The sequence below is a fragment of the Triticum aestivum genome, chromosome 4A (assembly GCF_018294505.1).
Source record: "Triticum aestivum cultivar Chinese Spring chromosome 4A, IWGSC CS RefSeq v2.1, whole genome shotgun sequence".
Classification (NCBI taxonomy): domain Eukaryota; kingdom Viridiplantae; phylum Streptophyta; class Magnoliopsida; order Poales; family Poaceae; genus Triticum; species Triticum aestivum.
Window position 1 is genome coordinate 427,280,564 of NC_057803.1, and position 72,089 is coordinate 427,352,652.

The 72,089-nt window shown below is 42.4% G+C and overlaps 1 pseudogene; it reads right to left on the minus strand.

Annotated features, from left to right (window-relative positions):
• Positions 1-14,105: 14,105 nt before the first annotated feature.
• On the minus strand, positions 14,106-19,188 carry LOC123082039 (E3 ubiquitin-protein ligase HACE1-like; annotated as a pseudogene).
• Positions 19,189-72,089: the final 52,901 nt, after the last annotated feature.

A 72,089-nucleotide genomic window follows, 5' to 3' on the forward strand; every position in this document is an offset into this window, starting at 1 on the left:
TTGCATCTTTTGGTTTCAATATTATGATTATGTGTATCACTACGATCGAGATCCAACGAACTATTTTCATTGGGTGTGTAACCATATAAGGTTTTATTCATGTAAACAGAACAACAATTTATTCTCTTACTTAAATGAATAACCGTATTACAATAAACATGATCAAATCATATTCATGCTCAACGCAAACACCAAATAACACTTATTTAGGTTCAACACTAATCCCGAAATTATAGGGAGTGTGCGATGATGATCATATCAATCTTGGAACCACTTCCAACACACATTGTCACTTCACCCTTAACTAGTCTCTGTTTATTCTGCAACTCCCGTTTCGAGTTACTAATCTCAGCAACTGAACTAGTATCAAATACTGAGGGGTTGCTATAAACACTAGTAAAGTACACATCAATAACATGTATATCAAATATACTTGTTCACTTTGCCATCCTTCTTATCCGCCAATCACTTGGGGTAGTTCCGCTTCCAGTGACCAGTCCCTTTGTAGTAGAAGCACTTAGTCTCAGGCTTAGGACCAGACTTGGGCTTCTTCACTTGAGCAGCAACTTGCTTACTGATCTTCTTGAAGTTCCCCTTCTTCCCTCTGCTCTTTTCTTGAAACTAGTGGTCTTGTCTACCATCAACACTTGATGTTTTTCTCGATTTCTACCTTCGTCAATTTCAGCATTACGAAGAGCTTGGGAATCGTTTCCGTTATCCCTTGCATATCATAGTTCATCACGAAGTTCTACTAACTTGGTGATGATTACTAGAGAATTCTGTTAATCACTATTTTATCTGGAAGATTAACTCCCACTTAATTCAAGCAATTGTAGTACCCAGACAATCTGAGCACATGCTCACTAGTTGAGTGATTCTCCTCCATCTTTTAGCTATAGAACTTGTTGGAAACTTCATATCTCTCAACTCGGGTATTTGCTTGAAATATTAACTTCAACTCCTGGAACATCTCATATGTTCCATGACGTTCAAAACGTCTTTGAAGTCCCGATTCTAAGCCGTTAAGCATGGTGCACTAAACTATCAAGTAGTCATCATATTGAGCTAGCCAAACATTCATAACGTCTGCACCTGCTCCTGCAATAGGTCTGTCACCTAGCGGTGCATCAAGGACATAATTCTTCTGTGCAGCAATGAGGATAAACCTCAGATCACGGATCCAATCCACATCATTGCTACTAACATTTCTCAACACAATTTTCTCTAAGAACATATCAAAATAAACACAGGGAAGCAACAACGCGAGCTATTGATCTACAACATAATTTTCAAAATACTACCAGGACTAAGTTCATGATAAATTTAAAGTTCAATTAATCATATTACTTAAGAACTCACACTTAGAAAGACATCCCTCTAATCTTCTAAGTGATCACGTGATCCAAATCAACTAAACCATGTCCGATCATCATGTGAGATGGAGTAGTTTCAATGGTGAACATCACTATGTTGATCATATCTACTATATGATTCACGCTCGACCTTTCGGTCTCCGTGTTCCTAGGCCATATCTGTATATGCTTGGCTCGTCAAGTATAACCTGAGTATTCCGCATGTGCAACTGTTTTGCACCCGTTGTATTTGAACGTAGAGCCTATCACACCCGATCATCACGTGGTGTCTCAGCACGAAGAACTTTCGCAACGGTGCATACTCAGGGAGAACACTTCTTGATAATTAGTGAGAGATCATCTTAAAATGCTACCGTCAATCAAAGCAAGATAAGATGCATAAAAGATAAACATCACATGCAATCAATATAAGTGTTATGATATGGCCATTATCATCTTGTGCTTGTGATCTCCATCTTCGAAGCACCGTCGGGATCACCATTGTCACCGGCGCGACACCTTGATCACCATCGTAGCATTGTTGTCGTCTCGCCAATCTTATGCTTCCACGACTATCGCTACCGCTTAGTGATAAAGTAAAGCATTACAGCGCAATTGCATTGCATACAATAAAGCGACAACCATATGGCTCCTGCCAGTTGCCGATAACTTGGTTACAAAACATGATCATCTCATACAGTAAAATTTAGCATCATGTCTTGACCATATCACATCACAACATGCCCTGCAAAAACAAGTTAGACGTCCTCTACTTTGTTGTTGCAAGTTTTACGTGGCTGCTACGGGCTTAAGCAAGAACCAATCTTACCTACGCATCAAAACCACAATGATAGTTTGTCAAGTTGGTGCTGTTTTAACCTTCGCAAGGACGGGGCGTAGCCACACTCAGTTCAACTAAAGTTGGAGAAACTGTCACCCGCTAGCCACCTTTGTGCAAAGCACGTCGGGAGAACCGGTCTCGCGTAAGCGTACGCGTAATGTCGGTCTGAGCCACTTCGTCCAACAATACCGCCGAACCAAAGTATGACATGCTGGTAAGCAGTATGACTTATATCGCCCACAACTCACTTGTGTTCTACTCGTGCATATAACATCTGTTGGGGAACGTTGCAGAAAACAAAAAATTTCCTACGGTTTCACCAAGATCCATCTAGGAGTTCATCTAGCAACGAGTGATCGGATTGCATCTACATACCTTTGTAGATCACGCGCAGAAGCGTTCAAAGAACGGGGACGAGGAAGGCATACTCGACGTGATCCAAATCACCGGAGATTCTAGCGCCGAACGGACGACACCTCCTTGTTCAACACACGTACAGTCAGCGTAACGTCTCCTTCTTCTTGATCCAGCAAGAGGGAAGGAGAGGTTGAGGAAGATGGCTCCAACAGCAGCACGACGGCGTGGTGGTGGTGGAGCTGCAGTACTCCGGCAGGGCTTCGCCAAGCACTATGGAGGAGGAGGATGTGTTGGAGAGGGAGAGGGAGGCACCAAAGGCGTGGATTGAGAGGCCCTCCTTCCCCCACTATATATAGGGAGCCTAGGGGGGGCGCCAGCCCTAGGAGATCCAATCTCCTAGGGGGGCGGCGGCCAAGGGAGGAATCCCTCCTCCCAAGGCACCTAGGAGGTGCCTTCCCCCTTTGGGACTCTTCCCTTCCTTATCTCTTGGCGCATGGGCCTCTTGGGGCTGGTGCCCTTGGCCCATATAGGCCAAGGCGCACCCCTACAGCCCATGTGGCCCCCCGGGGCAGGTGGCCCCACCCGGTGGACCCCCGGGACCCTTCCGGTGGTCCCGATACAATACCGGTGACCCCGAAACTTGTCCCGATGGCCGAAATAGCACTTCATATATATAATTCTTTACCTCCGGACCATTCCGGAACTCCTCGTGACGTCCGGGATCTCATCCGGGACTCCGAACAACATACGGGTTACTGCATATACATATCCCTACAACCCTAGCGTCACCGAACCTTAAGTGTGTAGACCCTACGGGTTCGGAGACATGTAGACATGACCGAGATCGCTCTCCGGTCAATAACCAACAGCGGGATCTGGATACCCATGTTGGCTCCCACATGCTCCTCGATGATCTCATCGGATGAACCACGATGTCGAGGATTCAAGCAACCCCGTATACAATTCCCTTTGTCAATCGGTATGTTACTTGCCTGAGATCCGATCGTCGGTGTCCCAATACCTCGTTCAATCTCGTTACCGGCAAGTCACTTTACTCGTACCGTAATGCATGATCCCGTGACCAGACACTTGGTCACTTTGAGCTCATTATGATGATGCATTACCGAGTGGGCCCAGTGATACCTCTCCGTCATACGGAGTGACAAATCCCAGTCTTGATCCGTGTCAACCCAACAGACACTTTCGGAGATACCCGTAGTATACCTTTATAGTCACCCAGTTACGTTATGACGTTTGGTACACCCAAAGCACTCCTACGATATCCGGGAGTTACACGATCTCATGGTCTAAGGAAAAGATACTTGACATTGGAAAACTCTAGCAAACGAACTATACGATCTTATGCTATGTTTAGGATTGGGTCTTGTCCATCACATCATTCTCCTAATGATGTGATCCCGTTATCAATGACATCCAATGTCCATAGTCAGGAAACCATGACTATCTGTTGATCAACGAGCTAGTCAACTAGAGGCTTACTAGGGACATGTTGGTGTCTATTATTCACACATGTATTACGATTTCCGGATAACACAATTATAGCATGAATAAAAGACAATTATCATGAACAAAGAAATATAATAATAATGTTTTTATTATTGCTTCTAGGGCATATTTCCAACAACATCAACATATAACATCAACACATAAAACCTAGGCTCTGATACCACTATTGGGGAACGTAGTAATTTCAAAAAAATTCCTACGCACACGCAAGATCATGGTGATGCATAGCAACGAGAGGGGAGAGTGTGATCTACGTACCCTCGTAGACCGACAGCGAAAGCATTATGACAACGCGGTTGATGTAGTCGTACGTCTTCACGGCCCGCCCGATCAAGCACCGAAACTACGGCACCTCCGAGTTCTAGCACACGTTCAGCTCGATGACGGTCCCCGGACTCCGATCCAGCAAAGTGTCGGGGAAGAGTTCCGTCAGCACGACGGCGTGGTGACGATCTTGATGCTTAACTGTCGCAGGGCTTCGCCTAAGCACCACTACAATATTATCGAGGATTATGGTGGAAGGGGGAACCGCACACGGCTAAGAAAACGATCACGTGGATCAACTTGTGTGTCTAGGGGTGCCCCCTGCCCCCGTATATAAAGGAGCAAGGGGAGGAGGCTGGCCGGCCCTATGGCACGCCAAGGAGGAGTCCTCCTCCTAGTAGGAGTAGGACTCCTACTAGGAGGGGGAAGGAAGTGGGGAGGGAGAAGGAAAGGGGGGCGCCGCCCCCCTCTCCTAGTCCAATTCGGACCAGGGGGGAGGAGGCGCGCGGCCCATCCTGGCTGCCCTTCTCTCTCTCCACTAAGGCCCATATGGCCCATTACTTCTCCCGGGGGGGTCCGGTAACCCTCCGGCTCTCCGGTTTTCTCTAAAATCACCTGGAACACTTCCGGTGTCCGAATATAGCCGTCCAATATATCAATCTTTATGTCTCGACCATTTCGAGACTCCTCGTCATGTCCGTGATCGCATCCGAGACTCCGAACTAACTTCGGTACTTCAAAAACCATAAACTCATAATATAACTGTCATCGAAACCTTAAGCGTGTGGACCCTACGGGTTCAAGAACAATGTAGACATGACCGAGACACGTCTCCGGTCAATAACCAATAGCGGAACATGGATGCTCATATTGGCTCCTACATATTCTACGAAGATCTTTATCGGTCAGACCGCATAACAACATACGTTGTTCCCTTTGTCATCGGTATATTACTTGCTCGAGATTCGATCGTCGGTATCTCAATACCTAGTTCAATCTCGTTACCGGCAAGTCTCTTTACTCGTTTCGTAATACATCATCTCGCAACTAACTCATTAGTTGCAATGCTTGCAAGGCTTATGTGATGTGCATTACCGAGAGGGCCCAGAGATACCTCTCCGACAAACGGAGTGACAAATCCCAATCTCGAAATACGCCAACCCAACATGTACCTTTGGAGACACCTGTAGAGCTCCTTTATAATCACCCAGTTACGTTGTGATGTTTGGTAGCACACAAAGTGTTTTTCCGGCAAATGGGAGTTGCATAATCTCATAGTTATAGGAACATGTATAAGTCATGAAGAAAGCAATAGCAACATACTAAACGATCGGGTGCTAAGCTAATGGAATGGGTCATGTCAATCACATCATTCTTCTAATGATGTGATCTCGTTAATCAAATAACAACTCTTTTGTTCATGGTTAGGAAACATAACCATCTTCGATTAACGAGCTAGTCAAGTAGAGGCATACTAGTGACACTATGTTTGTCTATGTATTCACACATGTATTATGTTTCCGGTTAATACAATTCTAGCATGAATAATAAACATTTATCATGATATAAGGAAATAAATAATAATTTTATTATTGCCTCTAGGGCATAGTTCCTTCAGCTGCTTCGCTAAGGCCCATCGGTGGGCCAATGAGGATCCCCCTCCAAGCCCCCAGCCTGCCCTCCCCTCTGGCGATGGGCCAGCCACGACAGACCAACGCCTCGCCTCCAAGACCTGAGCTAGTGGGGCCATTGACCGCGATGGATCAGCTCATCGCGGACGTCACGGCTGACGCTACCCCCGCCATCCTTCCAAGGCCGCCAGCAAGCACGGCCAGGGCCCCCCGCCGACGTCGCTCCCCTGTCGCGAACCCGCGTCGTAGCGGCTGGCTCGCCTCCAAGACGATGTCAACCCTCAACGCTGTAGCTCGGGCCCAACAGCTGATCCTGCAGAAGCTTGGGATCGACCACAATGGCCGGGAGGCCATTCTGCGCTACGAGATCGCATTCGAGAGGCCTCTCACTCAGATGCAGGTTGAGGCGCTGTCAGCACTTGCAGCTGCTCCCGGGATCAAGACCACGGCAGTGGGACCGCGCGCGGCTCTGCCTAGGCGCTGGATTGTGTATTGCCGCATCGACAGATTAGTTTCCCATGGATAGCTGCCCAATGTTGATTTGGAATGTACGAGGACTGAATTCGGCTATGAGAAGAGGAGTAGTTAGGAGACTAGTGCAACAATTCAATGTATCTTTCATTTGCTTGCAAGAATCGAAGCTCCCTGTTGTCACTAGTGCAATCGTCATGGAGTGCTGTGGTGACGCCTTCACAAATTTCTGTTTTCAACCTGCTAACAACACGAGGGGGAATAATAATGGCCTGGAAGGATGGGGAGATTCAGGTCACATCAACAACCTGCAGCACCAACTTCGTGACCGCCCGATGCACACACACAAAGACGGGGAAGAGCTGGCAGATCATTGGGGTCTAGGGACTGCAGGCGGACGAGGAGAAGATGAATTTCCTCACAGACTTGCACACTTGCATCTCGAGCAACCAGTGTCCGCTGATATGTGCAGGTGACTTCAATCTTATCTGCTCGGCGGCAGACAAATCAAACAACAGGATTAACAGAAGACTAATGAACGCCTTCCGGAGTTTCATCTCGGACATGGAACTCAAAGACCTGTACCTCCACCGCCGCACCTATACTTGGACAAATGAGCAGCAAAGGGCAACGCTAGTTAAATTGGATAGGGTGCTGTTCAACGACACGTGGCACGATCTTTTCCCCTCCTGCTTGCTACAAGGGATGTCATCCGCCGTCAGTGACCATTGCCCGCTACTGCTCACCTGCGCCACCGATTTCAAGCATTGCAGACGATTCAGATTTGAAAACTTCTGGATGCGGATGGACGGGTTTGAGGAAGTGGTGGCCACAGCTTGGCAGCAGCCAGTTGCATCGCCCGATGCGTTTGTTGTCCTGCACACGAAACTGAGCAGAGTGGCCGGAGCCCTAAAGAGCTGGCATGATCGGTCTACAGACCAGATGAACCGCGCAATGGATGTTGCCAACGAGATCATTTTTTGATTGGACAAGGCGAGAGATTCAAGAGAACTAACACCACTAGAGCACATGTTGCGGAACAATCTGAAGATGAGACTGCTGGGACACAGTGCTCTGCAACGATCAATTTGGAGACAGAGATCCACTGTCAGAGGAATGAAAGAAGGAGACGCCTGCACAAATTTTTTCACATGAAGGCCACAACAAGAAGGAGGAAAAATGTCATCCCCTCAATTCAGCATCAGGCCCAGTTCTTCTCGGGACAGGAAGATAAGATGGATATTGCTTGGGAGTTCTTCTCGAAACTGCTCGGACAGCCGGCTCCTACTAGGAAGCAACTGAACTTTGAGGCACCAGGATACACCCCGGACACGCAGCTGCTTGCACAACTGGATGATCCGTTCTCTGAAGAAGAGGTACTCGCAGCGATCAATGACACAAAAACTGACAGAGCCCCAGGACCTGACGGCTTCACGAGGCTTTTTTCCAAAGTTGCTGGCAAGTAATCAAAGATGACCTGATGCGGGCACTTAACAAATTTTGGAATCAGAACATGTCAAATCTACAGGCATTAAACACGGCGGTCATGATCTTGATCCCGAAGAAGGAGGGGGCCACTAGCCTAACTGATTTAGACCAATAAGCTTGATCCACAGCATCGCAAAACTAATTGCAAAAATTCTGTCTCGCAGGCTGCAACGGTGATGAATCAGCTTGTCTCGCCTTGCCAAAGTGCTTTCATCCGGAAGAGATCGATACTTGACAATTTTATGTATGTCCATGCAATGATTAGAACCCTGAAGGCTAGAAGAACTCTTGCACTGCTTCTGAAGATTGACATCGCAAAAGCCTTCGACAGCCTCTCTTGGGAATTTCTCCTCGAGCTACTTTCTGCTAGGGGTTTTGGCATCAGATGGACGAACTGGATTTCAGGGTTGCTCGCAACATCATCCACCAGGCTGAACATTAACGGCGATCTATCGGAGATGATCAAACACCGCTGCGGGCTTCGACAGGGAGACCCCCTCTCCCCGCTACTCTTCGTGATCGCAATGGATACTCTGGAATCCCTCTTTAAGACCGCTTGCAGATACAGAGTGTTTGCCAGCATTGGTCGGATAAACATGCCTTTCCGAGTGTCGATCTATGCCGACGACGTCATTGCCTTCATCAACCCATCTAACTCTGAGATGCACGCGACAGTACGCCTCCTCGAAGCGTTTCAAGAGGTCTCGGGCCTGAAGGCGAATTGGGACAAGAGCGCGGCCACGCCCATTCGCTGCGAGGCGATCGCCGTGGAGGCCGCCATCGAAGGTACCAACTGCTCCTCCAAGGTGTTCCCAATTACCTACCTTGGGCTGCCCCTCTAGGACGGTCGCCTACGAAGAGAAGACCTGCAGCCAGTCCTGGACAGTCTGGCCAAGCGACTCAAAGGATGGAAGGCCAAGCTTATCGCGTTGCCGGGCCGGATCGAGCTTGTCCGAACTACACTCACCGCCATGGCCATCTATAGGTTGATGGCGATTGCACCACCGGCTTGGTTCATAAGATTGGTAGACCGGCTGCGGCGCGGATTCCTCTGGGCAGCAGATGAGATGGCACCGGCAGGCAGGTGCTTAGTGCGGTGGAAGGAGGTTTGCCGGCCATGGGAGTTTGGGGCCTCGGGGTCCACGACCTCAAGATGCAAGGTGCTGCACTGAGGGCAAGATGGCAATGGAGCAAATGGACTGACGACACGCGCCCCTTGCAGGATTTGATCATGGCCAGTGACCCAGCGGCGGAGGGCGTCTTCCGGGCTGCCACGGAGATCACAATCGGAGACGGGCGCAAGACAAATTTCTGGAGATCACACTGGGCTCAGGGCTGCCGGCCAGCAGACAGATGGCCAAACCTCTTTGGACACTGCAATGGCCGCCGTCTTTCACTCAGAGACGCAATCAGCAACGGCAAGTGGCTAAATTATGTCAAGGCCAACCCACCTCCGGTGGTGCTGCACGAGCTCTGTGAGCTGTGGGAAGTGACAAGGAACATAAATTTCACTGACGGCCTGCCAGACAACATTAGATGGAAGTGGACGACCTCGGGAGAGTACTCGGCGGCGTCTGCGTACAGGATGCAGTTCCAGGGATCAATCCCAACCAATGACAAGTCGCTGATCTGGAGCGCAAAGGCTGGCCCAAGAGCAAAGGCGTTTTCTTGGCTCCTCCTGAGAGGGAAGTGCCTCACGGCAGATAACCTGGCGAAGAGACAGATTCCACACGACCCGCTATGCCCACTCTGCCATAACGAGTCGGAAACAACACGGCACCTGATCGCGGGCTGCACCTTCTCGAAGCAGGTTTGGGCATCAACGGCAGCCTTGCTTGGCCCTCCTTTTGCTGCAATTGACATGAACACGAATGTATGCCTCAGAGACAGGTTCAGGAGACAGATCAGCTCCCTCCCGAGACGCAACAGACCAACATGGCATGCCACTTGCCTCCTCGTCTCCTGGTGCCTCTGGAAAGAGTGCAACGCACGAGTCTTCGAAGGGAAAGCCTGCGATGTGAACCAACTGGTTAACAGGATATCTGACGAGGCGAGGTGTTGGCTGTTCGCTGGACTGACGCCGATGAGCAAATTTTTCGAGCCGCCATGAATTGCCTCACCAGCCGGCTGTAACTAGACATGGTGGCCGGCGCCATGCACTGGCAGTACGTGTGAACTAGGTGTAGAGCTTACGTCTGTAACCATCTGTATGGGTTTTCAACCTCTTTCTTCATCAAGTGGAGTCATAAGAAGTTTGGAAATGTGAGTAAAGAGATTGAAAAATCAAGGTCCAGGCTTGAGGAGCTTATGCATATGAATGCAGACCGCGGCGAGATACGCAAGGAGTCCGATCATCTAGAGGAATTGTTGTACAGAGAGGAGATGTTATGGAGACAGAGATCTCGCATTGATTGGCTTAAAGAGGGAGACCGCAATACCCAATTTTTTCATAGGCGAGCTGTGTGGAGAGCTAGAAAAAATAAAATAAAAAGGCTTGTGGATAGCTCCGGGGTGGTGCATACAGATGAGAATGTTATGGAAGGTATGGCCCTGGACTATTTTCAAAACCTCTTTACAGCTGATGCCTCTCTAAATGCAGATAATGTGGTGCCCTTGTTTGCTCGAGCTATCACTGATGAGATGAATGAACGACTTTGCTCTACCTTCACTGATAAGGAGATAGGTGATGCTATGTTTCAGATTGGGCCTCTAAAGGCACCGGGTCCGGACGGTTTTCCAGCTCGATTTTTCCAGAAACACTGGGCTATTATGAAGGAGGATGTTATCTCAGTTGTGCGGTTATTCTTTGAGTCGGGACACATGCCAGAGGGGGTGAATATGACAACCATAGTGCTGATTCCAAAGATTGATGAACCAAGTAAGTTGTCAGATTTCCGTCCCATAAGCCTATGCAACATGATTTATAAGGTGATTGCAAAGTGTCTGGTCAAGAGGTTGAGGCCCCTTCTTGGTGAGCTAATTTCACCAGAGCAGAGTGCCTTTGTCCCGGGTAGACTCATTAAAGATAATGCGTTCATTACTTTCGAGTGTACTCATTTTATTCGGCATGAGAAAAACCCGGACAAATTTTTTTGTGCCTATAAGCTGGACTTGTCCAAGGCGTATGACCGGGTGGATTGGATTTTCCTGGAGCGAGTGATGCAACAGTTGGGTTTCGATCATCGATGGGTGAAATGGATAATGTCATGTGTCACCTCGGTGAGATACACTATCAAAATTAATGGAGCCTGCTCGGATTCATTTGCACCGTCGCGAGGGCTACGGCAGGGAGATACTTTATCACCATTCTTATTTTTGTTTATTGCGGACGGCCTAGCAGCACTGCTTAAGGAGAAGGCGAGGGAGTCTCATATTACGCCTCTAAAAGTGTGCCCGCGGGCACCAGGGATTTCCCATCTCCTTTTTGCGGACGATACTCTCCTATTTTTTCGTGCTACAGAACGAAAAGCATTGCAGGTTAAAGGGGTTCTGGATATGTTTGCTAGTGCAACAGGGCAACTTATTAATCCATAGAAGTGCTCAATTTTGTTTGGGGAACACTGCCGACATGGAGATAAAGAAGATGTGATCCGTGTCCTTGATGTTCAAAATGTTAGCTTCGAGGAGAAATATTTAGGCCTCCCCACACCTATGGGGCGCATGTCCAAGGGACGGTTCCAGAACATCCAACAGAAGTTTACTAAGAGATTTGTTACATGGTGCGAGTCAATGGCGCAGAGTGGAAAAGAAGTTCTTATCAAATCCATTGCTCAAGCCCTGCCAACTTATTTGATGAGTGTATTCAGGCTTCCAGTATCAACATGCGATGACCTCACGCGGATGGTTCGGAATTTTTGGTGGGGAGCAGAAAAGGGAAGACGGAAAACGCACTGGCGAGCATGGGAGAAACTGATTCAACCCAAGTCACACGGTGGAATGGGATTCAGGGAGTTCCGGCTGTTCAATCAAGCTTTGCTAGCACGTCAGGCATGGCGTATTCTGAATTTCCCGAACAGTCTATGCTCTCAAGTATTGAAGGCCAAGTACTTTCCATCAGGTAATCTTGAGGACACGGTGTTCCCTAGTAGTACTTCACCAACGTGGCAATCGATAGTTCATGGACTGGAACTTATAAAATGTGGTGTCACCTGGAGAGTTGGCAACGGACAGTCCACACGTATATGGAGAGATCGATGGATACCAATTTATGGTAAACCAATCACGAAACAGGGACGCTGCAGGTTGAGGTGAGTTTCTGAGCTTCTGGATGAGAGAGGTGGTTGGCACCTTGACCTCCATCAATATTTTTACCTGCAGATATTAATCAGATAATCAAAATTCACACTTCCCCTCGGCTTGGTGCGGATGTCCTGGCATGGGAACCCGAACGGAATGGTATTTTCTCTGTCCGGAGCGCGTATCGGTTGGCTCTCGATGATCGTCTTCGTCAATCTTCAGTTGCGGCGAGCAGGGCACCGGACGAGCGACGAGCCGTCTGGGCTTTATTATGGAGGTGCCCTGCTCCTCCGAAGGTGCGTGTGTTTGCTTGGCATGTGGCTACTGATTGTTTACCCACTTGGACTAATAAGCACCGTCGTAAACTTGAAGTCTCTAATCTGTGCCCATTGTGTGCTACCGAACCGGAGGACATATTTCATGCTCTATGTAGGTGCCCACTAGCAGTCGAGCTGTGGCGAGCAATGGCAAAACAATGGGATATTCCAGACGGCCGGAGGCTAGTGAACACAGGGACGGATTGGCTCCTCCAGGTGTTGGCGGAGCTGTCAGAGGAAGGGCGCTTGTGTACGCTGATGACACTATGGAGATGCTGGCATGTGCGCAACGAGATCGTCCACAACAAACGTCCGCCACCCATCAAGGTGTCGACCCGGTTTCTCTCCAGTTATATTACCTCACTGCTAGTCGTACAAGCCAGCCCTCATGCTGATCATGTCAAAGGTAAAATGGGAGCCGGTCAACTAAGCAAGAACAGCCCGTTATTACATGTGCGCTGGGAGCGGAAGAAGCTTGCCTGGGAGCCTCCGCCAGCGGGCTGGGTGGCGTTGAGCATTGATGGTTCTTTTTCGGAAGTGGACAACACAACAGGAGCTGGCATGGTGCTTAGAGATGAACGTGGTGCAATTATATACTCCTCCTGCCATGAGTTACAACACTGTGCAATGCCGTTGCAATCTGAATTAGCAGCTTGTGTGGAAGGCGTCTCCTTAGCCATCCAGTGGTCATCTTTGCCAATCGTTATCCAATCAGATTGCTCAGAGCTTATTAAGATGACCACTGATCAGAGAGACAACAGATCAACATATATGATGATGGTCCAGGAGATTAAATCGTTACTTCGTCAGGATAATAGGGAGTTCATATTCAAGCATGTTAGGCAGGAACAAAATGTTGTTAGCCACTTTTTAGCAAACTATGGTAGAATACAGAAGCGCACTGCAGTGTGGCTTCGGTCAGGACCGGACGAGGTACCTAACCTATGTAATGCAGACTTGGCCGTCGTTTGATGAATGAATTCTCTTTTTCCTTGCAAAAAAAAACCTCTTTCTTCATCAATGAGAATCAGCATCTAGCTGTTTTCCGTCAAAAAGGATATCCGCTCACCCATGCCATGCATACGTTAGGTATACTCCCTCCGTTCGTAAATATAAGTCTTTTTAGACATTTCAAATGGACAACAACATACGGATGTATGTAGACATATTTTAGAGTGTAGATTCATTCATTTTGCTCCGTATGTAGTCACTTGTTGGAATCTCTAGAAAGACTTATATTTGGGAACGGAGGGAGTATTATATATCTCCTCTCCCTATCAGATCGGTCTTTTGGGATAGTTGGTTGATAGGCATATATCTTAACATAAACCAACTCCGAAACAATTCTATTATTCTTCCTGGACTTCATTGTGGTATCAACTTCTTCCTTCATGCCCAGCCGCTAGTATTGGTCTCATGTGTCCAGTGTCAAATTCTATTTCCCCTACACGTATGTGCTGCTGTGTGGCCTATGTCCACAATGATGAATTGAATTTACATGCAATGTATGATCTGTTCTACCACTGATCCAACTGCGTCATCAATAAAAAAAATGCATCCTAAGAGATTACAAAAATAACAACGTGACAGGAAGGGCTTAGAGGAGCAATCTCTAACTAGTTCACAGCATTAGCACATCTGCAAAGCGCACAGAGAGCATAGTTTCCATCACACATGCCATTCCATGGAAGGAACAGAAAAACAAAACTAAAATGCACTATAGTCTTTCAACTTGTCCTAAGCAGTCAATGAGTCCATAAACTAGAACAAGCAAGATGCAAGAATGTACCTCTCCATAAATTCTTGCTGCAATAAGATGTTTCCCATTCTTGAATGCCTCATGTGCTTTAGATTTTGCACTAGCAAGCATAGTTTTCTGAAACATTGAGAGCAGTCAAATGAAATAAAGATTCAGTATCACATGTAATCCCTTCCCACATGCTCAGTAGAAAAAAAAATCTCCTGAATATACTCAATAGTTCTATCACTTGCGAAATGGCCATGAATATTTTTACTCGAATGCAGTATCACATGTAATCCCTTCCCACATGCTCAGTAGAAAAAATAATAATCTCCTCATACTCAATAGTTCTATCTCTTGCGAAATGGCCATGAATATTTTTACTCAAATGTTGAACCTCCTGTCTCCCAGATAAAATAATATTAAAAGTCAGTGTCAGCAGTTGAAGAATTGTTTGATTCATTTCATTTCCACATGTTTCTACTGGCCTAACTATCAATATCACTGATAGAACTCGGTAGTCTCTTTTGTTTCAGATATACATATCACTGATTGTGGTCTTTGGAGTGAGGTATTAAACAACATTACTGATTACCGCATCTTCCATCCACTACAGAATCCACAACAAAAACAATGAAGCCTTTACTCCAAAGCAAGTTGGGATATGCTAAGGCTACCGCTACAGAAATCCCACAAGACCACAATCTCATCATTAAAAACTAATATTTTCACTTGGCCAATTCCCTGTACTTTATTATAATTTAGAATCTTAAATGCACATCTCGACCCAAATTGGGCCAAAATCAACACTGGGGTTAATCCTGGCTAGGTTCATACTTACAAAAATTTAAACTTCACAAGAGTTCAAAACACCTAGGCATGATAATAAACCACAATCCATGTTGCATGCCACAGAATTAACACGTAAAAGATTAAAGTGTGATGTGCCATCAAAAAGTCACATGATAAGGAATATCGAGTTGACCAGTTTAACAGAACAGGTAAGTTAAATACATTTAGAATCATTTCAACTAAATCTTATTGCTCCGAAATGAGTTGGCATGCAATACATGTGACACATTTTTGCTTACCGGCTCATAGCTAACCCATTGCAGCAAGACAACTGGCATACTTGAAATTCACGATCAATCTAATTCTCAGCCACTAATCATAATTCATTACATACAGAAGGGCCAGTCAAGTGCACGGTTTCAAGCTGTTTTTTCAAGTTAAGACAATGAATTGAAGAAACCCCAAATTCAGGAAATCTCACAGCCAGCAATCAAGCATGCACACTCAAACCATTAATATAAATATGGTAGTGATGTTTTATAATTATACCTTTGATGAGGGCACTGATTTTACATTACCAATGATTCCATCAACACTCCAGTCACGTACTTTAGGAATACGAGAAGTGACGGGAAATAGAATTTTGACATGTTCACGCATACCAGAACGTGCAGCAATTTCTATAGGAGTGTGCCCATACTGCCAAGACAACAAGCAAGATTAACTTCACTTGATATTTGACAAAATAAACTGCCGAAGCGGCCGAGAGCATGCAAGGTATGTAGACAACCATTGAGCAGACATGGTATAAACTTAAATACATTCTAGAGATTAGGATAAATCTGGCGCTTAGTTAACATGATCTGTCAAGAACAACATTTATACTAATACCGAATTGTTACATTATATACTATCCCAAGTTCCCAACAATTTCCAGGATGAATAAGATAAGAAGTAACTCCTGCTGATTTTGCAATCGCACCTTCATTTTTTTCTCAAACTGATGACGGTAACTTATATATTTCATCCAACAATCCAATGTTCTTTGTAAGTTCGAAATTGGTCAAAGTTGGAACTCCAAGGTAAGTTCTTCCTACTTACTCCCTCCGTCCCATAATGTAAGACGCTTTTTGACGCTAGTGTAGTGTTGAAAAACATCTTACATTATGGGACGGAGGGAGTAGTAGATAGCCTAGAGCCATTACATGCTTCTCCAAATAATCAAACAGAATAAAGTCTTGAATTTAAAATGTAGCTTCGCTGTTATGGTAAATCTAAATTGACCAAAAATGCACAAAATAGAATTCATCAAGACATTTGTTTTAAAGTTTACAAACTGAAGATGGAAAACCAGTAATATGTTTAGCAATGACCTGCTAAACGAACCGTGTATTAGAATATGTCCTGCTAAGTTTGGACGAGAGCATCCATGTAGCAGTAAGGTAAAAAAAAAAGAGCTTACACTGTCAATATCATTAGCATCTGCACCAGCCAGAACTAAGCACTTAAGGATGTCAGTCGAGCCAGCAAGGGCAGCAATTATTAAGGGTGTATCTTTACCAATACCATCCACATCAGCACCAGCCTAACAAAAGATGACAGGTTATATACTTCACAAGAACAAACATACAAATTGCAATTCATCATTGTCATAACCATTTTAGGAAAATTACAGAAACTAAGTAATATAACCCTTTCTTTTCACATTAGCACAGTAACCTGTAAGTTGATGTGAGAAGATGACATACCTCAAGCAGGAGCTTCACACATTTTAGTGAGCACGCGGCAGTAGCAATAACAAGAGCTGTAGAATCAGTACCACTCAAAGCTATCTTATGCTGTTGGGAGATGCAGAAATTAGAAATTCCATATAACTACAGTCAGCATAAAATTTAAGTAAGGGCTGAAGAACTACAGCTGAATCTGTATATATATATTAAAAAAATGTCATTGTGAGTAGAAGCTTTTGACACAAATAAGAAATAACATAATTAGCATGTACAAACATCGCAAATTAAATGAATTAGCCTCTCATGTTATCTATTTTTTGAGGAAAATTGAAGTTGTATTGCCGATGCATTTCAGAAGAGAAGCAAGTATAGTTGAGTTACAGAGAAAGGGATCATGGCTCCCAGTGGCCCTCAAAACAAACTTAAAATTACAGCTAATCAGACTCTGGATCAGGCTCGTTTTCCCCAAATGTGCTCCAGGAGATACGCGAGTGAGCCAACAGCATGTCCTGCTTGATTACTCCAAGCACATGATCCTCCGAGGAGACAATATTCTAAGTTATTTATGAAAAGGTGATATTAATCCTATTAATCCGTCTGGGAGAAGTACCTCTGACCATTCCCCAAAAATTCAAACGAAAGAAAGGAAGATCAAAAGAATGAGTCTCCAGCTCAGTAAAGTCAATGGCCAGACAAACGACAAAGGTCGAACTTAAAAGTCAAGCATGTTAAACTTCAACTTGCCAGGCTATGTCAAGCAAGAACAGTAGAAACTAAAAGCACTGTGTACATTTTATAGTTGGATTATGTGTATGCTGGAGAAACAGAGAGCATGTTACACTCAAGTCTCTGGACTCCACCTGGACACTGGTGGGACCATTGCAATAAAACAAGACAATTCAGCACTGAAAAGGAGACTACAGGTCGATGTGTATATTCGAGAAACTGAATTGGACAAAGAGCAGCAATTTCACTCATGTTACCAAGACAAGATACTATATATTGAGACTATGTTTGAAAACTGGAGCAGGTGAGATTAAATTAGAAGGAATGAAAACTGAAAAATACAGGTGTAACACACAAGAGCCAGTGACATGAAATAAATACAGATAGGAAAAAGTTGCTGGATAGGGCAACAAATGAAATAACTATTACTGTGGACTTAACCATTCTAAGGAAACTAGTTTGTAAAAAAGGAAAATATGAGAGTGGCGCTTACATCTGCATGGTGATCCAACAAAACCTTCACAATAATATCATCATGCCCATTATTAGCAGCAACATGCAGTGCTGTCCCACCATGACTTAGTCCATCAGGGTTAGCTCCTTTTGAGAGTAAGAGCTCTACTATGTCAACGTATCCTGGATACAAAGTAGAAAATGCAAGATACTGTATATCACTATTCAACTATAGATACTTTGTTGTAACTCCTTGGTTGTAATTTAGAAGGCATAAATCAAGGCCACGAAATACATAGTCAATAGCTGGAATTGATGGAGTGCACAGAATTCAGACGCAACTGCAAGTTTAAGCTTTTGAGACTTGGCTAAACTAAATTGACAATAGCATTGAAACATAAAAGGCCAGCTAGTTCTGTTCTGCATAATGTGATGTGTATAGGGGGGAAAGGAAGGACTTTTTACATATAGTGTATACCTATACGCCCTTCAACTATAAAGAATACCCAATCAGAAAAAATTACTGGATGTCTCACTGATATATGGCTCCTCACACAAACGCAGTACACATGGAGATGAAGAAGAGTTAGGAAAGATGAGTATGTGTAGTAGATACTTATGCGTAGAGATCCATGCTACCTTGATTGGTGGCAAAATGGAGAGGCGTATAGCCCTCGCTGTTGAGCTTCTCTGTATCAGCACCATGGTCGAGAAAGTAACACACCAAGTACGCATTCTGACGGCTAATCGCACAGGTCAAAGGTGTTTCGCCTGTCAGGGACAACAGAGCAGAGAAGCTTAGCAGAAACAAAATCAGCCCATCCAAGGAAACACCTACCTGGATGAACGAGAGCTACTCTCTAATCGACGAAAGCTACTCCCTACTTATTACGGAAAGGAAAGGAAAGGAAAGGACTTGAAGGAAGGCGACGCACCCATCGGGCCTACATCATCGACATCCAGCCGGATGTCCTCGACCAGGTAGCGGCACACGGGCAGGCTCCCGCCTAGGGCCGCCATGTGCAGTAAGCCTATGCATATGCCGTCCCTCACTGCCCCCAGCTTCTCGGCGAGGCGACGGCCTTCCGCCCCCCTCCCAGCACCCTCGCCGCCTCTGAAACGTAGTAAAACGGATCGGCGCCAAAATCAGCACGGAAACAGACAAGAACCGGAAAATGGAGAAAAAGAATCGCCGGCGTATGGAGGTGCCTACTCTTGACGAGGCGGAGGTCGCCGTCGAAGGCTGCCTTGAGGAAGCCCATGTCGAAGGTAGGGTCGGCGGAGAATGGGTTGGGTTTCCAGGAAGGAAGGCCGTCGCCGTCCAAGGCGGCAGGGGGTATGATAGGCGTCTGCGGCGCCATGGCGACTGGGTTGGTGGTAGGTAGGGTTTTAGCTAGACCGGAGCTGGAAACGGGGGAAGAGAGGAGGAAGACGGCGTGGGCGGGAAAGGAGGGAGTGGAGTGGAGGCCGGGGAGGACGACGCGTGCGACCAAGAGGGTAGAAAACTAGAAATGGAAGGCGAGCGAATTCCCCTGTAGCAGCACCGGTAGAAAACTAGAAATGGAAGCCAAATAACTAGTGTTGTCTTTTCTTTTGTTTTTTTTTCCTTTTTTAGACAAATCTGCTTCTATTAAGTCGTCACAATGTTTACAAGGATGAAGAGAAAATCACCGGGTTGACCTAACCAAATATGATGGTCAACCCTTAAATGTAAAGCATGTGTCGCTGGATTGTGAGCCTCGAAATTCAAGCTCCTAAGCTCGTGAACAAAATTACACATGATAAAAACCCTAGAGTGCTCTATGACTTCATGTATAATAGCTCCATAATTGGCTGAGCTTTGTTGCTTGATATCATCAATCATCATCTTGTAGCCGGATGCAATATGAATCTTTTGTAAATTTAGGTCTTTGGCGAGAGCTAAGGCCTCTGGAATGGCCAACACTTCTAGTGTTCCAGGATGCTTAATGCCCATAAAAATAATCACCACAGCTCCCAAAGTAGCCACCATTATGGTCTCGTCACACCGCTGCAACAACACCAAAATTCGAACTTCTCGCTACATATGCATCAGGCGAAGAGAGCCATTGTGTCGGTCTTGAGGATGGCATACGTGTGATGATCACCCTCGAAGTGTCGAGAATCTGAAGATTTGTTTGAAAAAGCTACTATAAAATAATGTGTCCAGAGGAGGCTATGAAAAATGTCCCCATAGATGGCTTTCCTCCTTGCTCCCTGGACTGCCCATAGAGTAAGCACCATGCCAATAAAATCGTTGTGGGACAATGTTTCATGCATAGTAAAAACCAAGCTCTTTATATTAGCAGCCTGGTTTTGGCATATTTGTTCTACCAGCCCGTTCTCAAATAAATTCCAAACGCTTCTTGCCATTGAGCAATCCATCAAAGCATGTCTCTAAGAATCCTTTGCTCTGCATAAAACGTAGGTGACCTAGGTGGACATATTTCTGTGTTAAACAAGATACGTCGTTTCGCAAGACTCCACAAAAAGATACCCGCCCCTTCGCCGCTCCTCCACGCCACCAAAGACCAAGGCCATCTCGGTCCCCTACCACGACAAAGCGCGCTGCAGGCGGTGATAGCCCACAAGTATAAGAGATCGCAATAGTTTTCGAGGGTAGAGTATTCAACCCTAATTTATTGATTCGACACAAGGGAAGCCAAATAATATTTGCAAGTAGTAGCAGTTGAGTTATCAATTCAACTACACCTGGAGAACTAAATATCTACAATAGAGTGATCAGTAGCACAATAATATGATAGTTTTATAGCAGTGATAACAGTAGCAATAGCAACGGTAGCAATAACGGTAGCCGTTTTATAGTGATTGTAACAGCAGCAACAGCGAATGTAACTTAACAAAGATCAATATGCGAAAGTGTACGCATTGGATCAGTGATGGATAATTATGTTGGATGACATTCATCATGTAACAGTCATAACCTAGGGCGACACATAACTAGCTCCAATTCATCAATGTAATATAGACATGTATTTCATATATAGTCATACGTGCTTATAATAAGAACTTGCACGGCATTTTTTGTCCTACCCTCCCATGGCAGCGGGGCTCATAAGGAAATATAAGGGATATTAAGGCCTCCTTTTAATAAAGAATTCGAACAAAGTATTAGCACATAGTGAATACATGAACTCCTCGAATTACGGTAATCACCGTAAAGAATCCTAATTATTGTCACTTTGGGACATGCAGACCATAACACGTAATAGGTGCATACAACTTGCAAGATAGGATCAAGAACACAAATATATTCGTGAAAATATAAAGGGTTCAGATATAAAATCATGACACTCGGGCCCTAGTGACAAGCATTAAGCATAGCAAAGTCATAGAAACATCAATCTCAGAACATAGTGGATACTAGGGATCAAGCCCTAACAAAACTAACTTGATTACATGATAAATCTCATCCAACAATCACCATCTAGCAAGGTGATGAGCATCATGAAATTGGTGATGGAGGATGATGGATGATGACGACGGGTGTCGAATCCCCCTCTTCGCAGTCCCGAACGGACTCCAGATTAGCCCTCCCGATGAAGAACAGGAGGTGGCGGCAGCTCCGTATTGTAAAACATGATGATTCCTTCTCTCTAATATTTTTCTGGACGAATAGGTACTTATGGAGTTGGAGTTAGGGTTGCGGGAGCTGCCAGGGGCCCACAAGCCTGCTAGGCGCGCCATAGGGGTGGGCTCGCCCCTGGGCTTGTAGCGCCCTGGTGGCCCCCCTCTGGTATTTCTCTTCACCAGTATTTTTTATATATTCTGAGAATATTCTCCATAAATTTTCAGCTCAATCCGAGAACTTTTATTTCTGCACAAAAACAACACCATGGCAATTCTGTTAAAAACAGCGTCAGTCCAGGTTAGTTCCATTCAAATCATGCAAATTAAAGTCCAAAACAAGAGCAAAAGTGTTTGGAAAAATAGATATGTTTGGAACACATAAACTCCCTCAAGCTTAACTCATTGCTTGTCCTCAAGCAATTCAGTTGATAAACTGAAAGTGATAAAGAAAAATGTTTACAAACACTTTTTGTTCTTGTTGTTGTGAGCATGCCTAACTAATGTTCAAATTTTCAGCAAGGATTATGAACCAACCATGTTCATGATAACATTTAGGTCTCACATTTACTCATACCAATGACACAACCAACTAGCGAGCAATAATAAGATATCTCAGATGCCAACAATTTGTCAAAAAATCATGATATAATATGATAACATGGTATCTCGCTGGCCCTTTCTAAGACCGCAAAACATAAATGCAGAGCACCTTTGAAGTTCAAGAAACGACAAAACATTGTAATTCATGGTAAAAGAGATCCAGTCATGTCACACTCAACATTAACTATACTCAATGGATAAGAATGACAATAGTGAAGGAAATATGCCCTAGAGGCAATAATAAAGTTATTATTTATTTCCTTATATCATGATAAATGTTTATTATTCATGCTAGAATTGTATTAACCAGAAACATAATACATGTGTGAATACATAGACAAACAGAGTGTCACTAGTATGCCTCTACTTGACTAGCTCGTTAATCGAAGATGGTTATGTTTTCTAACCATGAACAAGGAGTTGTTATTTGATTAACGGGATCACATCATTAAGTGAATGATCTGATTGACATGACCCATTCCATTAGCTTAGCACACGATCGTTTAGTATGTTGCTATTGCTTTCTTCATGACTTATACATGTTCCTATAACTATGAGATTATGCAACTCCCGTTTGCCGGAGGAACACTTTGTGTGCTACCAAACGTCACAACGTAACTGGATGATTATAAAGGAGCTCTACAGGTGTCTCCAAAGGTACATGTTGGGTTGGCGTATTTCGAGATTAGGATTTGTCACTCCGATTGTCGGAGAGGTATCTCTGGGCCCTCTCGGTAATGCATATCACTTAAGCCTTGCAAGCATTGCAACTAATGAGTTAGTTGCGGGATGATGTATTACAGAACGAGTAAAGAGACTTGCCGGTAACGAGATTGAACTAGGTATTGGTATACCGACTATCGAATCTTGGGCAAGTAACATAGCGATGACAAAGGGAACAACGTATGTTGTTATGCGGTCTGACCGATAAAGATCTTCGTAGAATATGTAGGAGCCAATATGGACATCCAGGTCCCGCTATTGGTTATTGACCAGAGACATGTCTCGGTCATGTCTACATTGTTCTCGAACCCGTAGGGTCCGCACGCTTAAGGTTACGATGACAGTTATATTATGAGTTTTTGCATTTTGATGTACCGAAGTTTGTTCGGAGTCCCGGATGTGATCACGGACATGACGAGGAGTCTCGAAATGGTCGAGACATAAAGATTGATATATTGGAGGCCTATGTTTGGATATCGGAAGTGTTCCGGGTGAAATCGGGATTTTACCGGAGTACCGGGAGGTTACCGGAACCCCCCGGGAGCTATATGGGCCATAGTGGGCCTTAGTGGAAAAGAGAAGAGGCAGCCCAACATGGGCCGCGCGCCCCTCCCCTCCCTTGGTCTGAATAGGACAAGGAGAGGGGGGCGGCCTCTCTCTCTCTCTTTTCCCCCCTCCGCGAACCCTATTCCAACTAGGATTGGGGGGGGGGGGAATCCTACTCCCAGAGGGAGTAGGACTCTCCTGGCGCGCCTCTCCTAGGCCGGCCGCACCCCCCCCTTTAGTCCTTTATATACGGAGGCAGGGGCACCCCAGAGAAACACAAGTTGATCCACGTGATCTTATTCTTAGCCGTGTGCGGCGCCCCCAGCCACCATAGTCCTTGATAATATTGTAGTGGTGCTTAGGCGAAGCCCTGCGACAGTAGTACATCAAGATCGTCACCACGCCGTCGTGCTGACGGAACTCTTCCCCGACACTTTGCTGGATCGGAGTCCGGGGATCGTCATCGAGCTGAACATGTGCTAAAACTCGGAGGTGCCGTAGTTACGGTGCTTGATCGGTCGGGCCGTGAAGACGTACGACTACATCAACCAAACGCTTCCGTTGTCGATCTACCAAGGGTACGTAGATCACACTCTCGCCTCGTTGCTATGCATCACCATGATCTTGCGTGTGCGTAGGAAAATTTTGAAATTACTACGTTCCCCAACAGTGGCATCCGAGCCTAGGTTTTATATGTTGATGTTATATGCACGAGTAGAACACAAGTGAGTTGTGGGCGATATAAGTCATACTACTGACCAGCATGTCATACTTTGGTTCGGCGGTATTGTTGGATGAAGCGGCCCGGACCGACATTACGCGTACGCTTACGCGAGACCGGTTCTCCCGACGTGCTTTGCACAGAGGTGGCTTGCGGGTGACAGTTTCTCCAACTTTAGTTGAATCGAGTGTGGCTATGCCCGGTCCTTGCGAAGGTTAAAACAACACCAACTTGACAAACTATCGTTGTGGTTTTGATGCGTAGGTAAGATTAGTTCTTGCTTAAGCCCGTAGCAGCCACGTAAAACTTGTAACAACAAAGTAGAGGACGTCTAACTTGTTTTTGCAGGGCATGTTGTGATGTGATATGGTCAAGACATGATGCTGATTTTTATTGTATGAGATGATCATGTTTTGTAACCGAGTTATCGGCAACTGGCAGGAGCCATATGGTTGTCGTTTTATTGTATGCAATGCAATCGCGATGTAATGCTTTACTTTATCACTAAGCGGTAGCGATAGTCATGGAAGCACAAGCTTGGCGAGACGACAACGATGCTACGATGGAGATCAAGGTGTCGCGCCGGTGACGATGGTGATCACGACGGTGCTCTGGAGATGGAGATCATAAGCACAAGATGATGATGGCCATATCATATCACTTATATTGATTGCATGTGATGTTTATCTTTTATGCATCTTATCTTGCTTTGATTGACTGTAGCATTATAAGATGATCTCTCACTAATTATCAAGAAGTGTTCTCCCTGAGTATGCACCGTTGCGAAAGTTCTTCGTGCTGAGACACCACGTGATGATCGGGTGTGATAGGCTCTACGTTCAAATACAACGGGTGCAAAACAGTTGCACATGCGTTATACTCAGGTTATACTTGACGAGCCAAGCATATACAGATATGGCCTCGGAACACGGAGACCGAAAGGTCGAGCGTGAGTCATATAGTAGATATGATCAACATAGTGATGTTCACCAATGAAACTACTCCATCTCACGTGATGATCGGACATGGTTTAGTTGATTTGGATCACGTAATCACTTAGAGGATTAGAGGGATGTCTATCTAAGTGGGAGTTCTTTAAGTAAATTAACTGAACTTAAATTTATCATGAAACTTAGTACCTGATAAGTATCTTGCATGTTTATGCTTGTTTGTAGATAGATGGCTCGTGATGTTGTTCCGTTAAATTTTAATGCGTTCCTTGAGAAAGCAATGTTGAAAGATGATGGTAGCAATTACACGGACTGGGTCTGTAACTTGAGGATTATCCTCATTGCTGCACAGAAGAATTACGTCCTGGAAGCACCGCTGGGTGCCAGGCCTGCTGCAGGAGCAACGCCGTATGTTATGAATGTCTGGCAGAGCAAAGCTGATGACTACTCAATAGTTTAGTGTGCCATGCTTTATGGCTTAGAATCGAGACTTCGGCGACGTTTTGAACGTCATGGAGCATATGAGATGTTCCAGGAGTTGAAGTTAATATTTCAAGCAAATGCCCGGATTGAGAGATATGAAGTCTCCAATAAGTTCTATAGCTGCAAGATGGAGGAGAACAGTTCTGTCAGTGAGCATATACTCAAAATGTCTGGGTATAATAATCACTTAATTCAATTGGGAGTTAATCTTCCAGATGATTGCGTCATTGACAGAATTCTCCAATCACTGCCACCAAGCTACAAGAGCTTCGTGATGAACTATAATATGCAAGGGATGAATAAAACTATTCTCGAGCTCTTCGCAATGCTGAAAGCTGCGGAGGTAGAAATCAAGAAGGAGCATCAAGTGTTGATGGTAAACAAGACCACTAGTTTCAAGAAAAAGGGCAAAGGGAAGAAGGGGAACTTCAAGAAGAACAGCAAACAAGTTGCTGCTCAAGAGAAGAAACCCAAGTCTGGACCTAAGCCTGAAACTGAGTGCTTCTACTGCAAGCAGACTGGTCACTGGAAGCGGAACTGCCCCAAGTATTTGGCGGATAAGAAGGATGGCAAGGTGAACAAAGGTATATGTGATATACATGTTATTGATGTGTACCTTACTAATGCTCGCAGTAGTACCTGGGTATTTGATACTGGTTCTGTTGCTAATATTTGCAACTCGAAACAAGGACTACGGATTAAGCGAAGATTGGCTAAGGACGAGGTGACAATGCGCGTGGGAAACGGTTCTAAAGTCGATGTGATCGCAGTCGGCACGCTACCTCTACATCTACCTTCGGGATTAATATTAGACCTAAATAATTGTTATTTGGTGCCAGCTTTAAGCATGAACATTATATCTGGATCTTGTTTGATGCGAGACGGTTATTCATTTAAATCAGAGAATAATGGTTGTTCTATTTATATGAGTAATATCTTTTATGGTCATGCACCCTTGAAGAGTGGTCTATTCTTATTGAATCTCGATAGTAGTAACACACATATTCATAATGTTGAAGCCAAAAGATGCAGAGTTGATAATGATAGTGCAACTTATTTGTGGCACTGCCGTTTAGGTCATATCGGTGTAAAGCGCATGAAGAAACTCCATACTGATGGACTTTTGGAACCACTTGATTATGAATCACTTGGTACTTGCGAACCGTGCCTCATAGGCTAGATGACCAAAACACCGTTCTCCGGTACTATGGAGAGAGCAACAGATTTGTTGGAAATCATACATACAGATGTTTGTGGTCCGATAAATATTGAGGCTCGTGGCGGATATCGTTATTTTCTCACCTTCACAGATGACTTAAGCAGATATGGGTATATCTACATAATGAAACATAAGTCTGAAACGTTTGAAAAGTTCAAAGAATTTTAGAGTGAAGTTGAAAATCATCGTAACAAGAAAATAAAGTTTCTACGATCTGATCGTGGAGGAGAATATTTGAGTTACGAGTTTGGTGTACATTTGAAAAATTGTGGAATAGTTTCGCAACTCACGCCACCCGGAACACCACATCGCAATGGTGTGTCCGAACGTCGTAATCGTACTTTACTAGATATGGTGCGATCTATGATGTCTCTTACTGATTTACCACTATCGTTTTGGGGATACGCTCTAGAGACGGCCGCATTCACGTTAAATAGGGCACCATCAAAATCCGTTGAGACGACGCCTTATGAACTGTGGTTTGGCAAGAAACCAAAGTTGTCGTTTCTGAAAGTTTGGGGCTGTGATGCTTATGTGAAAAAGCTTCAACCTGATAAGCTCAAACCCAAATCGGAGAAATGTGTCTTCATAGGATATCCAAAGGAGACTATTGGATACACCTTCTATCACAGATCCGAAGGCAAGACTTTTGTTGCTAAGTTCGGAAACTTTCTAGAGAAGGAGTTTCTCTCAAAAGAAGTGAGTGGGAGGAAAGTAGAACTTGACGAGGTAACTGTACCTGCTCCCTTATTGGAAAGTAGTGCATCACAGAAAACTGTTTCTGTGACACCTACACCAGTGAGTGAGGAAGCTAATGATGATGATCATGAAACTTCAGAACAAGATACTACTGAACCTCGTAGATCAACCAGAGTAAGATCCGCGCCAGAGTGGTACGGTAATCCTGTTCTGCAAGTCATGCTACTAGATCATGATGAACCTACGAACTATGAAGAAGCGATGGTGAGCCCAGATTCCGCAAAGTGGCTTGAAGCCATGAAATCTGAGATGGGATCCATGTATGAGAACAAAGTATGGACTTTGGTTGACTTTCCCGATGATCGGCAAGCAATTGAGAATAAATGGATCTTCAAGAAGAAGACTGACGCTGACGGTAATATTACTGTCTACAAAGCTCGACTTGTCGCAAAAGGTTTTCGGCAAGTTCAAGGGAATGACTACGATGAGACCTTCTCACCCGTAGCGATGCTTAAGTCTGTCCGAATCATGTTAGCAATTGCCGAATTTTATGATTATGAAATTTGGCAGATGGATGTCAAAACTGCATTCCTGAATGGATTTCTGGAAGAAGAGTTGTATATGATGCAACCAGAAGGTTTTGTTGATCCAAAGGGAGCTAACAAAGTGTGCAAGCTCCAGCGATCCATTTATGAACTGGTGCAAGCCTCTCGGAGTTGGAATAAACGTTTTGATAGTGTGATCAAAGCATTTGGTTTTATACAGACTTTTGGAGAAGCCTGTATTTACAAGAAAGTGAGTGGGAGCTCTATAGCATTTCTGATATTATATGTAGATGACGTATTACTAATTGGAAATGATATAGAATTTCTGGATAGCATAAAGGGATACTTGAATAAGAGTTTTTCAATGAAAGACCTCGGTGAAGCTGCTTACATATTAGGCGTTAAGATCTATAGAGATAGATCAAGACGCTTAATTGGACTTTCACAAAGCACATACCTAGACAAAGTTTTGAAGAAGTTCAAAATGGATCAAGCAAAGAAAGGGTTCTTGCCTGTGTTACAAGGTGTGAAGTTGAGTAAGACTCAAAGCCCGACCACTGCAGAAGATAGAGAGAATATGAAAGATGTTCCCTATGCTTCAGCCATAGGCTCTATCATGTATGCAATGTTGTGTACCAGACCTGATGTGTGCCTTGCTATAAGTCTAGCAGGGAGGTACCAAAGTAATCCAGGAGTGATTCACTGGACAGTGGTCAAGAACATCCTGAAGTACCTGAAAAGGACTAAGGATATGTTTCTCGTATATGGAGGTGACAAAGAGCTCATCGTAAACGGTTACGTTGATGCAAGCTTTGACACTGATCCGGACGATTCTAAATCGCAAACCGGATACGTGTTTACATTAAATGGTGGAGCTGTCAGTTGGTGCAGTTCTAAACAAAGCGTCGTGGCGGGATCTACATGTGAAGCGGAGTACATAGCTGCTTCGGAAGCAACAAATGAAGGATTCTAGATGAAGGAGTTCATATCCAATCTAGGTGTCATACCTAGTGCATCGGGTCCAATGAAAATCTTTTGTGACAATACTGGTGCAATTGCCTTGGCAAAGGAAACCATATTTCACAAGAGAACCAAGCACATCAAGAGACGCTTCAATTCCATCCGGGATCTAGTCTAGGTGGGAGACATAGAGATTTCCAAGATACATACGGATCTGAATGTTGCAGACCCATTGACTAAGCCTCTTCCACGAGCAAAACATGATCAGCACCAAGGCTCCATGGGTGTTAGAATCATTACTGTGTAATCTAGATTATTGACTCTAGTGCAAGTGGGAGACTGAAGGAAATATGCCCTAGAGGCAATAATAAAGTTATTATTTATTTCCTTATATCATGATAAATGTTTATTATTCATGCTAGAATTGTATTAACCGGAAACATAATACATGTGTGAATACATAGACAAACAGAGTGTCACTAGTATGCCTCTACTTGACTAGCTCGTTAATCGAAGATGGTTATGTTTCCTAACCATGAACAAGGAGTTGTTATTTGATTAACGGGATCACATCATTAAGTGAATGATCTGATTGACATGACCCATTCCATTAGCTTAGCACACGATCGTTTAGTATGTTGCTATAGCTTTCTTCATGACTTATACATGTTCCTATAACTATGAGATTATGCAACTCCCGTTTGCTGGAGGAACACTTTGTGTGCTACCAAACATCACAACGTAACTGGATGATTATAAAGGAGCTCTACAGGTGTCTCCAAAGGTACATGTTGGGTTGGCGTATTTCGAGATTAGGATTTGTCACTCCGATTGTCGGAGAGGTATCTCTGGGCCCTCTCGGTAATGCATATCACTTAAGCCTTGCAAGCATTGCAACTAATGAGTTAGTTGCAGGATGATGTATTACAGAACGAGTAAAGAGACTTGCCGGTAATGAGATTGAACTAGGTATTGGTATACCGACGATCGAATCTCGGGCAAGTAACATACCGATGACAAAGGGAACAACGTATGTTGTTATGCGGTCTGACCGATAAAGATCTTCGTAGAATATGTAGGAGCCAATATGGGCATCCAGGTCCCGCTATTGGTTATTGACCGGAGACATGTCTTGGTCATGTCTACATTGTTCTCAAACCCGTAGGGTCCGCACGCTTAAGGTTACGATGACAGTTGTATTATGAGTTTTTGCATTTTGATGTACCGAAGTTTGTTTGGAGTCCCGGATGTGATCACGGACATGACGAGGAGTCTCGAAATGGTCGAGACATAAATATTGATATATTGGAGGCCTATGTTTGGATATCGGAAGTGTTCCGGATGAAATCGAGATTTTACCGGAGTATCGGGAGGTTACCGGAACCCCCCGGGAGCTATATGGGCCATAGTGGGCCTTAGTGGAAAAGAGAAGAGGCAGCCCAACATGGGCCGCGCGCCCCTCCCCTCCCTTGGTCCTAATAGGACAAGGAGAGGGGGCCGGCCTCTCTCTCTCTCTCTTTTCCCCCCTCCGCGAACCCTATTCCAACTAGGATTGGGGGGGGGAATCCTACTCCCAGAGGGAGTAGGACTCTCCTGGCGCGCCTCTCCTAGGCCGGCCACACCCCCCCCTTTAGTCCTTTATATACGGAGGCAGGGGCACCCCAGAGAAACACAAGTTGATCCACGTGATCTTATTCTTAGCCGTGTGCGGCGCCCCCAGCCACTATAGTCCTCGATAATATTGTAGTGGTGCTTAGGCGAAGCCCTGCGACAGTAGTACATCAAGATCGTCACCACGCCGTCGTGCTGACAGAACTCTTCCCCGACACTTTGCTGGATCGGAGTCCGGGGATCGTCATCGAGCTGAACATGTGCTAAAACTCGGAGGTGTCGTAGTTACGGTGCTTGATCGGTCGGGCCGTGAAGACGTACGACTACATCAACCAAACGCTTCCGTTGTCGATCTACCAAGGGTACGTAGATCACACTCTCCCCTCGTTGCTATGCATCACCATGATCTTGCGTGTGCGTAGGAAAATTTTGAAATTACTACGTTCCCCAACAAATAGTGCTCTCTAACTGGTGCTTAAATGCGACGGTGATGACTCAAAAATATTCGTAAAATAACATAAACGTAAATGGATAGGCCCTTCGCAGAGGGAAGCAGAGATTTGCAGAGGTGCCAGAACTCAAAGCTTAAAACAGAGATGAATATAATTTTGGGAGGTATGCCTTTCCTATCAAGGTCATGATCGAGAGTTCTCAATATCTTCCATGCTAAACACATTAGCAGCGGTTCCCAAGTACAAATGTAAAGTTTACTCCCCCTCAACCAACAAACACAAGCCATGACTAGCCGAATCCTTGGGTTCCCTCCATACCAACAACTTTCTGGGGGAGTTTGTTTCATTATTTTGCGATTTGTTCATGGGACTGGGCATCCCGAATACCAGCCCCTCTCGTGTAAGAACAAGTGAATAAATACTTATCGTGAGAATAATCCGCTTAGCATGGAAGATAGTGACCACCCCCTGTCGCTCCATGAGCGGTACGGGCACACAAAACAAATGCTTATTTGAATGTTTGGTGGCACATGCAAATTTACTTGGAATGGCAGGGTAATACTGCATATAGGTATATATAGTGGACTCGTCTGGAACAACTTTGGGTTTAAGGATTTGGATGCACAAGCAGTGTTCCCGCTTAGTACAGGCGAAGGCTAGCAAATAGATTGAGAAGCGACCAACCAGAGAGTGAATACGGTCATAAGCATGCATTCAGAATAAGTAACATCGAATACGGGCGTGAGTAGGATATCAAACACGACGAACATAAATATCGTGGAGGCTATGTTGGTTCTGAATCAACTACATGCGTGAACATGTGCCAAGTCAAGCCACTCGAATCATTCAGAGGGAGATACCATACTATCATACTACATCATAATCATTTTAATGCATGTTGACACTCAAGATAAATCATTTTCCACTCCTAGCTATTTAAGCATGACGTGAGCAACTATAATCTCTCATTATCATCACAAACATGTTTACTCATAATAATCTGAATCAATAACGATGAGCCAAACATATTTACAAAAACAAAAGCAAGAGGAGTTCATACCAGCTTTCCTTCACCTCAACCACTTCATCAAATCATCGTCATTATTGTCTTTCACTTGCACAACCGAATGCTATGAAAATAATAATAGTGCAAGTGTGTCGTGGACTAAGTTGGAATCTGCAAACATTTTATTAAAGGAGAAGACAAGGTAATATGGACTCTTTGTTAGATCAACCATAATGCATATGCTCAACAATTTCATCGTGGTCTTCTCCTTACGACAACTCAAAACAAAAAAAGAATTTCAGAGAAACACACTGAAATGTTTTTGGAGTTTTTTTTAAGAAAGCAAATTAACAAGGGAAGAAAACGAAAATGGGAATAACTACTTACACGGGAAAGCTCCCAACAAATAAAAAAAGAACAAGAAATCTTTTTGGGTTTTATTTTCAATACTACAAACTACTAAACAAGAAAGAAAAACCGAAAAGAAATGAGAAATGTTTTTGGATTTTCAAAGTTTTTCAAGCACACAAGAAGAGAGCGGAAATAAAACTAACATGGAAATACAATGAAAAAGGATGAACACCAACAACTGGAATGAATGTGTGGTACATGAATGTAATGTCGGTGAGAAATACGCACTCCCCAAGCTTAGGCTTTTGTCCTAAGTTGGTCTATGGCCCTTGATAGCCTAGGTAATGCCCATAATCGTAGTTAGGGTTGTACTAAAGTGCAGCTGCCATAGCTTGGCGAGTTTCCTCGTTAAGGCGAGCGGTCTCCTTCGCTCCCTCGTACTCCTTTGCATCCTCCTCAAGTATGTAATGTCTACGTTTTTCCTGCAAGTTGAAGAAGGCAGAAGCAGGCAAAGTAATATGGAATACACGGCGCTTGTTAAAGATTAGTTGGTACGGAAATGATGGGTCATTCCTCTCAATAAATTGGTGATGCTCCATAGCCTCATAATGAAGGAAACTAGGTGATAGCAATATATCATTTTATCTGATGGATACGCCAAGGTGAGCAGCTAAATAAGTGGCCTAAACTCCACCAAAGAAACCACCAACTGAGGCATTATTATGTAAACTATTGGGAAGCACATTATTTCAAAAAAATTACCTACGATCACGCAAGATCTATCTAGGAGATGCATAGCAATGAGAGGGGAGAGTGTTGATTGCTCCCTGACTATAACGCCAGAAAACTCCTGTCTGCTAGGACTATGTCGGTATTTCCCCAAAGAGGAAGGGATGATGTACACAGCGAAGGTAGGTATTTCCCCCAATGATGAAACCAAGGTTATCAAACTAGTAGAAGAACCAAGCAATGCAACGTAAACAACACCTGCACACAAATAACAACACCTCGCAACCTGACGTGTTAAAGGGGTTGTCAATCCCTTTCGGGTAACGATGCCAGAAATTGGTAGCAGATTGAAATAAAAGGTCGTAAATAAAATAAAGTGCAGCAAAGTATTTTTGTACTTTTGGTTTAATAGATCTGAATAAAAATGCAAAGGAAAAGTAGATCGCAAGCAAATATATGAGAAAGAAGACCTGTTGGCCGTAGGTTTCACTAGTGGCTTCTCTAGAAAGATAGAAACGGTGGGTAAACAAATTACTATTGGGCAATTGATAGAACTTCAAATACTCATGATGATATCCAGGCAATGATCATTACATAGGCATCACGTCCAAGATTAGTAGACCGACTCCTGCCTGCATCTACTACTATTACTCCACACATCGACCGCTATCCAGCATGCATCTAGTGTATTAAGTTCATGGAGAAACGGAGTAATGCAATAAGAACTATGACATGATGTAGACAAGATCTATCTATGTAGAGATAGACCACATCGTTTTATCCTTAGTAGCAACGATACATACGTGTCGGTTCCCCTTCTGTCACTGGGATCAAGCACCTTAAGATCGAACCCACTACCAGGCACCTCTTCCCATTGCAAGACAAATAGATCAAGTTGGCCAAACAAAACCCAAATATCAAAGAAGAAATACGAGGCTATAAGAGATCATGCATAAAAGAGATCAAAGAAACTCAAATACTTTCATGGATATAAAAAGATAGATCTGATCATAAACTCAAAGTTCATAGATCCCAACAAACACACCGCGAAAGAGTTACATCATATGGATCTCCAAGAGACTATTGTATTGAGGATCAAGAGAGAGAGATGAAGCCATCTAGCTACTAACTACGGACCCGAAGGTCTACAAAGAACTACTCACGCATCATCGAAGAGGCACCAATGGAGGTGGTGAACCCCATCCGAGATGGTGTATAGATTGGATCTGGTGGTTTTGGACTCTGCGGCGTCTGGATGAATGTTTCGTCGATGCCTCTAGGGTTTCTGGAATATTGGGGTATTTATAGAGCAAAGAGGCGGTTCGGGGGGCACCCGAGGTGGGCACAACCCACCAGGGCGCGCCTGGGCCTCCTAGCGCGCCCTAGTGGGTTGTCCCCTCCTTGGGACTCCCCCCAGGTGCAACCAGGGCCCAACATGTTCCTTCTGGTCCATACAAAATCTCCATAAAGTTTCGTGGCATTTGGACTCCGTCTGATATTGATTTTCTGTGATGTAAAAAACACAGAAAAAACAAGAACTGGCACTTGGCACTATGTCAATAGGTTAGTACCCAAAATGATATAAAATGATTATAAAACATCCAAGATTGATAAAATAACAACATGGAACAATAAAAAATTATACTCCATCCGTTCCTTAATATTTCTCTTTTTAGAGGTTTCAAATGGACTACCACATACAAATGTATATAGAGATATTTTAGAGTGTAGATTCACTCATTTTGCTCCGTATGTAGTCACTTGTTGAAATCTCTAGAAAGACAAATATTTAGGAACGGAGGGATTAGATACGTTGGAGACGTATCAGCATCCCCAAGCTTAACTCCTACTCGTCCTCGAGTAGGTAAAGTGATAAAAATAGAATTTTTGATGTGGAGTGCTGTTTAACATGTCATATCATATTCTTTTATTTATATCATGGACATTTGGACTTTTTATGTGATTCAAAGCAATTGTCTAGTTTTGACATAATAATTTAGATACTCAAGCATATCAACAAGCAACCATGTCTTTAAAAATATCAACGCTAAGATAAGTTATCCCTAGCCCATCATGCTCAAACATTGATCCATTCATGAAACACACTCGAATATTAGCTACACCCAATACTTAAGTATGATCATATTGCCTCCTAGTTGGTGCTTTTTATAAGAGAAGATGGAGACTCAAAATAAAAATTGCATAAAGTAAAAGAAGGGCCCTTCGCAGAGGGAAGTAGGGATTTATAGATGTGCCAGAGCTCAAAGCGAAAAACATAGAGATAAAAGCATTTTGAGAGGTGTATCCATCCGACCAACGAAAACGACTTAGAGTTCCCAATACTTTCCATGCATAGATATATCATAGGTGGTTCCCAAATAGAAAATAAAGTTTATTCCTTTTCCCACCATAACTTTCACTTTCCATGGCTAACCTTATCCACGGGTGCCCTCCATACCAACACTTTCCAAGGAATTTATTATTTGACAACATAAATTAAATTCATTTTTTGGCATTTCGGGACTGGGCATCCCTAAGACCTTTTCCTTACTCTCGTGCAATGACAAGTGAATAAACACTCATCTTGAGAATAACACATCTAGCATGGAAAATATTAGCCGCCCCACCCCTCAACGCTCCGCGAGCGAAACAAACACACCAAAGAGAAGTTTATTTTGTGATTTGATCATGGGACTGGGCATCCCGAATACCAACCCCTCTTGTGTAAGGACAAGTGAATAAACACTTGTCGTGAGAATAATCCGCTTAGCATGGAAGATAGTGATCACCCCCTGTTGCTCCATGAGCGGTACGTGCACACAAAACAAATGCTTATTTGAATGTTTGGTGGCACATGCAAATTTACTTGGAATGGCAGGGTAATACTACATATAGGTATATATAGTGGACTCGTCTGGAAAAACTTTGGGTTTAAGGATTTGGATGCACAAGCAGTGTTCCCGCTTAGTACAGGCGAAGGCTAGCAAATAGATTGAGAAGCGACCAACCAGAGAGTGAATACGGTCATAAGCATGCATTCAGAATAAGTAACATCGAATACGGGCGTGAGTAGGATATCAAACACGATGAACATAAATATCGTGGAGGCTATGTTGGTTCTGAATTAACTACATGCGTGAACATGTGCCAAGTCAAGCCACTCGAATCATTCAGAGGGAGATACCATACTATCATACTACATCATAATCATTTTAATGCATGTTGACACTCAAGATAAATCATTTTCCACTCCTAGCTATTTAAGCATGACGTGAGCAACTATAATCTCTAATTATCATCACAAACATGTTTACTCATAATAACCTGAATCAATAACGATGAGCCAAACATATTTACAAAAACAAAAGCAAGAGGAGTTCATACCAGCTTTCCTTCACCTCAACCACTTCATCAAATCATCGTCATTATTGTCTTTCACTTGCACAACCGAATGATATGAAAATAATAATAGTGCAAGTGTGTCGTGGACTAAGTTGGAATCTGCAAACATTTTATTAAAGGAGAAGACAAGGTAATATGGACTCTTTGTTAGATCAACCATAATGCATATCAACAATTTCATCGTGGTCTTCTCCTTACGACAACTCAAAACAAAAAAAGAATTTCAGAGAAACACACTGAAATGTTTTTGGAGTTTTTTTAAGAAAGAAAATTAACAAGGGAAGAAAACGAAAATGAGAATAACTACTTACATGGGAAATCTCCCAACAAATAAAAGAAGAACGAGAAATATTTTGGGGTTTTATTTTCAATACTACAAACTACTAAACAAGAAAGAAAAACCGAAAAGAAACGAGAAATATTTTTGGATTTTCAAAGTTTTTCAAACACACAAGAAGAGAGCGGAAATAAAACTAACATGGAAATACAATGAAAAAGGATGAACACCGACAACTGGAATGAATGTGTGGTACATGAATGTAATGTCGGTGAGAAATACACACTCCCCAAGCTTAGGCTTTTGTCCTAAGTTGGTCTATGGCCCTTGATAGCCTAGGTAATGCCCATAATCGTAGTTAGGGTTGTACTGAAGTGCAGCTGCCACAGCTTGGCGAGCTGCCTCGTTAAGGCAAGCGGTATCCTTCGCTCCCTTGTACTCCTCGGCATCCTCCTCAAGTATGTAATGTCTACGTTTTTCTTGCAAGTTGAAGAAGGCAGAAGCAGGCAATGTAATATGGAATACACGACGCTTGTTAAAGATTAGTTGGTACCGAACTGATGGGTCATTCCTCTCAATAAACTTGTGATGCTCCATAGCCTCGTAATTAAGGAAACTAGGATATAGCAATATATCATTTTATCTGATGGGTATGCTACCTCTTAAGCACTTCGTTGGTTTTCCCTTGAAGAGGAAATGGTGATGCATCAAAGTAGCGTAAGTATTTCCCTCTGTTTTTGAGAACCAAGGTATCAATCTAGTAGGAGACTACACGCAAGTCACCTCGCACCTATACAAACAAATAAGAACCTTGCAACCAATGCGACAAAGCGGTTGTCAATCCCTTCACGGCCTCTTGCAAAAGTGAGATCTGGTAGAGATAATAAGATAGATATTTTTGGTATTTTTATGATGTAGATTGAAAGTAAAGATTGCAAAGTAAAATAGATTGGAAACTTATATGATGAGAAAATAGACCCGGTGGCCATAGGTTTAACTAGTGGCTTCTCTCAAGATAGCATAAGTATTACGGTGGGTAAACAAATTACTGTCGAGCAATTGATAGAAAAGTGCATAATTATGAGAATATCTAGGCATGATCATGCATATAGGCATAACATCCGCGACAAGTAGACTGAAACAATTCTGCATCTACTACTATTACTCCACACATCGACCGCTATCCAGCATGCATCTAGAGTATCAAGTTCATAAGAACAGAGTAACGCATTAGGCAAGATGACATGATGTAGAGGGATAAACTCAAGCAATATGATATAAACCCCATCTTTTTATCCTCGATGGCAACAATACAATATGTGCCTTGCTTCCCCTGCTGTCACCGGGAAAGGACGCCGCAAGATTGAACCCAAAGTTAAGCACTTCTCCGATTGCAAGAAAGATCAATCTAGTAGGCCAAACCAAACTGATAATTCGTAGAGACTTGCAAAGATAACAAATCATACATAGAAGATTTCAGAGAAGAATCAAATATTGGTCATAGATAATCTTGATCATAAACCCACAATTCATCGGATCTCGAAAAACACACCGCAAAAAGAACTACATCGAATAGATCTCCAAGAAGATCGAGGAGAACTTTGTATTGAGATCCAAAGAGAGAGAAAAAGCCATATAACTAATAACGATGGACCCGAAGGTCTGTGGTAAACTACTCACACATCATCGGAGAGGCTATGGTGTTGATGTAGAAGCCCTCCGTGATCGATTCCCCCTTCGGCGGAGCTCCGGAAAAGGCCCCAAGATGGGATCTCTTGGGTACAGAAGGTTGCGGCGGTGGAAATAGGGTTTCGTGGTGCTCCTGGATGTTTCTGGGGTATATGGGTATATATATAGGAGGAAGAAGTACGTCGGTGGAGCTGCGAGGGGCCCATGAGTGTGGGGGGTGCGCCCCCTGCCTCGTGGCCTCCTTGCTTCTTTCTTGACGGCCACTCCAAGTCTTCTGGATTACGTTTGTTCCAAAAATAACTCTCCCGAAGGTTTCATTCCATTTTGATTCCGTTTCATATTCCTTTTCTGCGAAACACTGAAATAGGCAAAAAAATAGCAATTTGCACTGAGCCTTTGGTTAGTAGGTTAGTCCAAAAAATAATATAAAAAGGTAAATTAAAGCCCATTAAACATCCAAAACAGATAATATAATAGCATGGAACAATCAAAAATTATATATATATTGGAGACGTATCAAGCATCCCCAAGCTTAATTCCTGCTCATCCTCGAGTAGGTAAATGATAAAAACAGAATTTTTGATGTGGAATGCTACCTGGCATAATTCTCACTGTAATTTTCTTTATTGTGGCATGAATGTTCAGATCCGAAAGATTCAAGACAAAAGTTTAATATTGACATAAAAATAATAATACTTCAAGCATACTAATAAAGCAATCATGTCTTCTCAAAATAACATGGCCAAAGAAAGTTATCCCTGCAAAACCATATAGTCCGGGTGTGCTCTATCTTCACCACACAAAATATTTAAATCATGGACAACCCCGATGACAAGCCAAGAAATTGTTTCAAACTTTTGATGTTCTCAAACTTTTTCAATCTTCACGCAATACATGAGTGTGAGCCATGGATATAGCACTATAGGTGGAATAGAATTGTGGTTGTGGAGAAGACAAAAAGGATAAGATAGTCTCACATCAACTAGGCGTATCAACGGGCTATGGAGATGCCCATCATTGGAATATACAAGCCAAGTTCTATAATGTAAAATTCCCACTAGTATATGAAAGTGACAACATAGGAGACTCTCTATCATGAAGATCATGGTGCTACTTTGAAGCACAAGTGTGGTAAAAAGGATAGTAGCATTGTCCCTTCTCTCTTTTTCTCTCATTTTTTTTTGTTTTTTTGGGCCTTCTCCTTTTTTATGGCCTCTTTTTTCGTCCGGAGTCTCATCCCGACTTGTGGGGGAATCATAGTCTCCATCATCCTTTCCTCACATGGGACAATGCTCTAATGATGATCATCACACTTTTATTTACTTACAACTCAAGAATTACAACTCGATACTTAGAACAAAATATGACTCTATGTGAATGCCTCCGGTAGTGTACCGAGATGTGCAATGACTCATGAGTGACATGTATGAAAGAATTATGAAGGTGGCTTTGCCACAAATACGATGTCAACTACATGATCATGCACAGCAATATTACAATGATGAAGCGTTTCATAATAAACGGAACGGTGGTAAGTTGCATGGCAATATATCTCGGAATGGCTATGGAAATGCCATAATAGGTAGGTATGGTGGCTGTTTTGAGAAAAGTATATGGTGGGTTTATGGTACCGACGAAATTTGTGTGGTACTTGAGATGCTAGCAATGGTGGAAGGGTGAGAGTGCGTATAATCCATGGACTCAACATTAGTCATAAAGAACTCACATACTTATTGCAAAAATCTATTAGTTATCGAAACAAAGTACTACACGCATGCTCCTAGGGGGATAGATTGGTAGGAAAAGACCAACGCTCGTCCCCGACCGCCACTCATAAGGAAGACAATCAATAAATAAATCATACTCCGACTTCGTCACATAACGGTTCACCATACATGCATGCTACGGGAATCACAAACTTTAACACAAGTATTTCTCAAATTCACAACTACTCAAGTAGCATGACTCTAATATCACCATCTTCATATCTCAAAACAATCGTTAAGTATCAAACTTCTCATAGTATACAATGCACTTTTTATGATAGTTTTTATTATACCCATCTTGGATGCCTATCATATTAGGACTAATTTTATAGCCAAAGCAAATTACCATGCTGTTCTAGAGGACTCTCAAAATGATATAAGTTAAGCATGAGAGATCAATAATTTCTATAAAATAAAACCACCACCGTGCTCTTAAAAAGGTATAAGTGAAGCACTAGAGCAAAATTTATCTAGCTCAAAAGATATAAGTGAAGCACATAGAGTATTCTAATAAATTCTGATTCATGTGTGTCTCTCCAAAAGGTGTGTACAGCAAGGATGATTGTGGTAAAATAAAAAGCAAAGACTCAGATCATACAAGACGCTCCGAGCAAAACACATATCATGTGGTGAATAAAAATATAGCATCAAGTAAAGTTACCGATGGACGAAGACGAAAGAGGGGATGCCTTCCGGGGCATCCCCAAGCTTAGGCCTTTGGTTGTCCTTGAATTTTACCTTGGGGTGCCTTGGGCATCCCCAAGCTTAGGCTCTTTCCACTCCTTATTCCATAGTCCATCAAATCTTTACCCAAAACTTGAAAACTTCACACCACAAAACTCAACAGAAAATCTCATGAGCTCCGTTAGTATAAGAAAACAAACCACCACTTAAGGTACTGTAATGAACTCATTATTTATTTATATTGGTGTTAAACCTACTGTATTCCAACTTCTCTATGGTTCATACCCCCCGATATTAGCCATAGATTCATCAAAATAAGCAAACAACACACGAAAAACAGAATCTATCAAAAACAGAACAATCTGTAGTAATCTGTAGGTTTCGAATACTTCTGTAACCCCAAAAATCCTGAAATAAATTGGTGGACATGAGTAATTTGTATATTAATCATCTTAAAAAAGAATCAACCTAATTGCACTCTCCAGTAAAAACTGGCAGCAAATCTGGTGAGCGCTAAAGTTTCTGTTTTTTACAGCAGGATCGCAAAAACTTCCCCCAAGTCTTCCCAAAGGTTCTACTTGGCACAAACACTAATTAAAAGCATAAAACCACATATAAACAGAATCTAGATGAATTATTTATTACTAAACAGAACCAAAAAGCAAGAAATAAAATTAAAATTGGGTTGTCTCCTAACAAGCGCTATCGTTTAACGCCCCTAGCTAGGCATAAAAACAAGAATAGATCTTGGTATTGTCATCTTTGATATGCAATCCATAAGTGATTCTCATAATAGATTTATAAGGTAATTCAACTTTCTTTCTAGGAAAGTATTCCATGCATTTCCTTAATGGAAATTGGAATCTAATATTTCCTTCTTTCATGTCAATAATTGCACCAATCGTTCTAAGGAAAGGTCTACCACGAATAATAGGACATGTAGGATTGCAATCAATATCAAGAACAACGAAATCTACGGGCACATAATTCCTATTTTCAACAATAAGAACATAATTAATCCTTCCCATAGGTTTATTAATAGTGGAATCCGCGAGGTACAAATTTAAAGAACAATCATCAAATTCACGGAAACCTAACACATCACACAAAGTTTTTGGAATCGTGGAAACACTAGCACCCAAATCACATAAAGCATAGCATTCATGATCTCTAATCTTAATTTTAATAGTAGGTTCCCACTCATCATGAAGTTTTCTAGGGATAGAAACTTCTAATTCAAGCTTTTCTTCGTAAGATTGCATTAAAGCATCAACAATATGCTTGGTAAAAGCTTTATTTTGACTATAAGCATGTGGAGAATTTAGCACGGATTGCAACAAGGAAATACAATCTATCAAAGAGCAATTATCATAATTAAATCCCTTGAAATCCAAAATAGTGGGTTTATTGCCATGTAAAGTTTTGACCTCTTCAATCCCACTTTTATTAATTTTTGCATCAAGATATAAAAGCTCCGAATCATTGGGACGCCTTTTAACTAAAGTTGACTTATCTCGAGTCCCATAATTATCAAGATTCATACAAAGATTTAATAGGATAAACATCAATCACTTTTAGATATTCATCCTTATTATCATCAAAACTAGAAGAGCACGCTTTTATAAAGCAATATTTTTTAGCACGCATCCTAGCGGTTCTTTCTTTGCACTCATCAATGGAAATTCTCATGGCTTTGAGAGACTCATTGATATCATGCTTTGGTGGAATAGATCTAAGTTTCAAAGAATCAACATCAAGAGAAATTCTATCCATGTTCCTAGCCAACTCGTCAATCTTAGACAATTTTTCTTCAATCAAAGCATTGAAACTCTTTTGCGAACTAATAAATTCTTTAATACTAGATTCAAAATATGAGGGCATCTTATTATAATTTCCATAAGAATTGTTGTAGGAATTACCATAATTATTAGAGGAATTACTAGGATACGGCCTAGGATTAAAGTTTCCTCTATACGCGCTGTTACCAAAACTGTTCCTACCAACAAAATTCACATCCATAGATTCATTATTATTCTCAATCAACGTAGACAAAGGCATATCATTAGGATCAACAGGAGCACTCTTATTAGCAAACAACTTCATAAGTTCATCCATCTTTCCACTCAAAACATTAATTTCTTCTATAGCATGAACCTTTTTACTAGTAGATCTTTCGGTGTGCCATTGAGAATAATTAACCATAATATTATCTAGGAGTTTGGTAACTTCTCCTAAAGTGATTTCCATAAAAGTTCCTCCCGCGGCTGAATCTAAAAGATTTCTAGAAGCAAAATTCAATCCGGCATAAAAAATTTGTATGATCATCCATAAATTCAAACAATGAGTAGGGCTATTGCGAATCATTAATTTCATCCTCTCCCAAGATTGTGCAACATGCTCATGATCTAGTTGCTTCAAATTCATAATATGGTTTCTAAGAGAGATGATCTTAACGGGAGGAAAATACTTAGAGATAAAAGCATCTTTGCACTTATTCCAAGAATCAATACTATTTTTAGGCAAAGAAGAAAACCAAGTTTTAGCACGATCTCTAAGAGAAAATGGAAATAGCTTCAATTTAACAATATCATTATCCACGTCCTTCTTTTTTTGCATGTCACACAAATCAACAAAGTTGTTTAGATGGGTAGCGGCATCTTCACTAGGAAGGCGAGCAAATTGATCTTTCATGACAAGATTCAGCAAGGCAGTATTAATTTCACAAGATTCAGCATCGGTAAGGGGAGCAATCGGAGTGCTAATAAAATCATTATTGTTGGTATTGGAAAAATCACACAATTTAGTATTGTCCTAAGCCATTGTGACAAACAATCCAACACACAAGCACACAAGAAGCGAGCGAAAAAGAGGCGAACAGAAAAAGGGGGCGAATGGAAAAGAGGGCGAATAAAACGACAAGGGTGAAGTGGGGGAGAGGAAAACGAGAGGAAAATGGCAAATAATGCAATGCGAGGGATAAGAGTTTGTGATGGGTACTTGGTATGTCTTGACTTGTGCGTAGATCTCCCCGGCAACGGCGCCAAAAATCCTTCTTGCTACCTCTTAAGCACTGCGTTGGTTTTCCCTTGAAGAGGAAGGGGTGATGCAGCAAAGTAGCGTAAGTATTTCCCTCAGTTTTTGAGAACCAAGGTATCAATCCAGTAGGAGACTACACGCAAGTCACCTCGCACCTATACAAACAAATAAGAACCTTGCAACCAACGCAATAAAGGGGTTGTCAATCCCTTCACGGCCACTTGCAAAAGTGAGATCTGATAGAGATAATAAGATAAATATTTTTGGTATTTCTATGATATAGATTGAAAGTAAAGATTGCAAAGTAAAATAGATTGGAAACTTATATGATGAGAAAATAGACCCGGGGGCCATTGGTTTCACTAGTGGCTTCTCTCAAGATAGCATAAGTATTACGGTGGGTAAACAAATTACTGTCGAGCAATTGATAGAAAAAGTGCATAATTATGAGAATATCTAGGCATGATAATGTATATAGGCATCACGTCCGTGAAAAGTAGACCGAAACGATTCTGCATCTACTACTATTACTCCACACATCGACCGCTATCTAGCATGCATCTAGAGTATTAAGTTCATAAGAACAGAGTAACACATTAGGCAAGATGACATGATGTAGAGGGATAAACTCAAGCAATATGATATAAACCCCATCTTTTTATCCTCGATGGCAACAATAAAATACGTGCCTTGCTGCCCCTGCTGTCATTGGGAAAGGACACCGCAAGATTGAACCCAAAGCTAAGCACTTTTCCCATTGCAAGAAAGATCAATCTAGTAGGCCAAACCAAACTGATATTCGAAGAGACTTACAAAGATAACAAATCATACATAAAAGATTTCAGAGAAGAATCAAATATTGTTCAAAATGTAATCTTTATCATAAACCCACAATTCATCGGATTTCAACAAACACACCGCAAAAGGAATTACATCGAATAGATCTCCAAGAAGATCGAGGAGAACTTCGTATTGAGATCCAAAGAGAGAGAAGAAGCCATCTAGCTAATAACTATGGACCCGAAGGTCTATGGTAAACTACTCACACATCATCGGAGAGGCTATGGTGTTGATGTAGAAGCCCTCCATGATCAATTCCCCCTCCGGCGGAGCTCCTGAAAAGGGCCCAAGATGGGATCTCTTGGGTACAAAAGGTTGCGGCGGTGGAAATAGGGTTTTGTGGTGCTCCTGGATGTTTTCGGGGTATATGGGTATATATAGGAGGAAGAAGTACGTAGGTGGAGCTGCGAGGGGCCCAGGAGGGTGGGGGGAGGGCCTGCCCCCCTGGGCGTGCCCCTGCCTCGTGGCCTCCTCGCTTCTTTCTTGACGACCACTCCAAGTCTCCTGGATCACGTTTGTTCCAAAAATAACTCTCGCGAAGGTTTCATTCCGTTTTGATTCCGTTTGATATTCCTTTTCTGCGAAACACTGAAATAGGCAAAAAAACAGCAATTTGCACCGGGCCTTAGGTTAGTAGGTTAGTCCCAAAAATAATATAAAAAGGTAAATTAAAGACCATTAAACATCCAAAACAGATAATATAATAGCATGGAATAATAAAAAATTATAGATACGTTGGAGACATATCAGGGTACGCCAAGGTGAGCAGCTAAATGAGTGGCGTAAACTCCACCAAAGAAATCACCAAATGAGGCATTATCATGTAAACTATTGGGGAACACAGTATTTCAAAAAAATTACCTACGATCACGCAAAATCTATCTAGGAGATGCATAGCAACGAGAGGGGAGAGTGTTGATTGCTCCGTGACTATAATGCAAGAAAACTCCTGTCTGCTAGGACTACGTCGGTATTTCCCCAAAAAGGAAGGGATGTTGTAGCACAGCGAAGGTAGGTATTTCCCTCAGTGATGAAACCAAGGTTATCAAACCAGTAGGAGAACCAAGCAACACAAGGTAAACAACACCAGCACACAAATAACAACACCTCGCAACCCGACGTGTTAAAGGGGTTGTCAATCCCTTTCGGGTAACGAAGCCAAAAATTGGTAGTAGATTGAAATAATAGATCGTAAATAAAATAAAGTGCAGCAAAGTATTTTTGTATTTTTGGTTTAATAGATCTGAATAAAAATGCAAAGGAAAAGTAGATCGCAAGCAAATATATGAGAAAGAAGACCCAGAGCCGTAGGTTTCACTAGTGGCTTCTCTCGAGAAAGATAGCAAACGGTGGGTAAACAAATTACTGTTGGGAAATTGATAGAACTTCAAATACTCATGATGATATGCAGGCAATGATCATTACGTAGGCATCATGTCCAAGATTAGTAGACCGACTCCTGCCTGCATCTACTACTATTACTCCAAACATCGACCGCTATCCAGCATGCATCTAGTGTACTAAGTTCATGGAGAAACGGAGTAATGTAATAAGAATGATGACATGATGTAGACAAGATCTATCTATGTAGAGATAGACCCCGTCGTTTTATCCTTAGTAGCAACGATACATATGTGTTGGTTCCCCTTCTGTCACTGGGATCAAGCACCGTAAGATCGAACCCACTACCGGGCACCTCTTCCCATTGCAAGATAAATAGATCAAGTTGGCCAAACAAAACCGAAATATCAAAGAAGAAACACGAGGCTATAAGAGATCATGCATAAAAGAGATCAAAGAAACTCAAATACTTTCATGGACATATAAAGATAGATCTGATCATAAACTCAAAGTTCATCGATCCTAACAAACAAACTGCAAAAGAGTTACATCACATGGATCTCCAAGAGACCATTGTATTGAGGATCAAGAGAGAGAGATGAAGCCATCTAGCTACTAACTACGGATCCGAAGGTCTACAAAGAACTACTCATGCATCATCCGAGAGGCACCAATGGAGGTGGTGAACCCCATCCGAGATGGTGTCTAGATTGGATCTGGTGGTTCTGGACTATGCGGCGGCTGGATGAATATTTCCTCGACGCCTCTAGGGTTTCTAGAATATTACGGTATTTATAGAGCAAAGAGGCGGTCCGGGGGGCACCCGAGGTTGGCACAACCCACCAGGGCGCGCCTGGGCCTCCTAGCGCGCCCTGGTGGGTTGTCCCCTCCTCGGGACTCCCCCCAGGTGCAACCAGGGCCCAACATGTTCCTTCTGGTCCATACAAAATCTCCGTAAAGTTTCGTGGCATTTGGACTCCGTCTGATATTGATTTTCTGCGATGTAAAAAACACGGAAAAACAAGAACTGGCACTTGGCACTGTGTCAATAGGTTAGTACCCAAAATGATATAAAATGACTATAAAATGATTATAAAACATCCAAGATTGATAAAATAACAACATGGAACAATAAAAAGTTATACTCCATTCGTTCCTTAATATTTGTCTTTTCAGAGGTTTCAAATGGACTACCACATACAAATGTATATAGAGATACTTTAGAGTGTAGATTCACTCATTTTGCTCCGTATGTAGTCACTTTTTGAAATCTCTAGAAAGACAAATATTTAGGAACGGAGGGATTAGATACGTTGGAGACGTATCAGCATCCCCAAGCTTAACTCCTACTCGTCCTCGAGTAGGTAAGTGATAAAAATAGAATTTTTGATGTGGAGTGTTGTTTAACATGTCATATCATATTCTTTTATTTATATCATGGACATTTGGACTTTTTATGTGATTCAAAGAAATTGTCTAGTTTTGACATAATAATTTAGATACTCAAGCATATCAACAAGCAACCATGTCTTTAAAAATATAAACGCTAAGATAAGTTATCCCTAGCCTATCATGCTCAAACATTGATCCATTCATGAAACACACTCGAATATTAGCTACACCCAATACTTAAGTACGATCATATTGCCTCCTAGTTGGTGCTTTTTATAAGAGAAGATGGAGACTCAAAATAAAAATTGCATAAAGTAAAAGAAGGGCCCTTCGCAGAGGGAAGTAGGGATTTGTAGATGTGCCAGAGCTCAAAGCGAAAAACATAGAGATAAAAACATTTTGAGAGGTGTATCCATCCGACCAACGAAAACGACTTAGAGTTCCCAATACTTTCCATGCATAGATATATCATAGGCGGTTCCCAAACAGAAAATAAAGTTTATTCCTTTTTCCACCATAACTTTCACTTTCCATGGCTAACCGTATCCACGGGTGCCCTCCATACCAACACTTTCCAAGGAATTTATTATTTGACAACATAAATTAAATTCATTTTTTGGCATTTCAGGACTGGGCATCCCTAAGACCTTTTCCTTACTCTAGGGTTTCTGGAATATTACGGTATTTATAGAGCAAAGAGGCGGTCCGGGGGGCACCCGAGGTTGGCACAACCCACCAGGGCGCGCCTGGGCCTCCTAGCGCGCCCTGGTGGGTTGTCCCCTCCTCGGGACTCCCCCCAGGTGCAACCAGGGCCCAACATGTTCCTTCCGGTCCATAAAAAATCTCCGTAAAGTTTTGTGGCATTTGGACTCCGTCCGATATTGATTTTCTGCGATGTAAAAAACACGGAAAAAACAAGAACCGACACTTGGCACTATGTCAATAGGTTAGTACCCAAAATGATGTAAAATGATTATAAAACATCCAAGATTTATAAAATAACAGCATGGAACAATAAAAAATTATACTCCATCCGTTCCTTAATATTTGTCTTTTTAGAGGTTTCAATTGGACTGTAACGCCCCGAGACTGTTGCGCGAGGTGTCTTCCAGTTATTCGCTATTGTTGCATTGTCATTTGTTTGCGTGTCATGCATTTCATATCATGTGATCATGTGCATCGCATTTGCATATGTGTTCGTCTCATGCATCCAAGCATTTTCCCCGTTGTCCGTTTCGCAATCCGACACTCCTATGTCCTCCGGCGCCCTCCTTTTGCCTCTTTTGTGAGCTGGTGTTAAACTTTCTCGGAATGGGCCGAGATTTGCCAAGTGGCCTTGGTACCCCACCGGTAAACCGCCTGTCAAGTTTTGTGCCATTTGGAGTTCATTTGATACTCCAACGGTTAACCGGGGAACCGTAAAGGCCTCGTGTGTGTTGCAGCCCAACACCCCACCAAAGCGGCCCAATAACCCATCCAAACCCCCTCCATCCTCTCGGTCATTCGATCATGATCGTGTGGCCGAAAATCACTCCTCATTTGGACACTCCAAACTCCCTCTACCTATATAAAGGTCTTCTCCGTGCAAATCGCAGTCCAAACCCTAGCGTCTTCCTCCTCACACCGCCGGACATGTCCAACCGTGCCGGACACGTCCCTTCGGCCAATCCCGTCGCGCCACATCGTCGCGCCGCCGCCCACAGCCTATCCGGAGCCGCCGCGTCGCCTCAGCCTCCTCCCCATCGCGCCGCGGCCCACGAAGCCCACGGTCGGCCCGCGCCGGGCCGCGCCGGGCCCGACCGCCCATCCGCTGCCGCCGCCCGAGCCCTCGCGCCTCACCCGTGAGCGCTCGCCGGAGCGCTTCGTCGCCGGCGTGCACCACCGCCGCCCGCTCCGGCCGCCACCGCCGCCCAGCGCCGCCACCTCCACTTCGTCGTGCGCGCCGCTGCCTCCCGCTTTCTCGCCGAGACCCGCCGCCCTTCGCGCGCCCCGCGTCGAGCTCACCAGCCCCCAGGACCTCGCCGCCGCCGCCATGGATCTCCAGCGAGCCCCGCTGCCCGGAGTCCGTCGTCCATGTCGCCACCGCAGGGCCCTCCGGCCGGATCCGGTCGGGAGGTGACCGGATCCGTCTTCCCACGCTGTCCACGACCTTCTCCGGCCATCTCCGGCGAGGCTCCGGCGAGATCCGCCGCTGTTGACTTTTTCCCCCGCGAGGTCAGAAATTCTTCTAAGTCCCTAAGTCTGTGACATTTTGTGCCCCTGTTCATCGCATCATAACTCCTCATCCGTAGATCCGTTTTGCATGCATGATATATCAAAATGTTCATCATGATGTCCTCTTCATTTTGTTCCATTGCACCATGCTTGTTTGAGTCCATCTTGATGCCCAAATTGTTGATGCAAGATTGCTTCATAATGTTAGTTCCTGTTACTTAGCAGATATTGAGCATTTGTCATTTTTGCCATGATTATTGTGTGCTGCATATGAACTTGAGCCCTACATGTGTTTTGGGATATGCCATGCCATCTTTATAGGGGTGTATGCCATGTATTTTTGTGATCAATGTGGTGACTAGCATAAGCATGCAAAGTAGCTCTCGTGATGTTGCTGATTTCAGGGACTTAGATTTTCACTAAGTCATTTCCCTACTATTATTTTAATGCCATGTATTCATGTTTCTACAGAGAGATCCATGCTTCTTTTGAGTATGTTTAGTAAGGATGATTTGGGCATATGGTTATGCCCTATCCATTCGTGGCCCTGTTTGCATTTATGGAGTACCTAGCATGACTCAATCTTGCTCTACTTTTGCTATAAAATGTTCCTGGCAGATTGTTTACGTGTTAATCAATTTCGCCAAGGTTGTTGTAGTTGATCCATGCATGATATGAGATTGTTCTTGCCATGGTTAGCTTCTTGATCATGTCTTCTTGCTGGGTGTATGCTTAGTTTGTCATGCAATGCCTTGTGGTGAGTGCATCGAGCTCGCAAACATGCCTTCATAACTCTGTTTTTTGCCATGTCCAGTTTTCTGCTAAGTTTGAATCTGTTAACAAAACTTGCTATGTTAACATGGGTGCCATCATGTTTCTATGCCCTTTTGGCTTATGGTCAGTAAGGGACTTTTGTTACATGCTTTGAGTAGATTCATGCCATGCCTTGTATTGCTATGATCTGATCTTGTAGCATGTTGTTATCCTGCTCTAAACATTGCTTCCTGATGTTAATTCCTGGCATGTTGTTATTTTCACCAAGTCTGAGATGCTGTTATCTTTTGCACTTTTGCCATGCTTGTTTGAGCCTGCTATTGTGTTATTTAGCCATAGCTTAGTGCTCATCTTTTGTCAAGCATCTTGAGTAGATCACTGCCATGTGCTTTGTTGCTATGTTGGAGTGCGGTATCTTAGTTTCTTGTTGCATCCTAGATGGCATCGTGCTGTTAATCACGGAATTGTGCCATTATCGTTTTGCTTGCCATTTGCAAACCATGCATCCGATTCCGGTGGTCTTTATATCGATTTCGACCAAAATCAACTCATCTTTCCAGTGGCACTCTTGGTTTTCCAAGTTGAGGCCTGATTCAATCTTTCCCTTCCGAAGCATGCATATGCATTGCATATCACATCCTGCATGTCATGACATGTTTTGCATCATGTTGCTTGCGCATTGCACTGTGGTTGATTGTTGTTCCTTTGCTTGTGTTCTGGCCTTGGGTAGAGCCGGGAGACGAGTATGTGATCGAGGAACCCGTTGAGTACGCTTACGAGGCTCAAGTTTTCGTCAACTCGGAGAACTTTGCAGGCAAGATGACCATACCCTCGAAATCACTTCTATCTTTGCTTGCTAGTTGCTCGCTCTTTTGCTATGTCGTGATACCTACCAGTTGCTATATCATGCCTCCCATATTTCCATGTCAAGCCTCTAACCCACCTTTCCTAGCAAACCTTTGTTTGGCTATGTTACCGCTTTTGCTCAGCCCCTCTATTAGCGTTGCTAGTTGCAGGTGGAGATGAAGTTTGTTCCATGTTGGAACATGGATATTGTTGGGATATCATCATTATATCTTGTTTATTTTAATGCATCTATATACTTGGTAAAGGGTGGAAGGCTCGTCCTTATGCCTGGTGTTTTGTTCCACTCTTGCCTCCCTAGTTTCCGTCATACCGGTGTTATGTTCCTTGATTTTGCATTCCTTACGCAGTTGGGTTATAATGGGAACCCCTTGACAGTTCGCCTTGAATAAACTCCTCCAGCAAGGCCCAACCTTGGTTTTACCATTTTCCACCTAAGCTTTTTTCCTTGGGTTCTGCAGACTCAAGGGTCATCTTTATTTTAAACCCCCGGGCCAGTGCTCCTCTGAGTGTTGGTCCAAAACAGAGCCACTTGCGGTGCCACCTCGGGGAAACTTGAGGGTTGGTTTTAGTTGTATCTAGTGTTCATCCGGTGTGCCCTGAGAACGAGATATGTGCAGCTCCTATCGGGATTTGTCGGCACATCGGGCGGCTTTGCTGGTCTTGTTTTACCATTATTGAAATGTCTTGTAACCGGGATTCCGAGTCTGATCGGGTCTTCCTGGGAGAAGGAATATCCTCCGTTGACCGTGAGAGGTTGTGATGGGCTAAGTTGGGACACCATGTAGGATTTTGAACTTTCGAAAGCCGTGCCCACGGTTATGGGCAGATGGGAATTTGTTAATATCCGGTTGTAGAAAACTTGACACTTAACTTAATTAAAATGAATCAACAGCGTGTGTAGCCGTGATGGTCTCTTTTCGGTGGAGTCCGGGAAGAGAACACGGTCTCGTGTTATGCTTGAATGTAAGTAGTTCAGGATCACTTCTTGATCATGATAGTTTATCGACCGTGCTTTGCTTCTCTTCTCACTCTCATTTGCGTAAGTTAGCCACTAGATATGCTAGTGCTTGCTGCAGCTCCACCCCACTACCTTTTCCTACCCATAAGCTTAAATAGTCTTGATCACGAGGGTGTGAGATTGCTGAGTCCCCGTGACTCACAGATTACTTCCAAAACCAGATGCAGGTGCCGATGATGCCAGTCCAGGCGATGCGACCGAACTCAAGTGGGAGTTCGACGAGGATTCTGGATGTTATTATGTTTCCTTTCCAGACGATCAGTAGTGGAGCCCAGTTGGGGCGATCGGGGATCTTATGCATTTGGGGTTGTCTTTATTTTGGTTCCGTAGTCGGACCTTGATTGTATTCTGGATGATGTTATGCTATATTTATGTATTGTGTGAAGTGGCGATTGTAAGCCAAATCTTTATCCCTTTCTTATTCAGTACATGGGATGTGTAAAGATTACCCCTCTTGCGACATGCCTACTATGCGGTTATGCCTCTAAGTCGTGCTCCGACACATGGGAGATATAGCCACATCGTGGGTGTTACATGGACTACCACATACAGATGTATATAGAGATATTTTAGAGTGTAGATTCACTCATTTTGCTCCGTATGTAGTCACTTGTTGAAATCTCTAGAAAGACAAATATTTAGGAACAGATGTATTAGATAGACGTATCAGCATCCCCAAGCTTAACTCCTACTCGTCCTCATGTAGGTAAGTGATAAAAATAGAATTTTTGATGTGGAGTGTTGTTTAACATGTCATATCATATTCTTTTATTTATATCATGGACATTTGGACTTTTTATGTGATTCAAAGCAATTGTCTAGTTTTGACATAATAATTTAGATACTCAAGCATATCAACAAGCAACCATGTCTTTAAAAATATCAACGCTAATATAAGTTATCCCTAGCCCATCATGCTCAAACATTGATCCATTCATGAAACACACTCGAATATTAGCTACACCCAATACTTAAGTACGATCATATTGCCTCCTAGTTGGTGCTTTTTATAAGAGAAGATGGAGACTCAAAATAAAAATTGCATAAAGTAAAAGAAGGGCCCTTCGCAGAGGGAAGTAGGGATTTGTAGATGTGCCAGAGCTCAAAGCGAAAAACATAGAGATAAAAACATTTTGAGAGGTGTATCCATCCGACCAATAAAACGACTTAGAGTTCCCAATACTTTCCATGCATAGATATATCATAGGCGGTTCCCAAACAGAAAATAAAGTTTATTCCTTTTTCCACCATAACTTTCACTTTCCATGGCTAACCGTATCCACGGGTGCCCTCCATACCAACACTTTCCAAGGAATTTATTGTTTGACAACATAAAGTAAATTTATTTATTTATTGGCATTTCGGGACTGGGCATCCCTAAGACCTTTGCCTTACTCTCGTGCAATGACAAGTGAATAAGGACTCATCTTGAGAATAACACATCTAGCATGGAAAATATTAGCCACCCCTCACCACTCCGCGAGCGAAACAAGCACACCAAAGAGAAGTTTATTTTGAAAATTAGAGATGACAATGCAAATTGCTTATAACGGCAAAATAATACCGCATATAGGTAGATATAGTGGACTCATGTGGTAAAACTGGGTTAAAGGTTTTTGGATGCACAAGTAGTGATCATACCTAGTGCAAAATGAAGGCTAGCAAAAGATTGGGAAGCGACCAACTAAGAAACACATAATCTCATAAGCAAGCATTAAGCATAAATAACACCGAATAATGCACCATAAGTAGGATATAATTTCATTGCATGACTATTGACTTTCGTACTTGCATAGGGAATCGCAAACCTTAACACCAATATTCTTACTAGAGCACAATTACTCATCAGCATAACTCACATATCACATCATCATATCTCAAAACTATTACTAAGAATCAAGTTTAATTCGCCCAATGATCTTCATGACTTATATTTATTTTCTTTATCCTTCTTGGATATCTATCACTTTAGGACTAATTTTCATGTTGCTTTTCATAAGCTCAAACAAATATAAGTGAAGATCATCAGCATAGCAAATTTTCTTTCTCTCAAATTAATTTGAGTGAAGCAAGAGAGAATTTCTTGAAAATTTTACTAACTCTCAAATAAATCTAAGTGAAGCAAGAGAGAATTTCTTCAAAAATACTAAGCACACCGTGCTCAAAAAGATATAAGTGAAGCACTAGAGCAAGTCCTAGCTCATAAAAGATTTAAGTGAAGCATAGAGAGCAATTCTAACAAGTCATGAAATAATTTTGACTCTCTCAAATAGGTGTGTCCAGCAAGGATTGATGACTTAAAACACAAAATAAAATAAGCAAAGACTCATATCATACAAGACGCTCCAAGCAGAATACATATCATATGACGAATAAAAACATAGTCTCGAGTAAAATACCGATGATCTTTGGAAGAAAGCGGGGATGCCACTTGGGGGAATCCCCAAGCTTAGTTAGTTGCTCATTCTTGGATAATAGCTTGGGATGCCAGGGCATCCCCAAGCTTAGTCTCTTCCATCCCTCCTTCATCCATCGTAAGATAACCCAAAACTTGGAAACTTCAAACACACAAAACTCAACAAAACCTTCGTGAGATCTGTTAGTATAAGAATAATAAATCACTACTATAAGTGTTGTATCAAACCAATTCATATTTTGTTTTTGTATTATATATACTGTATTCCAACTTTTTTATGGAAAAAACTCATCAAAGAAAACCATAGAGCCATCAAAATAAGCACACAACACAAAGAAAACAGAATCTGTCAAAACAGAACAGTCTGTAGCAATCTGACTATTTTGAATACTTCTGTAACTCCAAAAATTCTGAAATATTAGGACGACCTGAGCAATTTGTATATTGATCTACATCAAGTGGAATGGGTATTTTATCGCTCTTTGGTAAAAAATGAAAATTAATTTCGTGAGCGTAAAAGTTTCTGTTTTTTCAGCAAGATCAAACAACTATCACCCAAGAAGATCCTAAAGGCTTTACTTGGCACAAACACTAATTAAAACATAAAAACATAATCATAACAGTAGCATAATTGTGCTAACACTCAAAAACAGGAAGCAAAAAGCAAAAATAAATTTTATTCATTGAGTTGCCTCCCAACAACTGCTACAGTTTTACGCCCTTAGCTAGGCATAAAGCTAGGATCTAAGTTTTGTCTTCCGAAGTTTTGGCAACTTTTGTAAGGGTTTTCTCAAACCCGGGAGCCTCTTTACGCTTCCCTAAATTCTCCGGAAAAGAAACCATCTGAAGATCTGAAATATCCAATCGCTTATTACAAAGAGTAATCAGGGCATTCATGCGATCGATACTACCATTGAGGTGTTTGAGGGGTTCATTATATTTTTGTATTTCAACCATATGATTATGCAAATCACCAAGTTTGCCCACCATTTGAGCTCCCTCGGGAGTAAAAGGAAACCCCTTCTTTTGAGGTGGAATTCCCAAAATTCCCTCTAAGATTTCATAGGCATCATTGGCATCAAGATCAATGAAGTTTCCTTTAGCGGCAAAATCGAGAAGTTGTCTATGATGCAAAGCCAATCCTATGTAAAAATTTCGAGGCGAAACTTTAGCATCCCCCTTTAAGTTGGAAATACAATACGATTCCATTAGCCTATACCAGGCATCTTTCAATTTTTCTCCTTGTCCTTGCTTGAAGTAAAGGACTTCAAAATCTGGTGACTTCAAAATCTGGTGACAAAGGAGGAGTAGGGACGCTAGACATCGAGACTAGAAAGCAAGAGAACGGCAAACAAAAAAGAGAGGCGAATAAAAAGGCAATTTTTTGTGAAGTGGGAGAGAGGAAAATGAGAGGCAAATGGCAAATAATGTAAATTGCAAGGATATGAGATTTGTGATTAGGAACCTGGTATATGTTGAAGATCCTCCCTAGCAACGACACCAGAAATTCGTTTTGATTGCTCCCTGACTATAATGCCACAAAACTCTTGTCTGCTAGGACTACATTGGTATTTCCCCAAAGAGGAAGGGATGATGTAGCACAGCGAAGGTAGGTATTTACCTCAGTGATGAAACCAAGGTTATCGAACCAGTAGGAGAACCAAGCAACACAACGTAAACAACACCTGCACACAAATAACAACACCTCGCAACCCGATGTGTTAAAGGGGTTGTCAATTCCTTTCGGGTAACGATGCCAAAATATGGTAGTAGATTGAAATAATAGATCGTAAATAAAATAAAGTGAAGCAAAGTATTTTTTTATTTTTTGGTTTAATAGATCTGAATAAAAATGCAAAGGAAAAGTAGATCGCAAGCAAATATATGAGAAAGAAGACCCGGGGCCGTAGGTTTCACTAGTGGCTTCTCTTGAGAAAGATAGCAAACGGTGGGTAAACAAATTACTGTTGGGCAATTGATAGAACTTCAAATACTCATGACGATATCCAGGCAATGATCATTACATAGGCATCACGTCCAAGATTAGTAGACCGACTCTTGCTTGCATCTACTACTATTACTCCACACCTCGACCGCTATCCAGCATGTATTAAGTTCATGGAGAAACGGAGTAATGCAATAAGAATGATGACATGATGTAGACAAGATCTATGTATGTAGAGATAGACCCCATCATTTTATCCTTAGTAGCAACGATACATAAATGTCGGTTCCCCTTCTGTCACTGGGATCAAGCACCATAAGATCGAACCCACTACCAGGCACCTCTTCCCGTTGCAAGATAAATAGATCAAGTTGGCCAAACAAAATCGAAATATCAGAGAAGAAATATGAGGCTATAAGAGGTCATGCATAAAAGAGATCAAAGAAACTCAAATGCTTTCATGGATATAAAAAGATAGATCTGATCATAAACTCAAAGTTCATCAATCCCAAGAAACACACCGCAAAAGAGTTACATCATATGGATCTCCCAGAGACCATTGTATTGAGGATCAAGAGAGAGATGAAGCCATCTAGCTAATAACCATGGACCCGAAGGTTTACAAAGAACTACTCACGCATCATCGAAGAGGAACCAATGGAGGTGGTGAACCCCATCCGAGATGGTGTCTAGATTGGATCTGGTGGTTTTGGACTCTGCGGCGGCTGGATGATTATTTTTTCGATGCCTCCAGGGTTTCTGGAATATTGGGGTATTTATAGAGCAAAGAGGCGGTCCGGGTGTCACCCGAGGTGGGCACAACCCACCAGGGCGCGCCTGGGCCTCCTGGCATGCCCTGGTGGGTTGTCCCCTCCTCGGGACTCCCCCAGGTGCAAACAGGGCCCAACATGTTCCTTTTGGTCCATAAAAAATCTCCACAAAGTTTCGTGGCATTTGGAATCCGTTTGATATTGATTTTCTGTGATGTAAAAAACATGAAAAAAACAGGAACTGACACTTGGCACTATGTCAATAGGTTTGTACCAAAAAATGGTATAAAATGACTATAAGATGATTATAAAACATCCAAGATTGATAAAATAACAGCATGGAACAGTAAAAAATTATAGATATGTTGGAGACGTATCAAGTGTGTCCACGTACCCTCGTAGACCGAAAGCGGAAGTGTTTAGTAACGCGGTTGACATAGTCGAACGTCTTCGTGATTCAACCGATCCAAGCACCGAACGTATGACACCTCTGTGTTCAGCACATGTTTAGCTCGATAATGTCCCTCGAGATCTTGATCCAGTTGAGGACGAGGGAGAGTTTCGTTAGCACGGCGGCGTGTTGGCAGTGATGATGAAGTTACCGGCACAGGGCTTCGCCTAAGCACTACAACGATATTACTGAGGTGTGTAACTGTGGAGGGGAGCACCGCACACGACTAAGAGAAGACTTGGTGTCCCTTTGGGGTGCCCCCTCCCACATATATAAAGGGGGGAGTAGAGGAGGCTGGCCCAAGGGGGGGCGCGCCAAGGGGGGGAGTCCTACTTGGACTCCCGGTGAAAGTAGGATTCACCCCCCCTTTCCTTTCCAAAGAAGGGGGGAAGGGGAAAGAGGTGGAGGATAAGAAGGAAAGGGGGCCGCCCCCCAACCCTAGTCCAATTCGGTTTGGGCTTGGGGGGGGGGGCGCCACCACCTGGTCGCCGCCTCCTCTCTTCCACTAGGGCCCATGAAGGCCCATTAACCCCCCCCCCCCTGGTACTCCGGAAAATGTCCGAACCATTCCGAAACCATTACGATGTCCAAACATAACCTTCCAATATATCAATCTTTACGTCTCGACCATTTAGAGACTCCTCGTTATGTCCGTGATCTCATCCAGGACCTCGAACAAACTTCGGTTCATCAAATCACATAACTAATAATACAAGTCGTCATCTAACGTTAAGCGTGCGGACCCTACGGGTTCGAGAACTATGTAGACATGACCGAGACACATCTCCGGTCAATAACCAATAGCGGAATCTGGATGCTCATATTGGCTCCTACATATTCTATGAAGATCTTTGTCGGCCAACCCGCATAACTACATACGTTGTTCCCTTTGTCATTGGTATGTTGCTTTCCCGAGATTCGATCGTCGGTATCATCATACCTAGTTCAAGCTCGCCACTAGCAAGTCTCGTTACTCGTTCCGTAATGCATCATCCCGTAACTAACTCATTAGTCACATTGCTTGCAAGGCTCAAAGTGATGTGCATTACCGAGAGGGCCCAGAGATACCTCTCCGATACACGGAGTGACAAATCCTAATTCTCGATCTATGCCAACTCAACAAACACCATCGGAGACACCTGTACAGCATCTTTATAATCACCCATTTACATTGTGATCTCTGATAGCAAACGAGGTCTTCCTCTGGTATTTGGGAGTTGCATAATCTCATAGTCAGAGGAACATGTATAAGTCATGAAGAAAGCAATAGCAATGAAACTAAACGATCATAATGCTAAGCTAACGGATGGGTCTTGTCCATCAGATCATTCTCTAATGATGTGATCCCGTTCAAAAAATGACAACACATGTCTATGGTTAGGAAACTTAACCATCTTGGATTAACGAGCTAGTCAAGTAGAGGCATACTTAGGGACACTCTGTTTGTCTATGTATTCACACATGTACTAAGTTTCCGATTAATACAATTCTAGCATGAATAATAAATATTTATCATGATATAAGGAAATATAAATAACAACTTTATTATTGCCTCTAGGGCATATTTCCTTCAGTCTCCCACTTGCACTAGAGTCAATAATCTAGATTACATAGTAATGATTCTAACACCCATGGAGTCTTGTTGCTGATCATGTTTTGCTCGTGAGAGAGGCTTAGTCAATGGGTCTGCAACATTCAGATCCGTATGAATCTTGCAAATCTCTATGTCTCCCTCCTTGACTTGATCGCATATGGAATTGAAGCGTCTCTTGATGTGCTTGGTTCTCTTGTGAAATTTGGATTCCTTTGCCAAGGAAATTGCACCAGTATTGTCACAAAAGATTTTCATTGGACCCGATGCACTAGGTATTACACCTAGATCGGATATGAACTCCTTCATCCAGACTCCTACATATGCTACTTCCGAAGCAGCTATGTACTCCGCTTCACATGTAGATCCCGCCACGACACTCTGCTTGGAACTGCACCAACTGACAGCTCCACCATTCAATATAAATACATATCTGGTTTGTGACTTAGAGTCATCTGGATCAGTGTCAAATCTTGCATCGACGTAAGCATTTACGACGAGCTCTTTGTCACCTCCATAAATGATAAACATATCCTTAGTCCTTTTCAGGTATTTCAGGATGTTCTTGACCGTTGTCCAGTGATCCACTCCTGGATTACTTTGGTACCTCCCTGCTAAACTAATAGCAAGGCACACAATAGGTCTGGTACATAGCATTGCATACATGATAGAACCTATGGCTGAGGCATAGGGAATGACTTTTATTTTCTCTCTATCTTCTGCAATTGTCGGGCGTTGAGTCTGACTCAACTTCACACCTTGTAACACAGGTAAGAACCCTTTCTTTGACTGATCCATTTTGAACTTCTTCAAAACTTTATCAAGGTATATGCTTTGTGGAAGTCCAATTAAGCGTCTTGATCTATCTCTATAGATCTTGATGCCCAATATATAAGCAGCTTCACCGAGGTCTTTCATTGATAAATTCTTATTCAAGTATCCTTTTATGCTATCCAAAAATTCTGTATTATTTCCAATCAACAATATGTCATCCACATATAATATTAGAAATGCTACAGAGCTCCCACTCACTTTCTTGTAAATACAGGCTTCTCCAAAAGTATGTATAAAACCATATGCTTTGATCACACTACCAAAGCATATATTCCAAGTCCAAGAGGCCTGCACCTGTCCATAAATGGATCGCTGGAGCTTGCACACTTTGTTAGCACCATTTGGATCGAAAAAACCTTCTGGTTGCATCATATACAACTCTTCTTTAAGATATCCATTAAGGAATGCGGTTTTGACATCCATTTGCCAAATTTCATAATCATAAAATGTGGCAATTGCTAACATGATTCGGACTGACTTAAGCATCGCTACGAGTGAGAAGGTCTCATCGTGGTCAACTCCTTGAACTTGTCGAAAACCTTTCGCAACAAGTCGAGCTTTGTAGATAGTAACATTACCGGGAGCGTCAATCTTCTTCTTGAAGATCCATTTATTATCTATGGCTTGCTGATCATCGGGAAAGTCAACCAAAGTCCACACTTTGTTCTCATACATGGATCCCATCTCAGATTTCATGGCCCCAAGCCATTTTGCGGAATCTAGGCTCATCATTGCTTCCTCATAGTTCGTAGGTTTGTCATGTTCAAGTAACATGACCTCCAGAATAGGATTACCGTACCACTCTGGTGCGGATCTTACTCTGGTTGACCTACGAGGTTCAGTAGTAACTTGATCCGAAGTTTCATGATCGTCATCATTAGCTTCCTCACTAATTGGTGTTGGAATCATTGGAACTATTTTCTATGATGAACTACTTCCCACTAAGGGAGCAGGTACAATTACCTCATCAAGTTCTACTTTCCTCCCACTCACTTCTTTCGAGAGAAACTCCTTCTCTAGAAAGGATCCATTCTTAGCAACAAATATCTTGCCTTCGGATCTGTGATAGAAGGTGAACCAAACAGTCTCCTTTGAGTATCCTATGAAGACACATTTCTCCGATTTGGGTTCGAGCTTATCAGGTTGAAGCTTTTTCACATAAGCATCGCAACCCCAAACTTTAAGAAATGACAATTTGGGTTTCTTGCCAAACCATAGTTCATATGGTGTCGTCTCAATGGATTTAGATGATGCCCTATTTAACGTGAATCTAGCCGTCTCTAAAGCATAACCCCAAAACGATAGCGGTAAATCAGTAAGAGAAATCATAGATTACACCATATCTAATAAAGTGCGGTTATGTCATTCGGACACACCATTACGTTGTGGTGTTCCAGGTGGCGTGAGTTGCGAAACTATTCTGCATTGTTTCTAATGAAGACCAAACTCATGACTCAAATATTCGCCTCCACGATCAGATCGTAGAAACTTTATTTTGTTGTTACGATGATTTTCCACTTCACTCTGAAATTCTTTGAACTTTTCAAATATTTTAGACTTATGTTTCATCAAGTAGATATACTCATATATGCTCAAATCATCTGTGTAGGTCAGAAAATAACGATACCCGCTACGAGCCTCAACACTCCTCGGACCGCATACATCAGTATTTATTATTTCCAACAAGTCAGTTGCTCGCTCCATTGTTCCGGATAGCGGAGCCTTAGTCATCTTGCCCATGAGGCATGGTTCGCAAGCATCAAGTGATTCATAATCAAGTGATTTCAAAAGCCCATTAGCATGGAGTTTCTTCATGCGCTTTACACCAATATGACCTAAATGGCAGTGCCACAAATAAGTTGCACTATCATTATTAAACTTGTATATTTTGGCTTCAATATTATGAATATGTGTATCACTACTATCGAGATTCAACAAAAATAGACCACTCATCAAGGGTGCATGAACATAAAAGATATTACTCATATAAATAGAACAACCATTATTCTCTGATTTAAATGAATAACCGTGTCGCATCAAAAGAGATCCAGATATAATGTTCATGCTCAACACTGGCACCAAATAACAATTATTTAGGTCTAAAACTAATCCCGACAGTAGATGTAGAGGTACCGTGACAATGCCGATCACATCGACTTTGGAACCATTTCCCATGTGTGTTGTCACCTCGTCCTTAGCCAATCTTCGTTTAATCCGTAGCCCCTGTTTCGAGTTGCAAATATGAGCAACAAAACCAGTATCAAATACCCAGGCGCTACTATGATCATTAGTAAGGTACAAATCAATAACATGTATATCAAATATACCTTTCACTTTTCCATCCTTCTTATCCACCAAATACTTGGGGCAGTCCCTTTGTAGTAGAAGCACTCAGTCTCAGGCTTAGGTCCAGACTTGGGCTTCTTCACTTGAGCAACAACTTGCTTGTCGTTCTTCTTGAAGTTCCCCTTCTTCCCTTTGCCCTTTTTCTTGAAACTGGTGGTCTTGTTAACCATCAACACTCGCTGCTCCTTCTTGATTTCTACCTCTGCAACCTTTAGCATTGCGAAGAGCTTGGGAATTATATTATCCATCCCTTGCATATTATAGTTCATCATGAAGCTTTTGTAGCTTGGTGGCAGTGATTGAAGAACTCTGTGAAGGACACTATCATCAAGAAGATTAACTCCCAGTTGAGTCAAGTGGTTGTTGTACCCAGACATTCTGAGTATATGTTCACTGACAAAACTATTCTCCTCCATTTTGCAGCTATAGAACTTATTGGAGACTTCATATCTCTCAATTCGGGCATTTGCTAGAAATATTAACTTCAACTCCTGGAACATCTCATATGCTCCATGATGTTCAAAACGTCGTTGAAGTCCCGATTCTAAGCCGTACAGCATGGCACACTGAACTATCGAGTAGTCATCAGCTTTGCTCTGCCAGACGTTCATAACATCTGGAGTTGCTCCTGCTACGGGTTTTGCACCTAGCGGTGCTTCCAGGACGCAATTCTTCTGTGCAGCAATGAGGATAATCCTCAAGTTACGGACCCAGTCCATGTAGTTGCTACCATCATCTTTCAACTTAGCTTTCTCTAGGAACACATTAAAATTTGAGGGAATGGTAGCACGGGCCATTGATCTACAACAACATTGACATGCAAAATACTATCAGGTATTAAGTTCATGATAGATTAAAGTTCAATTTAATCATATTACTTCAGAACTCCCACTTAGATAGGCATCCCTCTAGTCATCTAAATGATCACGTGATCCATATCAACTAAGCCATGTCCGATCATCACGTGAGATGGAGTAGCTTTCAGTGGTGAACATCACTATGTTGATCATATCTACTATATGATTCACGTTCGACCTTTCGGTCTTAGTGTTCCGAGGCCATATCTGCATATGCTAGGCTCGTCAAGTTTAACCCAAGTATTCTGCATGTGCAAAACTGGCTTGCACCCATTGTATGTGAACGTAGAGCTTATCACACCCGATCATCACGTGGTGTCTCGGCACGACGAACTGTAGCAACGGTGCATACTCAGGGAGAACACTTATACCTTGAAATTTAGTGAGGGACCATTGATATGTCTCTGTCGTATCTACTTTTCCAAACACTTTTGCCCTTGTTTTGGACTCTAGCTTGTATGATTTGAATGGAACTAACCCGGACTGACGCTGTTTTTAGCAGAATTGCCATGGTGTTGTTTTATGTGCAGAAAACAAATATTCTCGGAATGACCTGAAACTCCACGGAACATCTTAGAAAAAATAATAAAAAAATCCTCGCCAAAGATGAAGACCAGGGGGCCCACACCCTTCTCACGAGGGTGGGGGGCGCGCCCCCCTACCTCGTGGGCCCCCTGGATGCCCTCCGCCGCCAACTCCAACTCTATATATTTGCTTTCGGAGAGAAAAAAAATCAGAGAGAAGAAATTATCATGTTTTACGATACGGAGCCGCCGCCAAGCCCTAAAACCTCTCGGGAGGGCCGATCTGGAGTCCGTTCGAGGCTCCGGAGAGGGGGATTCGTCGCCGTCGTCATCATCAACCATCCTCCATCACCAATTTCATGATGCTCACCGCCGTGCGTGAGTAATTCCATCGTAGGCTTGCTGGCCGGTGATGGGTTGGATGAGATTTATCATGTAATCGAGTTACTTTTGTTACGGTTTGATCCCTACTATCCACTATGTTCTGAGATTGATGTTGCTATGACTTTGCTATGCTTAATGCTTGTCACTAGGGCCCGAGTGCCATGATTTCAGATCTGAACCTATTATGTTTTCATGAATATATGTGAGTTCTTGATCCTATCTTGCAAGTCTATAGTCACCTACTATGTGTTATGATCCGGCAACCCTGAAGTGACAATAATCGGGACCACTCCCGGTGACGACCATAGTTTGAGGAGTTGATGTATTCACTATGTGCTAATGCTTTGTTCCGGTTCTCTATTAAAAGGAGGCCTTAATATCCCTTAGTTTCTAGTAGGACCCCGCTGCCACGGGAGGGTAGGACAAAAGATGTCATGCAAGTTCTTTTCCATAAGCACGTATTACTATATACGGAATACATGCCTACATTACATTGATGAATTGGAGCTAGTTCTGTGTCACCCTATGTTATGACTGTTACATGATGAACCACATCCGGCATAATTATCCATCACTGATCCGGTGCCTACGAGTTTTCCATATACTGGTTCTCGCTTATTTACTTTCCCGCTGCTACTGTTACAATCACTACAAAATACCAAAAACATTACTTTTGCTATCTTTACTTTTGTTGCCGCTACCACCACTATCATATTACTTTGCTACTAAACACTTTGCTGTAGATACTAAGTTTCCAGGTGTGGTTGAATTGACAACTCAGCTGCTAATACTTGAGAATATTCTTTGGCTCCCCTTGTGTCGAATCAATAAATTTGGGTTGAATACTCTACCCTCGAAAGCTGCTGCGATCCCCTATACTTGTGGGTTATCAAGACAAATTTCTGGTGCCGTTGCCGGGGAGAATAGCTCTATTCTTTGAGTCACTTGGGATTTATATCTTCTTATCATTATGAAGAACTTGAGAGATCCAAAGACCAAGATCTATCCCTCAACTACGAAAGGAGGTAAGGAACTGCCATCTAGCTCTGCACTTGATTCACCTTCTGTTATGAGTAAGCTAGCGACACCTACACCTGCTTCTGCTATTCATTCTGATATGTCGCATGTTATTGATGATGCCACTTCTGCTATGCATGATACTTATGATGAAACTGCTTCTATGCCTGATACTACTGTGCCCCTTGGTGAATTTCTTGATGAACAAATTGCTAGGGCTAGAGAAAAAGAAATTATTGAATCTGAATATGATGATGATAGTGATGATGAAAATATGCTTGTTATTCCTGAGGGTTATCTTTTTGATATGGAATCTTCTGCCGCTATTTTAGCTTGCAAAGATAGATACGAGCTTAAGAGGTTATTAGTTAAATGGAACAAAGAATCACTTAGAGATAAAATGAAACCCGACCCTGCTTTTGCTACTTCACCTATTTGTGTTCCTGATAAGGATTATGAATTCTCTGTTGATCCTGATATAATTACTTTGGTCAAATCTGATCCGTTTTATGGCTATGAATCTGAAACTGTTGTGGCACATCTTACTAAGTTAAATGATATAGCTGCCCTGTTCACTAATGATGAGAGATTGCGTTACTTTTATATACTCAAAATATTTCTGTTCTCATTAAAGGGTGATGCTAAGATATGGTTTAATTCTCTTGATCCTGGTTGTGTGCGTAGTCCCCAGGATATGATTTATTACTTCTCTGCTAAATATTTCCCTGCTCACAAGAAACAAGCTGCTTTGAGAGAAATATACAACTTCGTGCAAATTAAAGAAGAGAGTCTCCCACAAGCTTGGGGGAGGCTTCTCAAGTTACTTAATGCTTTGCCTGATCATCCTCTTAAGAAACCTGAAATACTTGATATCTTTTATAATGGACTAACCGATGCTTCTAGAGATTACCTGGATAGTTGTGCTGGCTCTCTTTTCAGGGAAAGAACACCAGATGAAGCTGAAATTCTATTGAATAATATGTTGACAAATGAAAATAATTGGGCACCTCCTGAGCCAACTCCTGCTCCAATTATTGAACCTATTCCTAAACCAACTTTGAAGAAGAGAGGTGTTCTATTTCTCAGTCCCGAAGATATGCAAGAGGCAAAGAAATCTATGAAAGAAAAATGTATTAAAGCTGAAGATGTTAAGAATTTACCTCCTATTGAAGAAATACATGGTCTTAATATACCGCCTGTTGAAGAAACATATGATCTTAATTCTTTATTTATAAGAACCTCCTGATCCCGATATCCCGACATAGGTAGTAAAGGTAAATTCTCTCTATAGATATGATAAAGTTGAAGTTCCTCCTACTAAAATTGCTAGTCAGTGCTTGGATGAGTTTGATAACTTTATGTTTAAGCAAGACGACTTCAATGCTTATTTTGGTAGACAATTAAAAGAAAATGCTTATATGATTAGACACTTGGGTGATTATATGGCTAATATTAAAGGTGAACTTAAACTTGTTAGCAAACATGCTTCTATGGTTACCACTCAAGTAGAACAAGTACTTAAGACTCAAAAAGAAGTGCTTGATGAAATGAATAGTAAGAAAAATGATTATGCTGTTAGAGTGGCTACTAGAACTGGTAGAATGACTCAGGAACCTTTGTATCCTGAAGGCCACCCTAAGAGAATCGAGCAAGATTCTCAAAGAAATAATATTGATGTTCCTAGTTCTTCTAAAAAGAAGAAGAAGAAAAATGATAGAACTGTGCAAAGTTCTAGTGAACCTATTGCTGAACCACCTGATAATCCAAATGATATTTCTATGTCTGATGCTGAAACACAATCTGGTAATGAACATGAACCTAGTGAAAATATTAATGATAATGTTCATGATGATGATCAACCTAGTAATGATAATGACGTAGAAATTGAACCTGCTGTTGATCTTGGTAACCCACAATTAAAGAATCAACGTTATGATAAAAGAGACTTTGTTGCTAGGGAACATGGTAAAGAAAGGGAACCTTGGGTTCAGAAACCCATGCCTTTTCCTCCAAAACCATCCAAGCAAAAGGATGACGAGGATTTTGAGCGCATTGCTGAAATGATTAGGCCTATATTTTTGCTTATGAGATTAACTGATGTGCTCAAAACAAATCCTTATGCTAAATATATGAAGGATATCATTACTAATAAAAGAAAGATACCGGAAGCAGAAATTTCCACCATGCTTGCTAATTATACTTTTAAGGATGGAATACCAAAGAAACTTGGAGACCCCGGAGTACCTACTATACCTTGCTCCATTAAAAGAAATTATATTAAAACCGCTTTATGTGATCTTGGAGCCGGTGTTAGTGTTATGCCTCTCTCTTTATATCGTAGACTTGACTTGAATAAGCTGACACCTACTGAAATATCTTTGCAAATGGCTGATAAATCAACTGCCATACCTATCAGTATTTGTGAGGATGTGCCTGTTGTGGTTGCAAACGTTACTATTTTAACGGACTTTGTTATTCTTGATATTCCCGAGGATGATATTATGTCTATTATTCTTGGAAGACCTTTTCTTAATACTGCAGGGGCTGTTATTGATTGCAAAAAAGGCAATGTCACTTTTTCATGTTAATGGTAATGAGCATACGGTACACTTTCCGAGGAAACAACCTCAAGTTCATAGTGTCAACTCCATTGGAAAAATTCCATCGATTATATTTGGAGGTAATTTCCTCTTCCTACTGTCAAGAAGAAATATGATATTCTTATTATAGGGGATGTGCATATCCCCGTTGTGGTAACTTAGTGTTATTCGAAATTTCTCCGATTTCATGATTATCGGAATGAGTTTGTTAACAAGACTTGATCAACCTTGTTAGTGGATTCTTTTTGATGAGCATGAGATGGATGAAACTAGAAGCACAAACTTCTGTACCCCACTTTTACTTTCTGTTATTTATATTAAATAAAGTAAAAATAGTATTTTTAGTCTGTTTCCTGGCTTATCCGTGCAATATAAAAATATCCCGAAAATAAAAGTCCTCAGAATGACATGCCAATTTAATATGATTTTTTCGGGAATATTTGAGGATTTATTGTGCAAAAATTACCGCGGGAGGAGCTGCCACCTGGCCACGAGGGTGGTGGGCGCGCCCCCCCTCTAGGGCGCACCCCCTGCCTCGTGGGCCCATGGTGGCCCTCCTCCACTTATCCCAGCACCCATCTTCTTCCTCTGTCTCACACAAACCCGAAAAACCAACTCAAGCATGAGTTCCAGCCACTTTTGCTGTGATTTTCGATCTCCTTGCTCAAAGCACCTCTCACAAGACTGCTTGGGGAGATTTTTCCTTGGTATGTGACTCCTCCATTGGTCCAATTAGTTTTTGTTCTAGTGCTTTATTCTTTGCAAATTTGTGATGCATAGGTGACCATGTTCTTAAGCTTGCATGTCAAATTTATATGGTTCCAAGTAGTTCTAATGCTTGATATAAGCTCTAGGCACTTGTAGGAGTAGTTGCTATCAGTTTTATTGAAGTTGGTTCACTTTTGTTTGAAGTTACTAAGAATTTCAGATTATTTCAGAAAAATAGTGAGGAGATTTTTGAGGGGCTCATCAAGCCAAAGCTCGAAGGAAAAGGCAGCGAAGCCTAAGTATAATTTGCCGCGCACCGCGGAGATTCGGGCGTGTGAATGGCCTTCTGAAGATTTCTTGAGAGCAGCCGATATCTATGAAGATTTTCATGAATTGGCTCACAATGCAGGCCTCACCGCTTTCCTCCACGACCAATGCGATCAGTATCTCTTACTCACAAATACTTTTGTGCAAAACTTTCATTTCCATTCTAGGAACTCATCACCTACGGTGGAGTTTCATTTATATGATGAGCATAAAGAGATGTCACTTTATGATTTCTGTCGGATTTGTTTACTCCCTTTTGAGGGCAAGACAGAAGAACCACATCATGATGATGTGGCTGGGTCTATTGATACTATCACTGTAGGAGAAACTAGGAAGGTTTCCGATGCAAGAATCACTAGCATACATTTTCCTGTTTTATGTTACTTTGCATATTTGCTAGTCGTTGTTTAATTGGACGTGGAAACTGTGGAAACCTTAGTATCCCTGATTTAATTATTCTGCACCATGGTTTATACAGTGATAACACTTTTGGTATGGGCGGTATTATTGCTAGACGGTTAAGTATGAACCGTACTAAGGGTCCCATCTTTGGAGGCATCTATGCTACACACCTAGCTGCACATTTTAACATACGTATTAGGCATGCTGAGAAGGAAGAAAAGGTGCTGCCCCGTGTTTATCTAGATCATAAAAGTATGGTGGCACAAGATTTTATTGTTAAGAATAGGGCAGGAGAGCTTAAATATCAATTGTTCTTTAACAAACATCATCCTGAGACTATTATCCTGCCTGCTCCTTCTTTGTTTAATTTTGTAGGACCCTACCTCGTTACGTGGGTTGCCGTCCAAGCTTACAAGAATCCTGCACCAGCCCCGGAACAGGAACCACAAGATGAGCCTCCACGACAATTTGTTTATTCTTGGGATCTAGAGATGACTGTCAGCCAGTGGCAGTCAGAGTGTTCTTCTTCATCACAGTATGATCCCAACTATTCCTCCTCATCACAGTACGACCCCAACAACTATTATTATGGATATCCGCCAGGCCAGCCGTGGCCATAGACCAACTTAGGCCAAAAGCCTAAGCTTGGGGGAGTACGTATTTCTCACCGACATTACATTTATGCTCACACACACTCATTGCTAGATGTCGGTGCTCATACTTTTTCACTGTAATATCCATGCTAGTTTATTTCTTTTTCCTGCTTTCTTCTTGTGTGTTTACTAAACCTTAAGAAAAACCAAAAAAATTAGTAGTAGTTTATTTTTCTGCTATACTAGTAATAATTAAAAAGAAAACCCAAAAATATTTCCCGTTCTTCTTTTGCTTGTTGGGAGCTTTCCCGTGTAAATAGTTTTATTTCTTTTCTTTGGGGGTCAGTAGGAGAAGACCATAATTAAATTGTTGAAGTGGCTCTTATATGCATTATTGTTGATTTAACCAAGAGCCCATATTGCCTTGTCTTTTCCTGTTTATTGAATGCTCGCAGATTCCAGCTTAGTCCAATGCACGTACACTCTTATTATTATTCACACCGTTCGGTCGTGCAAGTGAAAGGCAATTATGATGATATATGATGGACTGACTGAGATGAGAAAAGATGGTATGAACTCGACCTCTTTTGTTTTTGTAAATATGATGAGTCCCTCGTTCTTGATTCAGCTTATTATGAATAAACATGTTTGCAATGACAATTAGAGATCATAGTTGCTTGTGCCATGCTTGATTAGCTATGAGTTATAATGGTTTACCTTGTGTGCCAACATGCTATTGAGATGATTATGATGTGGTATGATGGGGTGGTATCCTCCTTTGAATGATTTAAGTGACTTGACTTGGCACATGTTCACGCATGTAGTTGAAACAAAATCAACATAGCCTTCATGATATTTATGTTCATGGTGGATTATATCCTACTCATGCTTGCATCCAATGTTTATTAATTTTAATGCATGTACATGGCTGTTGTCGCTCTCTAGTTGGTCGCTTCCCAGTCTTTTGCTAGCCTTCACTTGTACTAAGCGGGAATACTGCTTGTGCATCCAATCCCTTAAACCCCAAAGTTATTCCAGATGAGTCCACCATACCTTCCTATATGCGGTATCTACCGGCCGTTCCAAGTAAATTTGTATGTGCCAAACTTTAAACCTTCAAATAATCATTCTGTTTTGTATGCTCGAATCGCTCATGTATCAACCAAGGCTGTCCTTATCTTCCGTATTAGGCGGGTTATTCTCAAGAGGAGTGGACTCCGCTCCTCACTCACGAGAAAATGGCTGGTCACCGGGATGCCTAGTCCCATGCTTTATGCAAACTAAATCAAAATTAATTGCAAACAAAACTCCCCCTGGGACCTGATGTATGTTGGAGGCACTCGTTGTTTCGAGCAAGCCATGGATTGATGCTTGTTGGTGGAGGGGGAGTATAAACTTTACCATTCTGATTGGGAACCGCCTATAATGTGTTTAGCATGGAAGATATCGCCATCTCTTAGTCGTTACGTTGACAATGAAAGTATATCGCTCAAAATACAATTTATCTCTATTTTAAACTCGAGCTCTGGCACCTCTACAAATCCCTGCTTCCCTCTGCGAAGGGCCTATCCATTTACTTTTATGTTGAGTCATCACCCTCTTATTAAAAAGCACTAGCTGGAGAGCACAACTGTCATTTGCATTCATCAATCATCTTATAATGCTGCTGCCGTACTAAGCAAAATAAGATGCATAAAGGATAAACATCACATGCAATCAAAATAAGTGATATGATGTGGCCGCCATCATCTTGTGCCATTGATCTCTATCTTCAAAGCACCCTCATGAACACCATCGCCACCGACTTGACACCTTGATCTCCATCATAACATCGTTGTCATCTCGCCAATTGTTGCTTCTACGACTATCGTTACCGCTTAGTGATAAAGTAAAG